General features: G+C 36.7%; 4 protein-coding genes across 5 annotated transcripts in view; 2 read left to right on the top strand and 2 right to left on the bottom strand.

Annotated features, from left to right (window-relative positions):
• slc20a1a (solute carrier family 20 member 1a) overlaps positions 1-7,855 on the bottom strand; it is an 8,196-nt gene extending 341 nt beyond the window's left edge. The window contains exons 1-11 of the mRNA XM_082189391.1: positions 7,706-7,855; positions 5,824-6,456; positions 5,301-5,441; positions 4,807-4,892; positions 4,567-4,663; positions 3,339-3,458; positions 2,441-2,656; positions 1,821-2,316; positions 777-962; positions 363-447; positions 1-276 (exon numbers count right to left, since the gene is read on the bottom strand). The exon at positions 1-276 is cut by the window's left edge and continues 341 nt beyond it. Of these exons, the coding sequence (XP_082045517.1) occupies positions 112-276; positions 363-447; positions 777-962; positions 1,821-2,316; positions 2,441-2,656; positions 3,339-3,458; positions 4,567-4,663; positions 4,807-4,892; positions 5,301-5,441; positions 5,824-6,172 (1,941 nt within the window). The 5' untranslated portion in view covers positions 6,173-6,456; positions 7,706-7,855 and the 3' untranslated portion in view covers positions 1-111. The remainder of the gene's footprint in view (positions 277-362; positions 448-776; positions 963-1,820; positions 2,317-2,440; positions 2,657-3,338; positions 3,459-4,566; positions 4,664-4,806; positions 4,893-5,300; positions 5,442-5,823; positions 6,457-7,705) is intronic.
• Positions 7,856-23,002: 15,147 nt separating this feature from the next.
• vgll4l (vestigial like 4 like) lies at positions 23,003-28,274 on the bottom strand. Its single transcript, XM_082188526.1, has 5 exons — positions 28,100-28,274; positions 25,839-25,962; positions 25,498-25,735; positions 24,012-24,084; positions 23,003-23,884 (listed from the first exon to the last, which is right to left on the bottom strand). The coding sequence occupies exons 1-5, from the start codon at positions 28,164-28,166 to the stop codon at positions 23,577-23,579; spliced, it is 810 nt and encodes a 269-aa protein (XP_082044652.1). The 5' UTR covers positions 28,167-28,274; the 3' UTR covers positions 23,003-23,576.
• A 6,785-nt stretch (positions 28,275-35,059) lies between these two features.
• Positions 35,060-53,245, top strand: syn1 (synapsin I). Of its 2 annotated transcripts, none has more exons than XM_082188254.1 (14): positions 35,060-36,028; positions 36,124-36,660; positions 37,933-37,990; positions 38,749-38,840; positions 39,278-39,434; positions 39,927-40,016; positions 41,137-41,199; positions 41,367-41,509; positions 41,620-41,694; positions 44,853-44,955; positions 45,053-45,184; positions 46,564-46,636; positions 48,118-48,709; positions 50,190-53,245. In XM_082188254.1, the coding sequence occupies exons 2-14, from the start codon at positions 36,353-36,355 to the stop codon at positions 50,329-50,331; spliced, it is 2,028 nt and encodes a 675-aa protein (XP_082044380.1). In that variant the 5' UTR covers positions 35,060-36,028; positions 36,124-36,352; the 3' UTR covers positions 50,332-53,245. The 2 variants fall into 2 exon arrangements, with proteins under 2 accessions (XP_082044380.1, XP_082044381.1); XM_082188255.1 differs by having other exon boundaries at positions 35,065-36,028; positions 50,228-53,243.
• Positions 53,246-69,499: 16,254 nt separating this feature from the next.
• unm_hu7912 (un-named hu7912) overlaps positions 69,500-72,089 on the top strand; it is a 14,199-nt gene continuing 11,609 nt past the window's right edge. Inside the window, exon 1 of the mRNA XM_082187706.1 lies at positions 69,500-69,725. Coding sequence (XP_082043832.1) covers positions 69,717-69,725 — 9 coding nt within the window. The 5' untranslated portion in view covers positions 69,500-69,716. The remainder of the gene's footprint in view (positions 69,726-72,089) is intronic.

Consider the following 72,089-nt stretch of genomic DNA (forward strand, 5'->3'; position numbering starts at 1 on the left):
TGTACAGTACATTACGATGGGACAAGTTGAAGGGGCATTCCATAGTTGAGGCCTGTTTTTTTCCTCAAAAATGTAAGTATTTACAAGGAGTAAATGGTTTAACGTAACACATTAGACCAGAGGCAGTATAACGTAATAGAAGAGTGCCATAATAGCAGCACTGATGAAACCAGAAATTGGCACCGTCACAAACCAAGCGATAAAGATATTCCGGAACAGATGCCAATCAACGGCCTTCTTGGAGCGGAGCCAGCCAACTGACACCACTGATCCAACCTGCCCATGCACACACAAACAAAGAAGATTAGATGTTTAATACTATAAATTACAACTGTAGGGATTTAATCTAGTAAGCAACTCACCTTGCAATGAGTAGTGCTGACTGGGAGTCCAATGTTGGAGGCGACAACCACAGTTACAGCAGAGGCGAGCTCAATGCTAAACCCACTGCGAGACAGACATGATGATTATAATAAGCACTATAAGCATCTTTACACACAGCACAGAACTGTTTGAATGGGGAAAAAGTACTGCGGCATAGTCAAAATGTCATAATACTAAAGACAAGACAAATTTTCATGAGGGAATTTCCATGAGACAAAGAGTGTTGTTAAACTGTTTGTTTGCACTGCAAAGTCAATAGAGATAAGAAAGTGTCAACCGGCACTTAAGCCCCATGAGAACCACAGTGATAAAAACTGAATTATAAAGTCTGATCCCACAAATATGCGCTCTTATCATCAGTTTATTCTCAGTGGAGATATGAAGCTTGTCACCTGGAGGGAGTGATGGGAGTCAGGTCTTTGCCCATGGTTTGTATGACCCTCCGACCCCAAATCCAGAGTCCTGCACAGATACCCACTCCACCATACAGGAGCAACCAAACTGGTGTAGGAGCACTGGGTGCTACAGAAGCGGTGTCATAAATCAACCAGAGAGCAACGAGGGGGCCAATCGCATTACTGTAGGAGAGGAATGAGGGGTTATGTTACCATTTAGAGATTAACACTGAGCTCCTTATAAAAAAATGAGAGAAACCAGGATAGAAATGCATTAAATACCGTTTGCGTAAAAAACGTTTAAAAGTTTAGGGTCGGTACATTTTTAAAAATGTTTTTGAAGGTCTCTTATGCTCACCAATGCTGCATTTTTTTTGATAAAAAAATACAGTAAATGAATAACATTGTAAAAAAATAGCTGTTTTTTATTTGAATATATTTAAAAAAAAATTAATAATAATTCTTGTGATGCATACATTTCAGCATCATTACTCCAGTCTTCAGTATCACATGATCCTTCTGAAATGATTCTAATATGCTGATTTGGTGAAACATTTCTTATTATTATCAATGCTGAAAATAGTTGTGCTGCTTAATATTTTTGTGTAAACTGTGTTGTTCAGGATTCTTAGATGAATAGTAAGTTCAAGGAACAGCATTTAATTGGAATTTTTTTAAGCATTAAATAGCCTACGTCTTGACAGTCACTTTTTATCAATTTAATGCATCCTTTCTGATTAAAAGTATTAATTTCTTTATTATATTTGTGCCAGATCAGCTATGTACTGATATTGGATATTTAATTTTGCAGCTCATTTCTCCTATTTTTACATTTAGATTACTTTGCCAGCATCTAATCCTCATTTAAAGTTAGTTTTTAAAAACACTAATAATTTAATGTAATCTTTAACAAATCCCAAAATGAATATCCAGTTTTATACTGTACATTTTAATGTTGTGATACATTAATTCACATTAAGATGGTTAATTTTGTCTTATTTTGGACAAAATATGAAAAAAGTTTTATTATGTCTCTCATACCTAACATCATTTCCCCCATGCGCAAATGATCCGAAGCAGGCGGTGAGAATCTGCAGGAACTGGAAGAGCGTGGACACCTCCGGCCTGTCAATTTCTAGCTCATCTAATTCCTCTTCCAGCGAGTCACTTCTGACGCTCTCGTCTCCCAGCTCCACTGCCAGAACTTCATCTCCTGCAGGAACTTCTCCATCAGCCACTGCGGTACAGTAGCTGTTATAGCTGTCGTACCGCGAGCGCCTTTTCTCTCCATCCAGTCCAGTCCGGCTTCCCTCGCCCTCCTTCAATGACCCGTGTATTCCATAGATGGCCATGGTGTAAGAAGTATAACTGTTGTTACGGCGGATGGGTTTTTCTCCGAGCTCTCCCATGCATTCGCCCACCTTGGCCAGGTGAAGTTTGTGCAGTAGATCCTTGTAGATTCCAGAATCTTTGTGTACGGTGTGAAACTGGCTTCCGTTCAAGTCTGGGACAGCAATTCCAGCACTGCCATTTAAAGCTAGAATGGATGACCGAAAATTGTAGAATAAAGAATGAGCAATATAATCAAAAGAGAGAAATTTAAATCAAAACACAATCTTAAGTACAATTGATTTAGGTGTTTATCATTTCAAGGGGCTGACCATGAGTGCAATCCAAATCTTTGGTGTCAAAATCTTTGTTGTCCAAGTCGGTTTCCGCTGATCCTCCGATGTCAAAGGCCACTTTGTTGCTGTCAGCAGGGGGTGTCTGTGGAACAGGAGAGAAGCTTTGAGGTGGGTCAGGATGGTCCACAAGGCCATTTGAGGATGGCTTTTTCTCAATCAGTTGTGTCCCACTAGTGTCGGCAATATTCTGACCTGAAAAGATGAAAACAATTACAGAAATAATTATATTAAGAGGAAGGATCCAAATGCGTGCAAAGTCAATGAGGCAGTTTATTAGAAACATTTAAAAAGATATTTCATTTCATCATGTTTCCATGGGATTCTGGAAAAGGTAATTGGAAGATACTTTAAAATAAGAAATTAAGTCACATTGTGAGACATCACAAGTTACAATTGCAAGAAATAAAGTTGCAATTGTGATATACTACAGTTCAAAAGTTTGAAGATGGTAAGCTTTTTGAATGTTTTTGAAAGAATGCGCACCAAGGCTGCATTTATTTGCCGAAAACAAGAGTAAAACAGTACTATTGTGGAATATTGTTACAATTTAAAATAACTGTTTTCTATTTTAATATCTTAAAATGCTATTTATTTCTGTGATGGCAAAGTTAAAGCCATTTATTAAACAATTATTATTTTTGTCAATGTTAAAACTGATAAATGGAAAGTTTAAAAGAACAGCATTTATGTGCTTAATTTAATGCATCCTTGCTGAATAAACATTTTAATTTCTTAAAAGAAATCTTTAAGAACTTTTGAATGTTTCAACAACATTGCAAAAACCTTCTAAGAATTTTATACTGTAAGTAGCCTATTTAAAAATGAATACTGACAATGGTCATAAAATTACAGACATGATAATATAAATATTCACTTTTGATCTTCTTCTTTAACCGTGGACACACAATGAACCAGACCACCAGAGCAGTAAGCATGGCACAGCCCAGTGAGATCAGCAGAGTGCCCCACCATGGTACCCTGTCGAATCCCAACACTGCAGGATAAAGAAAAGAAAGAGATGAAAACCTAACATGTTTTTGTGTTAAACAGTGCAACATGTTCTACACTTTCATACTGAAAATCATCAAGAACACTCTAAGTCTCACATTCCTCTTGAAAAGACCCTGGGTTTCTCTAAATTAGCAAATTAGCATTAGCATTAGCATAACTTCACATTCTTATTAATAGCAAAACTATGTGGATAAGTCAACCTGAAATACAAATAATCTTTTAAAATGAAAAAAGAAAAGAAAAATTGTGCAGAAGTGAAAAAAGGACATCTTTCTTGTTTTCTAAATAATGGTAGCACGTTTACCCTTCAGAATTACTTTAAGTTTGTAGTGCGTGTTGACAAAACACTAAAGTGAGATAAGCAAACGGTTATACAATTTCTGTCTCAAATCAGGTTGAAATAGGGGACTTTCCAGTGAAAGTGTCTTTTTTATCATTATAACTTACGGCTAAGTTATTTTTCAGTTCCTATGAATGAAAAGAACCAGTATCAAACAGGGTCATGTGCATGGCTCAGTAGATAACCAGGAAGAGGGCGGCCCTGTGGCCCGCTGATTAGTACACAGACTGGTTCACAGCAGCCTTTTATTTTCAGTACATCATGATCCCCCTGACGTTTGCTTAATAGTACAGATTGTTGAACTTGGGCCAAAATTATATTTCATAATTCCAACGACAAACTTGACAAACAGCTACATTTTCACATAGCACATTTATTCATGAGAAATATAGTATACTGTGTTTAACCCACCAGCCTCTGTATGCGTGAATGTGAAAGTAAATGAAGTTAATTAGATGAGGGAGGGGCACTGTATGCATACATGTGATCATGACCTCAGCATGCTGTGTTTGTGTGTTCAAATCATATCTCATATCAAAGTACATTCTTAGTAACAATTTGGGAACAAAATGTTCCTCAAAAGGCTAAATATGACATAAGCCCTTATAGTGACATTTGAAGACTCAATCAATGAATTAAAAAACATCCATAAATAAAGCGAAGTTATATATTTCTTTTAAAAATAAAAATAAATATTTTAGTCAAATAAAAAAAACCAAACGATTTATTTAGAGCAGAAAAAAAAGCTTACTTGGTGCTCCGGTAAACATGATGGAGAAAAGATTGATTCCCATTGTAACAGCATAGAAAACTGGTAATGCTCTCAAACCATTGGGCACTGGATCCTCCTAGAGAACATGGATATATTGCTGTTTAGCACGTGGTAAAAAAAGGTATGTTCTTTCTTTATTGACAACAACAAGAGATTACGAAAATACCAAAACAGACACTGGCACATTATGTAACAGGTGAGCTCAGATTTGCTTTTTACCTTACTCAAGATGAACTTGCGGACAAAGTAGAAGAGAATAGCAGACATTATGCCGGAGAGAAGAGGTGAAAGAAACCAAGAGGCAACTGTAACACATATATCAATGCTTTACAAATATGCATAATTCCACATCCAAAAATCGATGCTATTCTCTTTTATCTAAAAATTGAATGGCCCAAGATTTCTCAGGGCTGCATGCTGAGTATCAACAAACACCCAGTAAGTCAGAAGGGGTAAGCATGTGACCACGTTTCCTGTCTGTATAGTCCAAAATGTTCTGTTCCAAAAATAGCTCTTATTTGGGTCATGTGAAAAGAATAATAAAACTAAGAAATCTGCATTTAATCATGTTGGGGTGGTCTTACCGCTTACTATTTCTGGGGTCACATGGGAAAATATTCTCTTTTCATTAACTGACTCATTATTTAGGAAAAATCATGTAATTGGACTGAGCATGTTTATACAAAATCCCAAAAATACAAATTTTCACGTACCAATGCGAAGCAGTTCGAGCCATTTGACTCCCTGATGACCCCTAGCAACCATGGAAAAGCCTATTGTAGCGCCCACAATGCAGTGTGTTCCAGAGATGGGGAGTTTCAAGAACGAAGCTACAAGCTGCCAAACAGCAGATCCTGTAATAGTGCAAAAAACAAACATAAGCTTGTGACTTGACCAACACAAGTCATGGCAATATGAGAAACTTCCACCTGGGTGATATGCTTGCAATTTACCGGATTCAGCATTTCACATTCTCCCGTGTAACACACTATGATTGACATTTTTTGAGGGTGTTAAAATATGTATTGGCTTTGAGTGAAAGAAAGAGCAATGGAAGTCAATGGGGTCCAAAACAACATTTGACCCCATTGACTTTCATTTGATTCACAAATATCTTCTTTTACATTCCACAACAGAACTAAAGTCATACAGGTTCAGAATGACATGAGGGTGAGAAAATGATGACAGATTCTTTCTTTTTTTGGTGAACTTTCTTAAAATCAAGTACATACTCACCAAACATGGCGCTGATGGAGCCAGCCATCAGCACAGCCTCTGAGCCGTTGTACATGTGAACATCGATGATTCCCGAACGGATGGTCTCACTGACCTTGGCCCCTAAAAGGATGGCGCCCACTGTTTCAAAGATGGTGGCTAGGACGCAGGCCTGGCGCAGGGTCACGACCCCAGAACCCACTGCTGTACCGAAGGAGTTGGCTACATCATTGGCGCCCACAGAGAACGCCAGGATAAAAGCGATGATGAAGCCCAGCACCAGGAGCCAGAGAAAATTAGACATGTCTGTCTGTGTGGCCGCCGTTAGCATGGTAACAGTTGCAAGGGATGCTAGTGTAGTGGATTCCATTGCGGGAGAGTAACTGCACTATTGGCCTATTGTGAATCAAGCTGGGTCAGATTATTGAGGTATTTCTTCTTAATAAATAAATAAATATCCAAAGCAATAAAGGAGACGAGCTAAAAATCAGTCTACACCCGGTCTATCTCCACAAATAAAAAGTAGCAGGAAGTAAAAAGCAACTGTTAGCTACATATACTAATATCAGTCAGGGCTTTGCTTTGGCTTTGAGTGGCTACACAGACAGAGACATCCATTGTGGACTAGATCTTGGTAGTGATCGACAGTACATTCTGGAAAAGAAAGAGCCATTTGGATGATTTAGAGACTTTAAGACCTGACTATTAAAAAGCACAAAACAGAAACACACAATTAAACCACACTGCTTTTTATGCCTTGATTTTGATATTTTTGACGGGGATGGATTTGTGGGTGCAAAACAGCCAAACCTAGTCTACATAACTATATAAGCAAAATAAACAATGGCTACAAATGTCTAAAATTTTTGACAATGAAACTTTGGCCATACGGTCTATAAAATAATGCAATATTTCAGCTCAGACTGTAATAATTATGTCTGTTTAAAAGCAATACAAAGCACACTATGCTACTGATAAGATTTACATTCACATTTGCAGCAATATCTTTCTATTTTATGAAGTAGTTCTACCTTCATCACGTGGCTGGGTTGGTTAACCAACAAAGACCCACGTGACTAGGGTGACGAAGGAATGGGGATTTTAATGCATTTAATTATTTATTAGCATTTCTTTACTCTTTTTTTATCTGTTAGCAGCATAGCATATTATTTATCCACCATAAAATAATGCTGGTTTTTTTATTTTTAAAAAACAACAACTTTGAGGGACATTAAGATCTACTGTGTGCCAGTGTAAGTAGTCAAGTAAGGTATTTTCAAAACAATGTGACATATTCATTAGGAAAAAAGAGGCTTAATAATGCTTCAGTAAGCGTGCTATTTGATTATGAGCCTGAAAATACTTCTGATATTTTGATTTTGATGCAAGTTTTGTTGTAAAAAAGACTGTAAGTGCCTTCAGACATCAGAGGATTCTTCAGACTCAGAACACTTTATGAAGACTTAAGCACATGCTTCTTAAGAGAAGTAGATGAATGACTTGTTGAATTACTTATTCTATGAGAACAGGTGTTTGATTTGACTTTGTACAGAAGACCTGCGTACCAAACCATTATGATGTTCCCTGACCACACAAGAATACATGCACAAGAATCATCAGAATTTGTTAACATTGAAATTTTGTGTCAAGTGTCAAGTCTGGGTGATATTAAATACAAATAGCTGTGAAAAGACAATTGATGTTAAAGTCTCATGACATTGTGCAGTTCATCATGCTATTGTGAGTTACTGTTAAGGACATGTATTAAATTACTAACCAAAATGACTAAAATCATATCAGCTTTGCCCTGGAGTTCAAATACACTGTTGAATAATGCTGAATTTTTCAACCCTTAACAAATACTCTCAGATGTAACCTAAAAGTAACTAAACAGGGTACTCACCAAATGAGTTGAATGACTTCTGCTTGATCGGCTGTGTTATCAATAAATTGTGTAAGACACAGGTAAATATGACCCTGAAACCTTTCTTAGCCTTTAACTCCACGACTCAACTAACTGTAGCTCAGTCTGGCCTGTTATATATCATTACTAGAGAAGGAGGGGAGAGTGAAGATAACCACACCTCCAGAGGATCATGAGACTGTGAGTTCTGTGAAGGCCAAAGACTTTTAATGTTTAGCTAGAGGTTTGCACCAAATGACCAATTATACGTAATATTTCGTCATGTATGCCTTCATGTAGACACATGTTCTTATATGTGTTTTCTCTATATGAAACACGACCACATAATTGTGTATAATATTAAAGCAATTTTCTGTGAAAAAAATATTACATAACTTTGTTTTACAAGAGCTCATTTACAGACTTCTCTTAATATGGCAGGTCTAGAAAGACAAAGTTGTTACAAAATAATAACTCTTCATTTCGATGGTCCACTAATTATATTCTACATTCTACTAATAAGTAACCTTGCAACTACATGTCAACCAACTCTCATTAGAGTATTAGTAGAATAAGTTGACATGTAGTTGCAAAATTATAAGAATGTCTGTTGAGGTATTATCAAAATAAAGTGTTAGCAGATATTAAGCAGGCCGCCTACTAATACTCTATAATGAGAGTTGTAGTTAGTGTCAAATTTACTTATAGTTAGTAGAATGTCTAATGCGGACCATCAAAATAAAGTGTTACCAGATTTGATAAGTTTTAAAAGCATTTAGAGGGCCATAAAATAACTTTAGAATAAACTTTAAAAAATAATAATTATGCAAAACTATATTGTTATTGTATATTTTACACATAATTATTCTCATTAACAAGCCCTCGTTTATTTTGACAAATTGCTTAGATAATGGAAAACAGCTTTAAACTCAGAACAGGAAACATCTTTATACACTTACCCATCTCTAATCATTTATTAGTTCCCAATACTTATGAACATGTCTTTTTCCGTTATCTGTGACTAATGAACATCCGTTTTTTCCATGTATCACAAACACACATCTATTACCGTCAGCAACTCTGCCAGGACCGAAATGCTACGATGGACACTGGACTGCTGACATCTTACTTTCGTGTAATTATTTACCGTTTGAAAGTGATGGATGGTATGCATGATATGGAAAATGCCTTCTCAGCTCAAAAAAGAAAAGAGGCAGATATTTTGGGATCAAACTTTGAACCCCATTTGGGAAGGCCAGAGGGGCCTGGATTGAGGGTCTGTCAACATATAATGTCATGGAGATTATTTCCATGTCAGTGACCCACAATCTACGCAGAGCTTCTTAAGGAGGCATTTATCTTCATTACAGTTTTTAATATTGGCTACTGTCTCTTTTCAAACAGAACTCCAATGTGACAAAAACAGGTAAAAAATGTATTCATTAAAATATGACTTACAATAGCTCTGTCGTGGATATTTGAGTGCAGATATATGATGATCCTAAAGCAAAGGACAGCATTTCTGCTGCTAGAATGATTCAAGATGAGTATAGAAAGTATCTTTCTATATAACAGAGCTTAAGATCAGGAAGGAAAACCACTATTCGAATGTTTGGGGTTTATACGATTTTCTTTTTTTTGTTGAAAGTCTCTTATGCTTATCAAGGCTGCATTTATTTGATCAAAAATACAGTAAAAACAGTAATATTGTGAAATATCATTACAATTTTAAACAACTGTTTTCTATTTTTTTTATGTAATTTATTACATAATTACGTCAGTCTTCAGTGTCACATGATCCTTCAGAAATCATTCTAATATGCTGAAAACATTGGTATTTCTCCTTATTCTTATTATTAAAACATTGAAGAAACATTTCCTATTATTATCAAAGTTGAAAACAGCTTTGCAGCCTAATATTTATGTTGAAATAAAAATATACTTTAAAAAAATCATATTTAATATATGTATATATGTAAATTATATTAATATAACATTTTTATGTAATATGTTTTATATATATATATATATATATATATATATATATATATATAAGGATTATTTGATTTAAAAGTTCAAAAGAACAGCATTTATTTGAAACGATATTTTTGTAGCAATATAACAGTCTTTACATATAACTGTCACTTTTGATCAATTAAGGCATCCTTGGAAATACTAATTTAAATTTTTTTTTTTTTTTACTGAACCCATTTTTCTGCACAGTTCTGTATGAATATGGATATAAGCATTATGTTTTCATGTGTGGTTCAATCACGGGGGAGTGAGGAATTTCCCCTACAGGATTTTTTGCTTCCACACAAACCCTGACCTCAGTCGTGACCACAGGCAGCTCCATGTGAAATACAGAAGAAGGTTCTGGATCAAGGCCAGACCAAAATTAAATAAGCCTGTTGTTGTATTTGTCTGAAATGGCAGGTTTTTCACTTTTCTTTGTAATTTAGAAACTGGCCGATGTTGCTTAACATTTAACCTGCCGATTAGTCTTGTGAAATCAGCCTTGAGTTGACATTTTGAACTTACTCATTCGAAGCAGTTTTCAATCATAATATTTGCCTCTAGTTTTACAAAACAGATAACCTGCTCATTTTAACTCTCTCTGGGTACATACAGTAAAATGAAAAACAAAACAAAAATTCATCCTCTCAGGCACACAGTGGCAGCTCTGTTTTCTTCCTAACCACTTGCATAAACCTGTATTTAAACTCGATGTGTAGGAAAACAGGAAAGGAATCTTCAGACTAAATAGTTGGGTTTTGCCATGTGTCTCACCCACATGTGTCTGCAGGCTGCTCAGACGCTCCACTAATAGGTTAGCACACTGACGCAGAGCAGGAAGACGCTAAAATAAGCTGTTTTCTTCCTGGCCTGTTGAACGCTCTGAACTGTGACATAGATCTCTGAAGCCCATGTCTGCTTTGCACCACACTACGAAAGTGCCACTACATGTAAACCACTGTGCTTTGGAATAAATGTACAGCTCAATGAAGAGTCATGATAGAATGCTGTGTGCTTTGAACCCTATACCAAAACTTGGCAATAAGATTTATTTTCAATTATATGTAGGGATTATTATTTTTTTTTTCATAAACACTTTTTTTTTCTGGATTGAAACTTTTTTTTCACATCCTGATAGCAATAAATAATAGAAGGAGTCTAAATATTAAAACATGTATGTCATCTGTGGAAGTCTCAGGACCAACAAATGTTCGTCCAATCATTGTATTCGGTCCGAATGCAATGATATGATATGTTATCCGCGCACCACTATCACATGTCATCAGCGCGTTCCCATAAGGCTATGAAGAGTTTATAGAGTTTTTAGTCACCGAGCGCCACAAACAAACAGCTGTCACCTTTTACAGTTCCTCATGAACCAAAACAATGATTTTATGCTGAAATCACGTCATGTCATAACCGTGATGGCAACCCGTGACGTTCTACTCCGGAGCTGTTTACATCTCACAGTCTCAGACTCTGATCTATGCGTTTCTATGTCAACACTATCAACACCGAAATAAATCTGCAGCTATCAGGTGGTAAGAGCTCTGTAAGTTATTTACGTTCATTATTGTATGTTATGTGCTTTGAAACATGAGCTAGGCAAATTTAACGCCGTCTCTTATGACGCTTTGCTGAATCTGCTCGCTGGTTGTGCGCGACCGGCACCTGCGCGTTGTGTTTTGGACGAGGCGTGGCTTGAAGAGCGCTCTGAGGGAGGGTGGGATCTAATGCTTTCAAAGCTAGCTATTGCTATTGCTACCCTACCTTTAAACTTAAACAGAAAAATAATGTAAACTAAAAGGAAAAATCTAAATGTGAATATATAAATAACATAAACAAACAAACCAAGATTGGGAGGAGCTACACAATACCTAATGGGAGGATGAAAACTTACAAGCATCTAAGAGAACAAACAGTTTAATTGACATAGGCTACTATTTTGATCCAAGCATAAATAGCATAATCCTTAAGAAATCAATGGACTAGAGATATTCGAATATAACTTGTTTATATATATACTGTATATATATATATTTTTTTTTACAATATTTGTTAAAAACAAATTGTATTTACAAATTTGCAAACAAATATGGAATTTGAGACAACCTCTCTGTAAATACCATGATACATGTTTGCAGATCAGACTGATCATACTGCAATCATAGACTGAAAGTTTAAACAGTTACCGATATATATCTGTTAAAACGCTATGATCTCATGTATTTCTGAGGTAAAAACAACATTTTAAACTTCTATAATCACTATCTATATTTCTCGATGTAGCCTAGCCTTTAACAAACTATTAAATCATCAATAATCATTAGATAATTTTACGTCCTGGTCGGGGCCTGCTTAAGCTTAAGTCCTAATATGTAATATGACATCCCTTTATATTTTTATTATGTGTTGAGGAAAAACACATGCAAAGTGATAAGTCTGCAGGAGGTTTGAATGTGACTCATGAAGCCTTATTATTATTGACATAATTCAACGGCCCAAAACGACAGTGATACACTGACTGAACAAATCACCACACCCAAAATAACCACCAATTACATGCAATTTTACAAAGCCTGCTACAGTAATTATAGAGATAAAGTGCACAATGGGTATCTAAAAACGAATGAGAAATGTTAAATATCACGTGAAAGGGTAAATACGAGATTATTTGAAATACTTTCCGCCTCTACTGAAAACATCACTTATGAAATAACAGATAATAACATGTGAACAGCTGTGGGAGACCTGAACTGTAAACACAAAGAGAAGAACTCTTGGGCTTCTATCTAAATCAATCTCTGCATTATAGGGTGCAATGACAATTTACCCAGTACAGTGCAAGGTTTTGTTTATTTATGTACTTGGTGCTGTTTAGTTTAATTAAGTAGTCTTTTTTCATTTCACAATGACAACTAAATAGATGGTGTTAGTTGTTTTTTTCATTATGTTCTTTTACCTTGACATCTTGTTAACATGAATCTGGAGACGCTCAATTAAGAAAGACCGAAACAGCCAATTTTGCCTAGACATCATTTCATTAAGATAAGACAATAACAGTGAAAAGAACAGTGCGCAGATTTTTTTCCCACACATAAACAAGCCTATTTTAAAAATAGTTTATACAGGTTTGCAATCATAATCCAAGAACATATAGTGCTTGCCTGAGGCAAAGCAACCAAGTTCCCTAGAGTCTCTGCTGCCAACACCTCCCATACAACAAATCTATTCAGAAAGCTTTTCAAACATGGACCCAATGTAGTAATATTTACACAGCAGAAGGACTGACATCATAAAAACATTTAAAATTATTTATTAAAAAACTGTAATTGGCTCAGTTTCACGTCATTTCATGTTCATATTTTCTCATACAGAAGGATAACCCTGCAATTTAAAACATATGTTTAGCTCTCATACATTAAAGTGAGATACTACCAGAAGAACATTCTCAGAACGTTAGCTAACGTTGTGGCAAGGTTCTCTCAAAGTTATGAAACGTTTTCTAGTAACATTAATAAAACATTTGTTTAAAGGTATCTGGTCTTTAATAATATTCACAAAAAGTTAGCACAAAAAACATTATTTATACGTCATTTTATACAATGTTTTTACCTAAAAAGTTTAGCAGGATGTTCGACTAACATTTTTTAAATGTTACTAAATGTTTCCGAATTTTTAGAGAACATAAACTTCTCCAATATGTTTGCAAAATTATAAAATGGAATGTTCCCTTAACATTCGCATAACAAAGAAAAAAAACTGTTTTCGCTTGCACAATTTATTTTTTGCGAGTGAACGCAATGTTGCTCTGGGGAAGGCAAAACATTTGTGAGAGAATGCAAAAGCATTGACAAATAATTTCCCCTCTATACCCTTAAATAGGGCACTATTTTAGGGAACAGCCATTTCTAGAGGTGTCTGAAACCACATTGGATGTTATCGAGTGAGTGCACTAATTTAATCCCATAATGCACCGCAATAGTGAGTGTAGCCTACAACATGTCTATGGCTGAGTCTGAAATTGCCCCCTAAACCCTCAATCACTATTCCCTATTCGTTAGTCCACTAATACGGTTTACTTGAAGGAGTGAATGAAAACAAGTGAGTGAATTCGGACCGCCGTTGAACGTACATCGGAAGTTCGGAACGTACATCGGCTGTACACGTGTCATTGCAATGCAATGTGGGATTGAATAAGTGCACTCAATAGCCTAACGTCCACTATGGTTTCAGACATCACTACAAATAGGGCATTATTTGAGGGGGCATTTTCGGATTCAGCCTATGATACAATAGTGAAATATCAGGTAGCCTATATTTCTTTTTGATTGATCATGAAATTGTTTCATTATGGTTTATACATACACTCTAAACAAAAATGGTGCTAAATAGCACTAAAAGTGGTTCATTGGCTTGTAATCATAGGGGAACCACTTTAAGTGCCATATAGCACCTACCTTTGTCAAATGGTGCTATGTAGAACCATAAGAGGTGCCATATAGCACCCCAAAGAACCGCTAAAGAACCGCCGAAGAACCAAACTGGGCTTAACAGGTTCTTTAAATGGTAGTGGTGCTATATAGCACCTTAACCACCTCAAAGAACCCCTGAAGAACCGCTGAAGAACCATTTTTTTTTAGTGTGTACTAGTTCTATTTCCCTGACAGAGTTAAAGATAAATCTTTTCCTTTCTACTGGAGCTGCCAGTTACTAAGTGTCAAATGATCTTTGAACGGCTAGCTCAAACTACGCAAAAGTGTCATAATTCACTCACTCACACTCTCATTCACTCCATCAAGTGAACTATATAGTGGACTAATGAAGGGAATAGTGAATGAGGGTATAAGGGGCGATTTCGAACACAAACGACATTTTTAATTAATGGGAACGTTAGCAAAACCTTCTTAGAACACATTTTTTTGTTAGCTGGGCATTGTAATGTCAGCCACTGCCAGTTTAATGCAATGCTTTGCTGGCTTTGGTTCTGCAAAAAGCAAATGACAGTTTATGTACTAAATCTTAAGTCATGATGGACTGATATCAGTTTACTGGTGACAAACATTTAGGCCTACTCTTTGCTCATTTAGTTTTATATGTGGATATTGCACACATTGCATTTCCAAAATGGTGATGATTTATAGGGTCATTCTTTGTGGATGCAGAAGGGGTTACTACACCAGGTCTTTAACCACTATGCCACTCAGTTGAAATAAAAAACGAATATAGCTTTCAGCAACAACGCAGGAACACATAGCAATTCAAATAATAGCCACTAGATGTCAGTAAAACTCAAATTCATAATAAATTATTTAAATTTTATGTTACTGCTATTTTTAAAGCAGAGTTGGGACAAGTCCCCTATGAGGTCAGTAACACCTAAAATCACCTACGTTGTGGGGATCAGCAACTGTCTGTATGAGGAGAATGAAATCTAAATATTAAAAAGGATTTGTGTGAGGGTTAGGTTTATGGGTTATAGTGATAGAAATATAATTAGTTCAGTATGAAAACAACACATTGGAAAGCCCCCAACATGATAGAAAAATAAATGTGTAGCGTTTGTTGATGATTTGTTCTAGATTTAGATTAACCTATTTCATCATCAAACCATTTATTGTGCACATAATATTTTTTATATATTATTTATATTCAATTTGAAATATATTACATTTTAATGATGTTTTTAATATTAAATCGTACATAATCAATCAATAAAACAAAGGAGAAAAAAGAGAAACGAAACTAGAGACTTTCATTTTATATTGTACGTAATATACTGATATTTACATAAACTCAATAATTTAAGTCATATGGAGGTAAATGTGATTGATATATGATTTATGGCTAATTTATGTTCAAAGTTTTTATCCAGGGCTTAGTTGTTCCAAAAAAAAAGAATCTGGATCAGAATGATCTTGATTTGGAAATTGTTTTGCTATACAGGATCAGGTTATCCATCTTATTTTTGCGCCGGATTTTCAAAGCAAAATTGGATTGGATCACCCTGATCCAGATACACACTTTTTCAGATGACCAAATATGGATTACTAGTGCTCTATGGAGCCCCTAAAGGGACATTGTGATGGAAAAAATATGAGATAAGGAAAAAAAAAGGAAAGAAAAGCTTGATTGGTAGCCTAACTAATTTAATAATTTAACTGTTAAACTAATCAAGAGCAAAATAAAAAATTTATATTAAATTAAACAAATACTGTATTTTTTGACCAGTTTTATAGTTTTATTAAATTCTGTTCCTGAAATCCACCCTTCTGCTGGGATCAGTATAATACAGATTTTTTGGGATCAAAGGTATCCCAATCTTACAAAAAAGTTTTGAACAACACAAACTGATGATTTGATCCAAAGATAGGATTTTGTAGTCTAATCTGATTTCAGAATCCTTTTTTCTTTCCATTTTCAAGATTTGATCCAATCCGATCAGAATACTTTTGAACAACTGGTTTCTATGCTCTCTGAACTTGATCCATATCTTTGTAATCTCCTTCAAATCCCATGAATTAATAAACAGAATAGGCTACATTAGGTCACACTAATTCATGTGAAAATATTTTGGGAATTAGCAAAAAGGATGAACAAGCAAAGGGTGAACCTTATAACCATTTACACAGGTTTTTCTTTTTTTTTCTTCTTTACAATATTTCCTCATTAGATTCTCAAAATAACTAACAGCAAAATTGTGATTATTTCCATGGTAAAAAAAACTCCCAAACTAAACTGTAACAGTTAAACCTGATTCAACATGCAAATAAACCCCTTAAAAGTAGTTCACAAGAAACATGTTGTCTATCAGTACATCTCTCCTCATTTTTTCCTCCATCTGTCGCTTCTTCGTCCACCCATTCCCTCCCTCCATTCCCTTGCCAAACAGGATCGGTAGGATCACTCAAAGCAATTTTCTCAGTAGTGAGGAATGTCTACATGTGAATGTGTGCATGTTGTGTGTGTGTGTGACCTAAAAGACTTGCTGTGGCCTGTATGGTAAGGCTTCTTCCCCCTTACTATCCCTTACTAAAGCCTCGGCTTGTGCTGCCCTAACTTAAATGCCTTTAGGGAAGAAAATGAAAAGAGTGCTGCAAAAACGAAAGGCAGCAAAATGACTAGTCCACCATCCTCCCCTAATGTGAATAAATCGCACAGATGTTAGCCTCCCTGTTAATGCAGCCAAGCCTGAGGAGCAGGCAGAAGAGGTGCAGACAGTTGATGTGTCACAGACGGTGCTGGTGCTGACTTACCTGTCTGTCAGACCTGTAAAGGTGGGAATGTGAAGGTTTGGTTGAATATCCTTTTGAACTGTAATCCTACGGAAGTGAGTCAGACGCATGAACACTTAATTACTGGAATAATGCAGGGAGTGCTCCACAACACATAAAGGTCGAGTCTGCATTCATCAGAAGGTCTTGACTATGAAGCTTCTTTTCCAAAAGTAAATAAAATAGCAACGGACATGCTTGCATTCCTAAGTAAGTTTGGACACACAAGTCTAATAAGTAACTGCAAGTCACTTGTATGTTATGGTGTGCTCATTTACATTTCTGACTTTTTTTTGTCAGAATTGCGAGTTTGTATCTCGAATTTCGGACTTTATAATTATATATACTTAACTATACTTTATATATTTATTAATTATACTTTATACCTCACAATTCTGAGAAAAAAAGCGAGACATAAACCTGCAATTCTGCAATCCTCAATTCTGAGTTTATATTTGTTGGCCTACTGTCTACATAATATAACTAAATAAAAATATCACTCTAGCAAGAGAGCTACACTACACGTACCATGATGATAGTTGAATAAACTCAGGGTTATGGTTTTGTATAGTTTTTAATTTACAAAACAACGGGGGGAAAAAACCCAATCCAATCAGGCTTTCTCTGTCGACTCCATTGACAGGTCAACTCAGGCTTTAATCCCGAGTTCATGGAGCGCATGCGCATGAAAGTGTGACATCAGTTGTGAACAGCCAATCACACGCCATGAAACGGAGAAACTGCGATTCACAGAATTTCGCGAGAGAGTCAGCGTGATTCAGTTCTCTCTTCTGTCGAAGATTGAAGAATATGAATTAGGGGCCTATATAAATGCATGTACACAGCAAGAAGAAAATGTCTTGAATGTTATGAAGTTAGTTTATATAGCTAAAGAGATTTGTACATAAGCTCACATCGTTTTTTAAAGCATTATCTATTGATTCTAAAGCGTATTTATTTTACATATTAGCCACCTAAACCAGCTTCATGGTATAGGCCCCTGCTCCAGGGCAGGTTATGTTCTGGGTACGAGATTTCAAACCGAAATCGAACTAATCAACTGTGAGAAAAGTCACAGTTATAAAGTGATAAAGTCCCTCAGTTTCTCTTGCTCCAAATGAAAGGTCACTACATAGTAAAAATAAATAAATGTAATACAAAATTGTCTGGCTTTTAGCAATGATTTTTCATTAAAATGATTTTATATTATTTATATAATTATTATTCCCATTATATTCCATTACACATGAGCAATTTTAGTTTAACAATTAAGCATTTAGCATAATAAATGACATTTAAGCAGATAAGATTTGGAATATAGATAAAGTTTTAAAAATGACTTCATGTGAGCTTACATGTTTGAGCCTCTTTGATAAACTAGAACAGCTTGATAAACAAGAAGATAGTATATTGTGTAACTTACATTTTAGACAGAATATTAACAATTACTTTTGATCCATCATCGAAAAGAGTTTCAAACGAAGCCTAAGAAGCGTTGAACAACTCATGAATTAATCAATGTGTTTGATTAATCGGTTACATGAATGATTAAATGACTCACTCATAAAAATAGTTACTTGTAGCCATCTACTGGCATATCGAAGTAATGTGCAGAAAGAGTCACTGAAAAATCCCCAACCACCTATGTACAGACTTACAGTCTGTCTAGAACAAACATGGACAGTTGGAGTGAAATAAATAGTGAAAAGTCCCTGTGTACTTGGACCCATCTCACAGACTGTGATGACGTATTTAATAGTTATATATATATCTTTTTTAAACTAGATGTACTTCATGGCGGTACAAAATATGACCGCCGCTCAGGCCTGCACTGGCTTTCCACAAAAATAAATGACGTGGAGCAATTTGGCTGTATTGCGTGTTTATGTATATACCTAAAAAAAGTAGTAGTATGTGCATGTCTGTCTGTGTGTGTGTGTATGTGTGTGTGTGTGTGTTTGTGTATGTGTGTGTCTGTGTGTGTGTGTGTCTGTGCGTGTATGTATGCGTGCGTATATGTGTGTGCGTGTGTGTGTTTGTGTGTGTGTGTCTGTGCATGTGGATTTGTATGTGTGTGTATGGGTGTGTGTCTGTGCGTGTGGATGTCAGTGTGTGTGAATGCTTGTGTTTGTTTGTATTCCTGCATGTGTGTGTGTGACAGTATCATCCTAAACCAGCAACCCTTCGCTCAACATCACCATCTACAGGCCGATGAGTGTACAGTCACTAAATGTGCACATAAATGAATTTATTTTATACCCCCCCATGGATGAAATTCTACGAAACGTAGCAGAGGATACCCCCAGAGGATGTCAAGTTAATCATACACATGAAATATGGTGCAGTTCTGAACATCTCAACTGAAGATAGGGGCGATTAAAGCAGAATAATATTGCATTTTCATTTTTTATGGGAGGGGCGCAAATCACAAATGAGTGATTATGGGCTAGGTTGATGTGGGCCCTTAAGACCAACATACCATAAAAATTTCTTCATCCTCGGTGCCACGGTTCAGGTAGTTATTTAGGAAAAACTGAATTTTTTGGGTTTGGGGGGCCCCAGCGCGGGGGGGGGGGGGGGGGAGTGGCCCCCGGGGACCAAACGAAATTTTTCCGTAAAAGTCTAGTGGGGCTACATGCCCACCAAATTTCATGTTCCCCGGTGTTTCGGTGTCCCTGGTATCGTTGACGAAAAATTCAGTAGATGACAAAAAAAAAAAAAAAAAAAAACTTTGACAATCCCTATAAACATTCATGCACTTTCGTTCAGAATTTCACATGAAGATAATGAACATTACACAATTATGCACACAAAATTAAAACACACAAAAATAAATGAATAAATGAAAGTGTCGGGGGTAATAATATAACATCAGAATATGGCTGCAATCGGGTATACAAATATAAAATAAATTCTTTGTAAAGCTCACAAACTTTTAAAGTGTTAAAAGTTAGTGTTTAATGTCTTTAGCTTTCTTATTCAAAGAATCTCTATACTGTCTATATGTACAGCCTTACTTCAGTCAATAAAACCATAAAGTTGTTGCTTGCATTTAAAGGGTCCATCCAATTAGAGGACCTGAACTAACTTTTGTACACAATAATTTTTTTTGCATGGCAAAGGAAAATGTGAATTATATATATTTTTTGGTGCTATTTTAGTACTCTTGTTAAGGGTACCACCCTAGTCCTGAAATGAATACAAAATGTAAGGCAATGACTGATGTCAGACGGGATCTGTTTCAACACATGCATTGACATGGATAGGAGGGTGCGGCCTTTTAAAAATCTGCTTCTCTGAAAACCTCATGAAAAACATTTGATCCATTTTAAATGCTGATTCAAACGTGATTATTGTTGAAGGATGATATTCTGACTTCAGAGCCTCCCACACAGACCCCCTCCCTTTGATTTATAAGTACACTCCACGACAAGCCACAGTATGTGTAGCCTGAGGGATGGGGCTCAATTACAGCAGAGCTGACATGCATGATAACAGTGTGTAAATGACAGCATAAATGCATGTTTAGACCTTCTACTGCAGAAAGAGAATGGTGATGCCACTTACAGTGTTAAATATTAGCTTTCTAAATTTATTTAAAAATTAAGCTTCCATTGGAGTCGATGAGTTATTTACAATATGAGTGCATACTTTCAACCATTTGTGGGGCACAAAAAAGAGGATTAATTCTCATTCACATGTATACCTTGACTCATGGCACACTTCATGAGATTTGAACACTGCTGACAGTAAAATCACGTGAGTCTTAGAAGATATGACAATAATGTCTCGCATTGTGTTTAGAAGTCTGCAATCAGAAGTACTGAAGATTTCAATATCAACTCAAACATTTCACATTTTTCATCAAATTAATCCAAGACCACATTCTCTGAGCTACTGTATCTGCATTAATAGTAACAATGGAATATCATCTTGCTGTCTGTCAACTATTCAGGTTTTTCAAGTTTCTATTTTTATTTATTTATTTATTTAAAAAAAAAAAGAATAAATGTAAATTTATCCTAATGGATTATATAGGAGCGACATCTGAGACAAAGTAGATGCTAAAATGAATCCTTAAGAATAATAAATAAATAAATAGTTCTTCTAGATAATGCTATTCTCATTCAAGGTTCCATGTTAACAAAACTATCAGTTAACATGAACTAGCAATGAAAAATAGCATTTATTAATCTTAATTAATGTTATTTCAAGATTTACTAATACATTATTAAAACAAACAAAACAAATCTGTTAATGGATCTATAACAGGAACTAACAATGAACTTAAATAGTTAACAATAATTGTATTAAATAGTATATTGTTAAATAATTAACAATAACAAAGATAATACTGTCACAAACATATTGCTTTGTGTTATTTAATGATAGTTAATACAATAACAAACGTTGACTAATAGGACCATATTGCAAAGTGTTTCCCATATTGCTAATGTTTATTCTCAGGTGGCATAAAATAATGCAAATGTATGAAGCAATCAAATCAAAGTAACAAAATGTTATTGTTAATCTAGCTGGTTATATTTTGTGCGGATCTGCTCTGCTAGACAATGATGTCATCTATACTAACTTTTCATGTGACTTAAAGCTGCCTTGAGGTTTCCACATTCCAGAAGGACATCATGTTACTGCAACACCTTGAGATCTGAGCCACTGGGCATGAGTCATTTTGTTCTCTGAGAAACACTAGACTCTCCCCTGTATGAGGCCAGTCAAGCCTGCAAAAGAGTGTGGAAGGCAGGGCTTTTGGCAACAGGACATCTTTGAACTCTTGTTCAATGGGTTCTTACAGTACCTTTGTGCCAGAAAATCTTCATTCAAACCTGTTTCTCAGCTTCTTGAACCTGATCTTATGATTGACAAGTTTTGCATCTGATCTAACTGGCAGTTGATGTATTTTTATTTTTTTTAGCAAGCATGGAAAGTTGTTTTCCAACTGTTTCCTGTTTATCATAAACCATCTAAGAAGGTCAAATCTATTTGCAGTTTAACTGCTGCTGCAAGGTAAAACTTATGTATAACTTGAATCTGGCCTCTAAAATGATGACACAAGTATTTTTTATAATGTCCTGACTAATTGTACCCTCCCATAACGATCATTTACATAAACACAAATTTCGCACTATTGATTTCCACTATAAAAAAAATCAACTACTATATGACCATGACATGAGTCCAAGCATTTAGCTATAAGACCTTAAAGATCTACTGATAACTGAATTTCAGTCTACTTCATTAACCTGTTGTTCCTGAGCTTACAGTACAAAAGGAATTTTCCAAGTAAAATGCACGTCGATTACTTAAGAAAATAGTTTGACCCATAACGTTTTCCACTTGCCATTTAAAGGACGTAACTGTGTATTTTTGCTTGTTTTTAACATATTCAAAGAGTTTAAATTATTTTCTGTGGAGTAATGTAATATCAGTTTAATCATCATAAAGTGATTAAATTATGACAAGTGGCAGAGCAAGTTATTACTGGAAGATTGATGAAAGATTACAAAGACAAATATACTTTTCATAGGAATAATTTGGATACTGTTTTATTTGGGGTCGGTAAGATTTTTTAATGTTTGTGAATTAAGACTCTTATGCTCACCAAGGCTGCATTTATTGGATCAAAAATACAGTAAAAGTAGTCATATTGTGAAATATTATTATTACACTTTAAAGTATCGTTTTTTATTTTAATATATTTAGTCTTCATTCTAATATGCTTGGTCCTCAAACATCATTACTTATCATCGATGTATCATCATTCAAAAGAACAGCATTTATTTGAAATATACATAATTATGTCAAATTTAATATGTCCTTGCTAAATTAAAGTATTAATTTCTTTAAAACTTTGACCCCAATTCTGATCATTCATTCACAACAAGAACGGGAATGTGCATTTCAGGATAGATTTTTACTAAATTTTTTTTTTTTACAAATATAAGTTAATAATAATTTTTATCATTAAAAAAAATCTACAATCAATGCATTTAAAAAAAAAGTGTTTATTACAAATATGTACAATAGTATAAAAGCTTGAAATTTACACAGGAATTGAAATGAACAGCAATAGCCCATATAGAGATGCCAAAAAGTTACCCACCTCTTTTCTCAAGCATTTGTTTTCTAATAAAACATGAAACTTTCTGACCTAGTAAGTTTTGGTCTGTTTTGCTCAGTGCTCCACAAGATTTTGGTACACTGTCTAATATAAATATGCACATATTATAAGAAAAAAGCTTCCAACAGACAATGAAATGTTGTTAGCAATAATCAGTGCAATCACAGTCAACAAATAAAAAACAGTGGCACCCACAAAACCAATGACAAAGCTAACTCCAACAATGCTTAGCTACCATGAAATGATCCGAAAATGGTCAGACATTGAATATCTCCCTTTAAAAGACAATTTAACAATCCCTCATTTGCTCATTGAGTGTTAACAGCCATTGCAACACAATCGAACAGTCTCCCTTTTGCTTTTTACAGCAGAAACACATGGGCCTACACATGCATTTTAAGTCCGTTTTGTCATATGTACATCTAAATTTCTTTTTTCCTCTTCATTTCTCAGACCATAAGTTGGGTGTGGTTGTGGAAGGACTGACTGAATCTTTGCGGGCCCTTTTGGGACTCCGGCAGTTGCCGGGTGAGTGGATGAAGGTTGGACTGCTGGGTGGAGATGAAGAAGACGAAGAAGAGGATGAATGGCAGGAGGAGGATGAAGCTTTGAGCTGGAGCCATTTATCACCCAGCGCTTTGGCAAAGTGGTCATCCACAGACACGCTGATGGAGGCGGCTCTGTGGTAGTTCATCCCGAGACTCCTCTGGAAATGCTCTTCAACGTGATCATAACTGTGCTGGGTAACAACTGTAGACACATAGTGGAGATGGAATCAGATGATGATGATGCTCAAAAACTATTCATTCTCATGAATAATATCTGCACAGACATGTTAAAGGAAGCATGCCAAGCTTATTTGCATCTTTTTACTTACCAGTGGAGTGATCACAGTCTTTTTTGGTTGACCTTGTTGCAGAGGAAACGCAAGTGATGACAGATGGCCGTATCTGAAAAGAAAAAAGACAGCAAAGGTCAGCAAATCCTTGTAGCCACACAGTTTTTCACCCATCTATAACAGAGCTTTCGGAATAGCTAATGAATAAAATTGATGGAAAGATGGGAAACTAAAAGGGAAAGATGGACAGTTATGTTGGTGGTTCTATACTGTTTCTCCTTCAGCCCTAATGCCACTAGCAGGTCAACAACAGCACTGGTGTGTTGAGACTTGTTGACAACATTCCTCCACCCATTGCTCACATTTTCTCCCTGAATCCGGCTGGATTGCATATCTGAAACAGGCAAAGGCCTGTCTGCACTCTAAAGAGCCACTCTCTCAGGAACACAAAAGTGCCTTCCTGCATTCTGTTGTGTCTCATAGACAGTGAGTGAGGATGAACAGACTGCGGTGGCCTCAGGATAGACTCTAAGAGGTAGATGGTATAATGCACAGAGTGTGTTAAGTCAGCAGGTACTGCTGAAGGAGTCAGGGCTCAACAATAAGGACTGCCCGATGGCCCGGGGCCAGCGTGAAAGACACTCGGGCCAGTTGACGGAACTGTCACTTGCCCGGTTGGGCCAGTGCTGCATCTTCATGAAGTTGAAGATTTGCGCATGTTTTTAAGCCTTGCCAACTTAAATAATTAAGCGAAAGTAGACAAGAAAGTACCCGCGTCTCTCAGTTTGGTACTCGCGAACGCCGCATATTTACTGGACGCGAGTACTCTTTCTCGTCTTCCTGAGCTTATTCGCACATTATTCGGAATAACGCACATATTCCCACAAAATCTTATCGAGTATCATCGTAATCATAGTCGGTTATGTCTTAAGTGAACATGAACTCGTGAGAAATAAAATGAATGTGTGACCATGCAGCTCTTACAGTTTCATGTTTTAATAAGGGTTAATCTATATTTATACAGTGAAGACTATAAACTGTGATATTTTACATTTGATTACTATTAGTGAACCTGAATATCTAGTTTAGACCTACATGAACAACCTGACATTTTTATTTTATTTATTTTGTATATGTTTGTTCTGTTGTATTTATTTGTGCTATTGCTCATAATTTGATTCTTTGTTCTTATTTTATTACTGACTGACTTTAACAATATTTAAAATGTATATGAGTAAGGCTAGTAGTTTGTGTTGTCATAACCTTATTTATTAAGGTTACATGGATCAAAAACAACTAAAACGATAACTAGGCCTATTTTATTTTATATATTTATTACTTTTATTGGTGGGGCCACTGGCCAGTAAATATATATATTTTAAATAAGATATTGTTATTTATATATTTTTAATAAATAGTAACATTTAGTGTTGTTTTTAATAATAATAATAATAAAAAAAAAAAAAATAAACATTATATTTTCATGTAAAACATGCCATAATCATTTAACAGTAGTATTAATCACCTGTATTTGTTTGACTGTTGTGGCTTTGTTTTGGCTTTCTGCTTTCTCTGGTTCTGGGCGTGGTTTCTTGATTAGGGCTAGAGGCTCGTCCATGACTGGGGTGGAGTACACTGGGCTGGGGATCAGGTGTGTGGGGCTGGCCGTTGGGCTCCATGTAGATGTGGGGCTTTCAGGAATACTGAACCCAGATGATCTGCGGGTACCGTTGGCCAGGCTGTTTCTAATGGCCCTCCCTCTCCTGTAACAGAAAGTTCCAAAATAAATGACAAAACTAACTCCTCTCCAGTCCCTCTTATTCTACTGGTTATTGCTTCCATGTTGGAAGGTACATGGTTCATTACCTCTCCTCAAGTGTCCGTCCTCTCTCTGAACTGATTTTGTGCTTCATGGGATGTGCAGGGCGCATCCGCACCCTGTCGCTCGTCATGTGGCGAAATCTGTCTTCACTTCTTAGATTGGGCTGTCCTGTGAAAAGATGAACACAGGCCCGTGTGACTTCAGTTATGATAAATGACATCGCTGCAGGGTGCTCACACGGTCATTGCCAGTCACAGATTCGCTTACTTGTGAAAAGGTGTGTCAAACAAGTAAACAACTGACTCTTAATCCTTGGAATTGCATCACTGCGTGTGTATCTTAATTGTGGGAAAAAACGTTGTTGGGCCACCGTTAAATGTAAACTCCGTTAAGTGGCAGAGCAAGATCAACTGGCTCTGTGAGTATTAGCCTACTGTAGAACTACCCAGCTGATTCACCACTAACGGTAAATGTCATTCAAATGTTGGAAAACATTCAAGCCAAAAAAAAAAAAAACACATCAGTGAACAACTTAATATCTTACTGGCTTGTTGTTCAAACTGCTTTGAGGTGCAAAACAGGCTTTGTAGGTTAAAGCATGTGGCTCACAGAATGTTTACCCAACATAACGATAGTAACAGACTCATCCAAACTGAAATACACATCACCTTTCACATGCTAATATCATCAACAGTGTCATGTAAAGGCATTGTCATTAAAAACACAATCTGCAACATGCTACAACTGATGATGGTTTAGTTGTATGTTTAGTTAATGGTTAAACTGTATAGTCTTAAAATGATACGTTTTGTTGGGCTCAAATTTTTTGTTTATTAAATGCTAAACAGTGAAACAACCTAAGACAATACTTTTCAATCGCAAAAACAGATAATATGGAATGTATGCATGTATGCCTTTTACATCTCCAGACAAAAAAAAAAAAAAAAAAAAAAAAAAAAAAAAATCCTAGTTAAACAAATCAAAAATAAATTATAATGCATAATAAAATAAAAAGAATTTGTCAATTTTTTGATTTACAAAGTTTTGAAGTCTTGTTTTTAACCAGGTTAAGTAGGCCTATACCTGCCCATAGCATGGAACATGCCAACATTGCCTTTGAACCAGCTTTTGACCATTGATATTGGCTTTCACAACATCCACTTGTTCCACTCCAGAACATGGTTAGATATTTTGTGCAACCTGTGACTCAAAGTATCTCTAATTAATGATTACCACAATCAGTTAAGATTTTATACTCGAATGTTTGCTACGACAATCATTTGACTCTTAACTAGCTAAATATTTTAGGAAGTAGTAAAAACAAGATCATGGGCTGTGGATATCAAATCAACCACATATTAGACCAGTAGGGACCTGTGTTGATTTGGTTGGTGATTAACATCTGAGGTATTTTACCACTGAATAAAGTTTAGCGTTAGGCGCTATCAGACTTCAAGCGGATAAAGTTTACTAAATGCTCAAATGGCTTGGATGATGAGGGGGCATTGTTGGCAGAACCCTCTTTCACTTACACATACTCAAAAAATCTCCTGAGCAGTGGACTGTGACATGGCAGGTTGACTTTGCATGACAGTGGATGGGGGATTGGGTGTAAACCACACCTTAAACCTTGACTGATGACTGATTTTTAGTGCCTCAGGGAGGGATATTTTTCTTGGGGAGATTAAAGACAAAATAACAGACCCACATCCCTTTCTCATCTCTTTCATTTGCAGCCTAAAACACACATCAAGCATGTCTTCATCTCGACTCTTCTCAACTAACCTTCAAAATAACAGAGCATCATAATTTTTCTCAGTAGTTAAAGGGGTTTTCCAGCCTCTTTTCTTATTTGAAACCTTCTGAAAATGCATATGTGAATTTTTAATGCATTTATATATTTAAATATGAGCTACATGAATAATGATATCACGTATAATATCAAATCATAAAGGTTCTTTTTTCCATGAAGAACCTTTAACATCCATGGAACCTTTCCATTGCAAAAAAGTTTTTTTAATAGTGAAAAAAGGTTCTTTCGATCATTAAAATGTTCTTTACACTAAGAAAATCTATGGTTCTTTTTAGAGCTGTTCACTAAAAGGTTCTCTTGGGAAACAAAAATGGTGCTTCTATGGCCCTTTTCTAACCTTTATTTTTGAGAGTGCACATTAAAATGGCCAGACAGTTCAAGATAATAAATTCCAGTTGTACAGTACATTTTCTTTCTGATAATGCAAATAACATGCAGACATCATGTAATTCTTAGTTTAAACTCGTATTAGAGATAAAATGTGATAATTACCCTCTAAGATGTACACTTTGAAGCCACTGCTCATCCGGGTAATGTAGTGGAAATTAGTGACCGCCATTCCTTATCTTCAGTGTTTTCTAAGCCGTGCAATGCTCCTTAACAAGTTGAGTTTTGAGCGCCAGAATCGTTCCTCACTGAACTTTGAATTGTCACTGAGCTCGAGTGATCTGTGCTTTCCATGAACATGCCTCTCTGCCTTCTTATTGGCTGGTTGAAGGCCAACCCCCTCCTTCTGCCTTTGTCTGCATGACCTACCACCACAGGTGCCTTATGGGAGGAGACAAACCAAAAGCTCTGAATTGCCTGCTGTCTTTCACCCCCACCCCACCATACCACCCCCAACATGGGCTAAAAGCTGAAATCAAATTGCAAGTAAAAATTAATAAAACTCTATTTTACATTAGTTTAACATAATTTATGGTGAAAGAAGACAACAATATTGGTTAGAATTTTTTTTTATCTAAGCTGGCATGAGTGTTCAGATTTCATAAAGATGTGTATCACAGAGATGTGGTTAAACTGAATTACTCCAGCCAGACAGGCAGGACACTCAAAATAAAAGAATCAGGTTGTAATTTGTTCCGATCTACCCTCCTCTCCATGTATCAACACGCCAGTGCAGCCGGGCAGAGAGATGAATGGTTTCCTTGTTATACCATCACTGTTCTTGAGAAACACATTTCCTGCTGTTATAAACCTAAAATGTATACTATATGCGCAAATAAGCTACTTTATTAGACTACATTTATATACAGAAATAGGCAGTTGTACATAAATGTATTAACTTAAGAAAAATATAATATAACATTATAATATAATATGCAATAAAATCTTATTAAAAAGTCAGAGCTCACTAAGGATGCAAGCAAATATTACAACAATTTAAAATAACGTTTTTGTATGTTATTGTACGTTATGTTATTTTAATATAGGGTATTTTAAAATTATTATAAATAATAATATTCATTTATTAATATTATGACTACATTTATTTCTGAATAGCTGGATTTTCAGCATCATTACTCCAGTCTTCAGTGTCACATGATCCATCAGAAATCATTCTAAAATGCTGATTTGGTGCTCAAGAAACATTTCTTATTATTATCAATGTCGAAAACAGTTGTCCTGCTTATTTATTTTGGAAACTGAGATACTTTTTCCCAGGATTCTTTTGATCAATTTGATGTAGGCCTATCCTTCCTTTCGGAATAAAAGTAGCCAATTTTTTTTTTTTTAACTCACCAACCCCAAACTTTTGAATGGTAATATATATTTTGGTATGGGATTCTAATCTGAAATTTCAGAAAATTTTGAAAATATTTAAAATGGCGTAACACAAGAGAAACAGAAACATTTGAAATGTAACTAATGAAATAAAAATGAAAGCAAATGTGTGACATTGATCTTGTGAAATCAAATTTCGTATTTTTTTTCCCGTTGAATTTTAAGATGCTCTTAGACTTTTGAACCCAACAGTAATTCCTTTTGGAACGTCACCATCCCTCTTTTCCACAAAGAATCCACAAACAAGTCCTGCTCTGTCTTTTGTTTCCTTTCTAGGAGTCAGCACCTGTCGACAGACCCCCCCTCCCTAATCTAAAATCTCACCCGACTGCATTTTTCAGAGTGTTTAGCCCACCTGAGCTGCAGTCATTCCACCATCTTGCCCATACATGCAGTTATGTTGTGAGTTCCCAACCTTTATGCACTGGGCCTTTTCTTTCCACAGATCTGTTTCTCCCATTTCTTTTTTTGGCACAAAGACAAAGACTTCAGAGTGCTGAAGAGAGCTTTGTACAGCGCAATCCTGCCTGAGCATGCTAAAGCCACAAATGCTTACATACATGACTGAAACACACTCCCTCTGGACACACAGTTAACCCCATTTGCATTACAAGAAAACCATCAGTGCTGCTGCTCTACATAAGGATAGCCTTTAAACATAACTGATTTTTTTTTTTTTTTTTTAACAAGGTAAAACAGGTAAAGTTAGTACAGGTCATCTACTTCCCGTAAGAAAACCATTTAACAGCGCAATACTTTCTCAATACTCTTACTCATATGTAATTTATTTGGTAACATTCTCTGTGATTGATTGCCTCTCACAGTACCTGCGAATTAACACTGTAATGAACTACTGTAAATATTTACTGTACTTACCCCCTATCATTATTGGATTGCCATCTATTTTATAACCACTTTTCCCAGGATGCCACACACAGTGTAGATATGCATCTCTATTCTCTACAGACCAGTGAGAAAAGTTTCTCACAATCATTCAAAGTGCTGAAATTTCCAGTTTGGTTAAACAGGGCATTGTTGAGCTGTTTTATGGAAGGTCGTGTATATTTCTAAACATAGGCCTATAGTAACAGTCAGACCAAGGTTATACTTTTGACAATCTTTACACAGCACGATTTCTCTGTTGCCTCGTGGCGCATCATGTGGGAAGCAGCGACCTCTTGCGGTAGAAATATAGCAATAATAGAATTAGCAATAATGCATTCTGTCACCATGGCAGTACAGGGAAACGACTCTGAATTCTCAATCCAGATGTATAAACACATTGTTATTTCAGTTTAGCTTTTGTATGCTCCTTATGAGACACTTAGGAGTGTATTTGATGCAGAAAAGAAGAAACGCCCACTGTCGTTTTAGCGCCTGAAGCAAGTAGACCTGCTGTCGGTTGACCTGGGTGAATAAATGCAATATTATTGTTTTTAGCAGTTGCAAATATACTACATAGGCTACATTATATCCAACGATATTAATTTGACTACAGTAAATATCTATTCTTATACAACTAGGCTATAGCCTACCACATTAGGCTATTGTAATTATTTTATGATGCATTTATTTGCAGGGCTCTGTTAATGATGATCATAAATGATCAAAAAATGCAGCATGATTTCACACTTTTATCGTGTATTTCGAAGATAAACTATCATTAGTCTAGCAGCTACTTCCCCCCAAGAAACTGTCTTTTTCATTATGAAGGGATTTGATTTTGTTCGATATGATAGCGTTTAGCTAATTTATTTTACATTTAGCGTTTAGGTTATTTTTTTAATACACGTAACGTAAACCTACACAGCCTTTGCAAAATAAGCATTGTTTCAACAAATAGTCAAATATTTGCAGTTTGATGGCTGTTTTCCATATGTATAGTTGTATGTGTAAATGGCGTCTGTTGTTTTGAATGGCACCGACTGTCTGAACCATTCACGTGTTGTTTATGAATAATTTAGCTCATTCATTAATAGAACAGCTTTGTGAAGGCGGATATAAGCTTCCTTTGTTAATGTAATGGCTCAGAATTAGGGTCAACACCAGAAGTGACAATTCATGTCATGCATACTATGCACTGTATGGAGAGACTTGAGCAACTGGTTCCAGATGGAAGATAACAACTATTTTCTCAAGGGAAAGAGACACTTTTTCATGTAAAACAACCCTTTGTGAATCCACTAACAAGGGGAAGATGATGTAGTGTATTAATTGAGCATTTCTGTATAGCACTACAGTTTGTGCTCATTGTGTGTTTTTAGTGTTAGCCTAAAATAGTGAGAAACTAGTGTAAGAAAATAATCCAAACACAACGCACATACCAAATGTTCTACAACTAGCACAATGAGCTGCAATTATATTAAAATAGTAAATGATGTACAAAACCATTAAAAAGTTTGGGGTCATTAAGATTTTTCTTTTTCAAAGAAACTAATACAATTTAATGCACCCCTAGTTATTCAGCAAGGATGCATTAAATTGATCAAAAGTGACAGCAAAGGCTTTCCCATTGCCAAAAATATTTATATTTCAAATAAATTCAGTTCTTTAAAATATTAAGCAGCACAACTGTTTTCAACACTGATAATAATAAGAAATATTTATTTAGCAGCAAATCGGCATATTAGAATGATTTCTGAAGGATCATTATGACACTGAAGACAGGAGTAATGATGTGGAAAAAAAAAATCAGCTTTGCAATCACAGGAATAAAATAAATGTAAAAATATATTTAAATCGAAGAATTATTAGTTCAAACTGATTTCCAAATACTGCTTTTTTACTGTATTTTGGATCAAATAAATGCAGAGACTTCTTTCAAAAATATAAAAAAAATCTTAACAACCCAAAACCTTTTTGTATATTTTATATAATTGTGTGTACCAGTAGTAACTAATATAAACTACTACAAACAATTATATAATTACATAACATGTTATTTTGTACTTTAAAAATTAAACTCTTATATTACCTTCACAAAAGCATGTGTAACAACATTTTTTTTAAGAAATGTGACTGGTATCCAATATAGCAAGGTTGCTTAATGTATGTTTGGGGTCAATTTAGATGTGAAGGCTGAAATGAGGTTTTAGTTTTTAAAAGAAATAGCAGATGAGTATTAAATGGTTTAAATATTTTAAGAGATTTTCCCTCTATTCATTTGTTATAGTTTGGATTAGGCCATAATGTGTGAGACCCCCCCCCCCCAAAAAAAACCAAAAAAAACCAGTAAACTAATTTTCCTTCATTGCAGACATAGAGCTTGATCAGATGGGAGGGTGAAAGACCTTAGACTGCAGTCCTCCTGTAAAGCTCTGGTGTAAAATAGCTCTCGTAAAGTCACATCTCAGATTGCATTGTGCGCCTGAAGGTGTCTGCTGCTGCCCACACCTCCATTTTGTGCTAATGTGGGTGTTACTGATTCACCACTCAAGTAAAGCATGTAAACAGTGCTTTGTTTAAAGGGTCAGTCTGTCTGTGCAAGGTCCTTTTTCATTATCAATCAGACATGGCCATAGAAATCAAAGGTTATGATTAAAAACCTGGACCAGCGACAAAATTGTTTGAATACGAAATGGTGGAAATATAAAATGGAGAACACACACCTTTTAGAATCACATGAATACAAAGGCAGTAAATGTGTTGTTAATGTATTGTGTTGCAATGGGTGGAGCCTGTAAACATTATGTTTCTCCATTTGAAAGTCAGTTTACGTGTCACACTGACTGTGTTTCATTAACTTTTGAGTCAAGCATCCAATTATTTACACAAATGATTGTTTTCGCTGGAAGTGATATTGAAGGTTTGATGCAAACGCTTCATTCAACACAGTCTAAAAAAAGGATGTTTGTGAATACTATCACTGTAAAAAATGATATGATCAATATGTAATGACAACATGTTTTTACACTGCTTTAACTAAACAAAATAAGTGAAGCAATTTCAACAGTTTTATGTTATACAAGATTCAACAAATTCAACTAAAGTCAGTTTAATGTAATTTAGATTGAAATGACTTAAACATCCAAGCTGACTGTACTTAAACACTTTAGGCAGCAACTTAAAAAAATATATATTTACAGATATGTCACATTTATTTTTTCATAAATGTCAGCTCAGACATGCACGTAATTTCATTATCAGTTGGCCAAAATTAGATTTTTTAAAATCTTTTAGAGTTTTGCTCTTTCAATGTTTAGTTCTTTGTTCACTTAATTTCACTTGGTGCATGTTTCTACAAAATAGTTTGTTAAATAAATTTGAATGACCAATGGTCAATGACCAGAATATAATGATTTTTTGTAACTTTTTTACTTTTAAGTCATGATGAAACAGCAGATATTTTCTCACTTATTTTAACGTTCATCCAAGTGTAATGGATAATCACAAAAGAAAAGAAAAAAAAAATAGGGTGGGGACCATGACTATAAAAAATATGGATGTAGTGTCCGTGACATCACCCGTAGGTTTCCATTTGAAAGTCAGTCTACTTGTCACACGGACTGTAAAATAGATTAAAATGTTATTTCATACCCACTTTCATACATACAGAAATTGACTTTCAAAATGAAATATTCCCTGGAGAAAAAAGTGTGACAACTATCCGGTCTCTCTTATTAACAGCAACATTTAAGGGTTAGTTCACCCAAAAATGAAAATTCTGTCAGTAATCACTCACCCTCACGTTGTTCCAACCCCGTAAGGCTTTCGTTCATCTTCGGAACACAAATTAAGATATTTTTGATGAAATCTGAGAGCTGGCTCACTCCTCCATAGGCTTCTATGGGATCGAAACTTGCAAACCCAGAAAGTTAGCAAAGACTTCATTAAAATAGTCCAAGTGACTACAGTGGCTCAACCATAAGTTTATCAAGCGACGAGAATACTTTTTGTGCGCAAAAAACAACAAAAATAACGACATTATTCAACTATTCATTTTCATCTGTGTAGGCCTGAATGAATTCACGTAGTGTAACAGCGCAGCGCTTCTGTGTTGTACGTCACACGCATCGCACACATGACCAGCGTCGGCCAATAGTGAGCCTACATGTGACGTACTACACAGAAGCGCTGCGCTGTTACACTACGTGAATTCATTCAGGCCTACACAGTTTTGCGCACAAAAAGTATTCTCGTCGCTTGATAAACTTGTGGTTGAGCCACTGTAGTCACGTGGACTATTTTAACGATGTCTTTAATAACTTCTCTGGGCCGGCAAGTTTCGATCCCATAGAAGCCTATGGAGGAGTGACCTAGTTCTCAGATTTCATCAAAAATATATTAATTTGTGTTTTCCGAAGATGAACGAAAGCATGAGGGTGAGTGATTATTGACAGAATTTTCATTTCTGGGTGAACTATCCCTTTAAGAACATATGGATTCGCTGTCCGTGGTGCTGAAATCACATACAGGAAGGAGTATTTCCTCAAGAACTGTCCAGCGTACTGAAAACCCATCCTTGCTTTGAAATGAAATGAAGATGAAAATTGCATTTTGAAAAGTCTACAATTAAATAAAAAAATAAAAAATCATCATAATATGCAAAACTATACTATACAATTATAGTATAATATTAAAAAAATACCTAGGAATATACCTTTAAACAATAATTTATACATTTATTATTGATTTTTCAAATGTTTTCATTGAGTATCCAGATATTAAATAATAAGTTGGTATCAGGATCAGAAATTAACCAGGGTTAAGATAAAAAATACAACAGAAAGTGACAAAAATACCTAAAATGTTTACAGAGTAGAGACAAAACGTCCTGAACTGAATTGAATTTCTCAGTTTTTATGTAACCTTTTATGTATTCTATTCTAAGTATCCCTTAAAATCAATTTCAAGGTGCAAAATGTGCCCTTGATTAAAAAAAAAAAAAACATTTCTGAAACTCCTCCCAACATCATTTTTTAACTATATTATTTGCAAGTTAATTTTTGTACAGTATATTCAAGACGAACAGTCCTTTAATCAATTGTCATTTGTCTGAGGTTGTTCTGGCAATACCCTATAATGTACAAGGACAGTCCTGAGGGAACAACCCTAGTTTAGGTGTGTTGCTCAAGGGCACCATGGTGACAGTTCAAGGATCGCCACCTGCAGAGTTTGAACCTACATCCTTTTTGTTACAAGCTGTTTAATCGCTAGGCAGCATCACCCACTGCCAGTGATGTTCAGTCGATGTCTCTCTCTTCTTTAAAATGAACACAAGCACATGCCAAAATCGTCTTTCCTTCCCATTCATCACAATACGCATCTAAACAATTACATCCCGGACCTGTCCTGTGCGTAAAGAACGTGCGCAACGGGAGAAACCGGTGATGGGTCTGAAAAAAACGACGAGGGGAAAACACTGGGCGGATTACAAGGATTGGATGGCACGAGTGATGCAATCCCTGCATCCTTCGAAGCCCCAACCGTATCACAGAGAATCTGGCCGGAGATTTTGCCTCACCGAGTTTCATATATGACAATTACTACCTCCACCGAGCGAGCACACTTTGAACAAGTGCCTCTTCGTTAGGATTGTTTTTCTCCACGCCCGTGGATTAGGATCCAAACATCATCAACATTAATGGAAGGAGCTTGATATCGTAATGACAATTGTTGAACAAGCTTCTCAGTGATGTAAGTCAATCAAACACAATGATTACGAGCATGTATTTATGCATATTTAATTGTCATCTCAATAAAGCGTATTTGATATCTTTCATTTGTTGCAGTGCTGCTCTGCATGCGTGAAGCACGACCTTTGCGTTGAGGTGCACCCTGAAGAATTGCGTATCGATTCGTTTTTGCGTCTCGTTTTAAACTGAATCACTCGGTTGCATCCTAGATATCAGATAGTGAATCGGGTTTCCAATCGTCTTGGATTTTTTTTTTTTTTTTTTTTTTTTTCGTGCAGAACCTACAGGGAGGTAATTTACTGTCGCATCCCTTTTCATATTCAACATGAATTACCTGCGACGTCGACTCTCGGACAGTAATTTCATGTCCAACTTGCCCAATGGCTACATGGGCGATCTACAGCGGCCAGATCCGCCGCAGCAGAGCCCAGCCCCGGAGCTCTCACCCGGCTCTCAAGAGAGGCGTCAACCCCCCAGCCAGTCTACGGGCGCCGGCTTCTTTTCCTCCATTTCCAACGCCGTCAAACAGACCACCGCCGCCGCTGCCGCCACCTTTAACGAGGCCACCGAGAGAGGAATCGGCTCGAGCAACGCCAAGATCCTCCTGGTCATTGATGACCAGCAGACAGACTGGTAAGATCCTAAGGAAATCACAGCGTTTTGAATACGACGTAATGGCTTGGAGTTTATGAACAGATTATTTGAGAGTATCAGAGGTGTTTGTTTCATACTCGCACCTGAGGTGTAGCTCGTGCTAATACAGGCCAAAAGGAGTCACTATCCAAATGTCGTGACTCATTAGTCTATGGGCCTTTCTGGCACGCGCGCCCGTGTAGTTGTGGGTGTGCCCGCGCGTGCGTTTGTGCGCATTACACTATTCAGCCTGGGACAGTTAATGGAGAAGCAGTGAGATTTCATTAGCTGTGGAGTCCAGATTAAAGGTCCTGTGTTGTTGGGTTTCAGAGTAGTCTGGCTCTGCTTGTGAAAAAAAGTAATGTTTTCACAAAGTCTTTGAAAATGACAAGGTGATTGAGGCACTTTTGGAGTTATCACATATTAAAACCATTTGGAGAACTTCTAGGAACTGATCAAATGTCTTGTTTTAGACTCAAGGAACTAAATATATTTTCAAGAAATATATATGTCAAGTGCCAGCCTATCCTTTATAATGAGGTTAATGGATTGCCAGTCAGTCTTAAGAGTTCTTGTAAGAACTTATGGGTTCCTCAGAGAACTGTCCTTTTTTGCAAGGATGTCTGGAGGTTCTCGAGAAGTTTCTTCTCATCTAAAGAACCTCACATGGTGCCTCAAGTGTCTTTACAATTTGAATGTCTGTGATGTTTCTCTCACTGTTTTCCTGAGGGCTAGTGACACATTTACTAGCAAAATAAAACCAACATCATCAAAAACTTAATTTCATATGCATTTTAGAAACTGTTTAGTGGAAACAATATTTCCATCCATCCATCCATCTATTTATTTATTTAGTGACCGAAAACAAAGCTGGATGGAATATTTGAACACAGGGTAATTCGTTTAGTTATTTTATATGGCCACCACTATACAAATGTGAAATTGTATGTCTCTGTGTATAAACATATAGGATTTACAGGGCAATAATCAGTTTTTTTAGATAAAAAAAAATACAATAGTAGCATATAAATATAGAAATATTATGATAGTTTGAGATGTCTTGGCAAAAAAAAAACACAGTTTCAGACATTGAAACAAAACCCCTCAGTCTCCCCTTCTCAAAGAATTCATGCTTAATAAATGTTTGAAATACATAATTTTCACACCATTTCACTGTTGCATAATCCAGTTTGGACACAGTTTAAGTGTTTTTGTTAACTATGACTCACAAGAGTACAGATATGTTTTTTTTTTATTATCTTTCTTCTATAGGGCAAAGGTGTTCAGAGGGAAGAAGGTTCATGGAGAATTTGACATCAAAGTAGAACAGGTGGGGAGTTTTTTTTAATTCTTCCAAACTATCGGAGCAGTACAACTCAACAATGTGCTTGTGTAATAAATCAGATGTTGCCAAAACACATTAACTGGCTAAAGATTATTGTCATTAATCTGAGAGGAAATTGCATTACAGGGCCTGTGTCATTTATTCAGTGGCATTTGTTTGTGTTTTTGAAATGGGATAGGAAAATATATCAAAACTGTCGTGATGAAATGCAAGATCTAATCTATTCTTGAGGAGGATAAAAGAAAATTAATCTGTTCTGTCAATGAATAATATCCTTTTAAATAATTAGTCATGGACGAGACGGATTTTGTTAGCAGCTTTACAATTAACCAAAAGTAATTTCTTCTAGAAGAAACATTTTTATTGAACAACTGCTTGCGTTTATTTATTGAGTTTTATGTGTAATACTGTTAATTATTTATGTAAGACTTTGCCAATATACTGGAACACCAGACAGAAATACAAAACGATTCGACACGATACAAAATGAAAACCAAATTTTTTTACCGATTCCACATTTGTGTTTTGAATTTTTAATGATATGTCAGTCAAAAATCTTGTGTTACAAGGAAATATGCATGGTATTCTTTAAAAAGCCCTTTTTGTTGTTTTAAAATAACCACACTGGCAACCCATCACAGGCCTCAGGTGCTGTTTTAGTGTATAGGCTTTGACAACAGCACTTTATTGATCACATGCATTGATCCATTTATTCCATCTGGTGATTTCCATTGATTTTCAAGGCTGAATTCTCGGAGGTCAATCTGGTGGCTCACGCAACGGGAAGCTATAGCGTGGACATTGAGGCCATTCGCAATGGCAACAAAATCACAAAGTAGGTTTCAGATCTATTTAGAGCTCTTCCAGAATGTTTTCTTTATTGCACAGATAAACCATGTAATTCACTAGGTTTTACTTTGTCTAATTCAGTTTGCATTCAATTATAGAATATAAAAAAAATTTATGAGAACAATTAATGTATGTTAGGAATATTTAGAGCAGCAGTCAAGATGATTAGTCGAAGAAACTATGTTTACTGTACATTCTACTATACTATATATAGACACTGTACAGATAGATAGATAGATAGATAGACAGATAGATAGATAGATAGATAGATAGATAGATAGATAGATAGATAGATAGATAGATAGATAGAAAACCTTTGTTCTTGAAATTAATAATTACTGGAGCCTATCAGCAAGATATGACACCTTAATAGATCACAGTATTTGACTGATATTAATCATCAACATTTCTGTGGTAATTTAGGTGTTTCAAGCCAGATTTTGTGATGGTGCGACAGCATGCTTTCAGCATGGCCAAGAATGGCGACCACAGGAATATTGTGATTGGACTTCAGTATGCTGGTCTGCCCAGTGTCAATTCCCTTCACTCTGTCTACAACTTCTGTGACAAACCATGGGTGGTGAGCACTGCACACATCAGTCCATACTACTCAGCCAATTAAGGATGTTCTTATAAATCCAAAAATAGGAAATATTCATGTATTTTGAACTTGTTACCATTCATAAGAAAAAAAAAATTATGGAAATAAATAAAATCTTTAAAGTCCTGGAAATTTCTAAAGGGAATATACATTTGTCTTGAGTTGATGCTCTGCTCTAAAAAGTTAATTGGCTTTGTACTGCTTTTGTAGTGTCAGAAATTTATAAATCATTTTCTTTAGTTTGCTATTTACAATGAATTGGGTCAAGCTGGTTCACAAATCGGATTAATTTGCAAATTGGCCTGAATCAGATTGATTTTTAACAATCGATCAAGTTAATTTGACACCTGAAAGGTCCTGCAAAAATCCTCACAATTTTACCATTGAATGTCCTTAATTATTGCTGCATAATATTTGCTTCTAAATGTGTATGCATGTATGTCTGTGTGCGGGTCGCCATGCATCTATCAGTTCGCCCAGTTGTCCAGATTGCACAAGCAGTTGGGTCCAGAGGAGTTCCCACTGATCGACCAGGTTTATTACCCCAACCACAAGGAGATGGTGAGTTTTAACCATCTGTTCCTGTCCCTTCTCACCAGTAAACCCTGAGCTATAGGGCTCTAGACGGTCCCACTGGACCCAGTACAAAGCTCCCATCTGTGGCAGGGACAGCGGTGCATGGATGCAGTAAATAGTCAAATAAACAGGGCTCATGCATATTCAGTGCCCCAGTTCAGCATTGCTCCACTCAACTTAGCTCTGTCTAGACTGGAAATTTCATAAATCTCAGACTAGTATAATTGTGTGGTACCTCATGGTTCTTATAGACATAGATTGGGGTTTAAAAGGAGAGGGAGGCTTGCTGCAGTGCCACCACCTCCTCCTATTCCTGCACTGCAGGCATCTTTACACAAAAATGATCCCAGACACACACTCTGCCAGAATCTTTTCCTCTCTCGCTGGCCTTTTTCTAAGATAATGCACAGCAGAATTTTGTGGGCTCATTGTGTGCCTGAGCAGGAAGATTTTGCTCTCGCGTTTCTCCAACTGCAGCAATATAAAGAAGATGCCTATCAAGCAGCACTGAGACTGCAAATACAACATGTTCTACCATTAATAAACAGTTCAAATTAAACCAACTTGATGTTGGTGTCGTTTTCTACTAAATTATTCAGTCGGATTATAAAATATCAGGCCAGTATTGTGTATTAACATTTGCAATAAGAACATGGTTGAGTAATGGCATGGATAGAATTCTATAAATTCTTATGTTCACCATTTATTTGACCAAAAATACAGTAAAACCGTGAAATATCATTACAATTTAAAACAACTGTTTTCTACATTAATATCTTTTCAAATGTAATTTATTCCTGTGATGCAAAGATGAATATTCAGCATCATTACTCCAGTCTTCAGTGTCACATGATCCTTCAGAAATCATTCTAATATTCTGATTTGCTGCTCAAGAAACAATTCTTATTATCAATGTTGAAAAGAGTTACTAAATATATTTTTGTGAAAACAGTGATAGATTATTGTCAGGATTCTTTCATAAATAGAATGCTCTAAAGAACAGCATTTATATTTGAAATAGAAATGTAACTTTATAAGGCATATTGGATCAATTTAATGCACCCTTTTCTTAAAAAATAGCTTCATATATCTCTCTTGTCATTAGATCACTACACCTGGCTTTCCTGTGGTAGTGAAGATGGGTCATGCTCACTCTGGTATGGGAAAGGTATGACTGAAACCCTTTTCTAGACATTCCTGCCAAATTCTGAAATATATGATGAAAATTGTATTCATTACATTGTATTTATACTGCTTTTATCTATATTATTGTATGGCCTGTTTGGTCTTTTTATGGTTATAGCAGTTTCAGTGCAATTTAAATTCTCTGTCCAGGTCAAAGTGGACAATCAATATGATTTCCAAGACATTGCTAGTGTTGTGGCTTTGACAAAGACATATGCCACATCTGAACCTTTTATCGACGCCAAGTATGACATCCGAATCCAGAAAATCGGTGACAATTACAAGGCATATATGTAAGAGATTACAACTACATTATTGTTCTCAACGGCATGATATAATCTATGGTTTTTGCAATATCATAGGAACTGATTTTGAAACAGTTTGCTGTTGTGTTATTGGACAGGAGGACATCTATATCTGGCAACTGGAAGACCAACACAGGATCAGCCATGTTAGAGCAGGTGGCCATGTCTGACAGGTACGCAAGTCTTAAAGGATGTTCTTTTTGCCATGATACAAGGCATATTATATAGCACCTATCACATGACATCAGATAACCTTATTAGATGTTTGCTTGTCTAAAAATGACATATTTTGCATAATTTAACATATTATGTATTATGCATATGCTAATAGCTCTTCAGCTGCCTCCGTAGACAGCATTATGAGACATTAAATGGTAAGATACCTCATTTTAGGCAGCAATGCATTTTTATTCAACATGGCGGATGAAGCAATAGAAATGTTGAACATATAATAATATACTCATGAATTCATTATTATTTCATACCTTTATTGAAATCAATTGTACATCGGTGTCTCCTGTGCTTTTCACACTAGTTGCTTCCAACATTAAGTGTTCCAAATAAGCCACTACTGATTTTCCATTTCAGTTAGGAAGTAGGCAGCTGTCTATGTATACAGCAAGACAACTCAATAAGATTAGGAACAGAATTGTATTATTATTAGGCTAAAATATTAAAAAATAAAAATTGTGATTTAAAATGCAAAATTTAGAACAAAAAAAAGCTCTTTGTTTGCTCCCTTTATCACGGTTAGGTTCAGTTATGTTAATTCTTATATTAACATATTTAATATAAGAATATGTTAATATATCCATCATTATAAGTTAGTTTGGTTCAGCTGTGTTTAATTATCATCATTGTGTATATGTTCTTCCTGGTCACTCAGTGTTTGTCCGGTATTGTTCGTGTCTCGTGTAGCACCCTGTTCTGCATGTTATCTTCTGTTACCGTAGCATTACAGAATACCAGACCCAAAATGGACTATGCAGCTCAGTTCGCTGCTGTTGCTCGTGAGTCAGAACTTTTTTGTTTTTGCTGAGGGATTTTTTCGTCTTTCACTCACCTGCCCCTACGACGACGAGACCCTGAAGTCACTGTTCTGGATTGTGGCAAATTACCATCATCCTGTTGACCTCCCAAACACCACCGGATTAAACTGGAGAGAAGCCTTCATCCGGTGTCTGGAGAGCGTCTATCCCTGGTCCAGAACACAGCCGGACCCAGAGCCTATTTCACCATGGAAAAATCGCCCCGGAAGAGGAGTTCCCCAGTGAGTCTGACCAGGGGTGTGAGCCCGCAACATCGGTGGCCGAGGGTATACTAGGGGAATTAGTGACTGAGGACTGGCTGATGGATTTCCATATAGAGGTATCGTCGCCCACCCTATTGCACCCTATCCCACCCCGTTTTTCATTCTTCACTTCTGTTTTTAGACAGACTAATAGACTGTTTGGACTGTGACTTATCAGTTTCCTCTAAACCCTCATCGCTGTTTCTAAACAGCACAGAGACTTGCATGGACTATACATTACCTCAACCCTTCCAAGTCTCCATCAGCCTCCGTCGCCGACCTTCTCAGCCAGTCCTCCAGCCCCATCATCTCCTGGAATGCCTTGCTGGAACGTCGAGCCTCAGGTCGAGCTACCTCCACCAGCACCTGAGCGAGCGGATCCTGTGATCCGCCTCCGGCCTCTAATCGTGGCTCTGACCTGGCTCCTCCCACCTTCAGCTCCATCAGACCCCCTCAGCCTCTCGACTCAACCGGGTTCCCTCGTCCCAGCGGCTCCCTCTTGGTCGGTCGTCACACCACCTCCGCCACGAACTTGAGGGTCTCCCGGGCTCCTCCTCCTTCCCCTTCGGACTCACCTCGGTCCTCGAGTTCTCTGGCTCCTCCTTCGAGAGTCGTCGCAATGACGTCGCCTAGGCCTCCGATTCCAGCGATGCCACTACATCAGCTCTCCATCTGTGCCCTGGGATCCATCGGCTCCGCCTCCGTCGGGTCGTCCCCCAGATGTCGACAGTCCCGTCAACACCGTCCTTGGCGCCTCCCTCCCTCGTCTCCACCGTGGGTTGTCGTAACTGCCAGGCTCTCAGTCCGGGCCATCCACCACCATCGCCACCAGGGAATAATTGTCTTCCCATCACCACTCCTCCGCCGCCACCTACTGTCACCACACTTTCACCACCTCTTTGTCCACCTCCAAAACCCCCTTCATCCCTCACTCACCTCATCTGCTTTTACGGCGTGAGGTCACGTCTGGTCGGAGGGGCATGTTATGTCACGGTTAGGTTCAGTTATGTACATTCTTAGTTTCGTTTTCATGGACTTTTAGTTTGTTATTCATTACATGTATTCCCTTGGTTGAGTTCCCGCCTGTCTTCCGTCTCCATGGTCACACATCATTATTAGTAAGTTTGGTTCAGCTGTGTTTAATTATCATCATTGTGTATATAAATTCTTCCTGTTCACTCAGTGTTTGTCCGGTATTGTTTGTGTCTCGTGTAGCACGCTGTGAGTTCTGCTATCTTCATCTTCTTCTTCAATTGGACCTTAGCGTTACACCTCGCTTGTTTGCAGGGCTGTACAATTTGGCCAAAACTTGTGATTATATATAAATATGACTTTATTATTTTATAAAAATATTTTTAAAAAGTACTTTTACTGTAAAATAAAAAATATTTAAGAAAAATAATAACATTCAATACTAATTTTTAAGGTTGCCTTCATTTCTTAATTTTCAAATGATACAATGTCAAGCTTTTATTTACAAGTGTTATAAGCATCAAAAACCTAGAGCGAATGCAAATGCAGAGATGTGTTTGTGTGGAGCAGCATTTACTGCAAACCATGCCTCTCCGAGACACTGAAAACACCAGATCATGAGTTGCTTGTGTGTAAAAGAACACAGTGTTGTGCTTCACTCTGAAACACGAAGCTCATATATTTATTTAATAAAAAATTAAAGGCTGTGCCTTTGCGAGTTGATAATCACACAAGCCATATCACGATTTCACTTTTATTTCGATTAATCATGCAGCCCTAATTATCATAGTGATGTAAAAGTCATTTACATACAAAAATTATGAAACTTTCACTGAATAAATTTCACACATTCTTCTTGAAACAGACTTTTTTTTTTTCAAACAAAAATCAGTTTAGTTTGCTGTAAGAGGCTTTTCAATCAAAACAGTCGATGATACCAAGCCAAATATTAATGTCTTGCCCTGCAGTAATCCCGAATCCCTTGTTTACTCTGGGCAGTGTGTTGTCAGTGGGTGGATGCTTTTAGTGGAATGCACAAGGTCATCATTTGCACTTTTTCCCCTGTAGGTATCGTATGTGGGTGGACGTATGCTCTGAGGTTTTCGGGGGTCTTGATATATGCGCTGTAGAAGCATTGCATGGTAAAGATGGTCGAGATTACATCATAGAGGTAAGAACATCTGCAAAAACAGGCAGTTTTCAAAATAACTATGAAATACCCTTAGTGCCTCAGGCAAATTATTTGTGTGTGTATGTGTGTCTATCAGGTGGTGGGCTGCTCAATGCCTCTCATAGGAGACCAGCAGGATGAGGACCGGGCTCTGATGGCTGATCTTGTTGTGGCTAAAATGAACCAGACCATGCTACACACTTCATCTCCCACTCCAGTCCGTTCTCAGGTTAACACACTTGCTTCAAAACATTCACATATATTCTCAACCCAGGCTCAATGGAAAAAAAAATATATTTCTGCAAAATATTAAGTTGCTTTTTGCACGGTTCGTGACACTCTCAAAGTGACATGTCCAGTGAGTGGTGCTAAAAGCGAGTTCAGTTTTATCCAAAACAGGTGAACGTGAATCTGGTAACGTTATTACATTGGTTGTTGTACGCAATGTGGCAGTTTGGAAATGAAATATCTGGTGAGTGGTGCTAATAGTTATTGTTTTAATGCATTTGAAAATAACGTGGCACTTATTTGAATCCTACCATAAACCTAGCCCATAGTCTATAAAGCAAATGTGAGATAAAAAAATATGCAACCATGCTATTTTAGCTTGCTTCAACAAGTCTTTCAGCTCTTTTATCATAACTCTTTTATCTTGGCTGTACTAGTTCAGCTACTAAGCAAGTTTACTACATCAGAAAAGCCATACATATGGAGCTGGTTATGTGATGAAAACATCAAATTAGTTTACAAATAATGCACTAGTAAAAGTATTTTTATGTTATAACATATTGTTGTGCAAGGTACTGTGAGAAAATATGGATTTATTAATGAATAATCATGCCCCTGTAATCATCATTTGTGTGAAACGTAATAAAAAAAAATTCATGTGAAAAAATTTGAGATTATGAAAAAGCTCTGCTCTATGCAAAATAAAAGACTACGTTTTAATGAATTACGTGGTTAGAATGTGGTTGCTATTAGAATATTGCTATCGCCTGATAGCATATAGACCTAAAACATGCATACAAAAGCTTTAGTTTTTGGTTATGCAGTATAAAGCAGTGCTATTCTGCTGAATAATACATTACAATGGTGTAGTTTCCACACACCAGCCATTATAATTGTCAATTTAGATTGCAGTGCAGAGACTGCTTTTCTCCATTATCCCCAAAGCCGTGATTGCAGTGATTCATAGTCACACAGATGGGAGAGAATAAGAGTGAGAAATGCTTTTAATGCATAAGCTAGGGACTCAAACAACATCTCTCATCACCGCTCTGCGTCAAATCACTTGGTTTAATTCCCTCCACATTTGTGCTTAACTGATTGCCTGAAGATTAATGACTGCATGTTTTGTCTACATCAGCCATTTATTTATGTTTCGAGAATGATGTTCAGCAAATTTTGACATTACAGCTTTTTAAAGGTCTTATTTGTGACAGAACATTCACTTTTTTTTTTTTTTTTATAAAAGTGGCTAAACGTGTTCCTAAAAATACTAAAACTTGCACTGAAAACTCATGGATGCCAGCATTCTGTTTCTGTGTGTTTTGAATGGTAATATATGATATACTCTATATCCCTCCCTATGTCTGTTTTATATTCTAGGGCCCGGCTGTTTCACCTCAACCCGTCTCTCAGTCTAACGTCCCACAGTCACAACAGCGCCCTCCTCCACAGGGTAAGGGATTACAATATTGCAATAATGAAGCTAACCTTACAGAGATAGTTTTCCAAGAATGAAAATTCAGTTGTCATTTACTTACCTTTGTGTCGTTCCAAACCTGTATGACTTTCTTTCTTTTGTTAAACATATAATGAGAAATCCTGAAGAATGTTTATGCTGCAGTTTTACATAATATGAAAGTGGATTTTTACAGCAAATCTCCAAAAAGGTAATAAGTGCACCTTAACTTATAGGGTATATGTATCAACTTATTAAGTCTTATGAAGCCATACAATAGCTTTATAGGGGGATCAATTAAAATGTATCTTTTTTAAATTAAAATTAGTTTAAATTAAATTAATTTAAAATTAATTAAAATTAAAAAGTTATTATTTACTCCACCTTCCTCAAAGCTTTCAAATCTCATTTGCATTTTCAAATTAAGAATTTACTCAGATCTTTACTAAAGATTATGAAGACAAACTTAATTTAAATAATTGTGCACTAAGACAAGTAATATGCAGCAATAAAGTAAATCGTTTTTTTTTTTTGATAGATAATTTTTATTACATGTAAACTTAAACAATTCTATTTTTGTATTACATGGCATTTATCAAGCAACACCAAAAGACGAGAGCTGCTCAATATATGAATCTGTACTATTCATTGTTTTTTCATCAAAATACTTATAGTCATAGTTTTATGTACCATAATCGGCTAATGGCATGAGACCAAATCTGACCAAAATCACTAAATTGGTTGGCTAATTTAGGGTAACCTTTCCATAAAAAAATGGTCTCACTGATGGCGTTGCAAATGTTTGTGCCGGTCTGAAAGGATGCATTAACAGCCGTTGATTCAAATTTAAATGTTTATCACACAAAATTTTCATGACAAGATTCCTTTAGTGTGAACAGGCCTTTATGCTACAAATCACAATACACTTTAGACATTCAGCAGACAGAACAAGGTCATACAGGTTTGGAATGACAGGGTAAAGAAATGAAGACAGATATTTCTAAATATAAGTAGGTCTCTGAAAACTTTATATTTTAATAGTTGTCTGCTGCTTCCAATTGGTTTACCTTTCAAAAACAGAAAAACTGCAAACTGGTATTATTCTAATTCATTATCATAATCACAAACACATTGGTTTATAGCACAAATAGTACTATTGTTTACTGCATTTCATTATTCTAATTATGTACCTATAGTGGCCAATAACTCTCAAATATTAAAAATGTATGAATCAGAAGTAACAAATGTTGAAAACTTTTGTGCTGCTTAATAGTTTTGAGGAAACCCGTGCTAGATTTTTACAAGATTCTTTGCTGAATAGAAAGTCTAAAAGAACAGCATTTATTTGAAACAGAAATCTTTTGTAACATTATAAATGTCTTGAATCGGGAATCTTGCACTTTTAAAGAAAATGTATGCTTATTTCCGTATGGATATTCCATCCATGTTTACTCTGTAAAAATGAGCTCTGTTTTTAGGAGGTCCACAAGCAGCAACTGTTAGCGCTACTCCTGCCCGTCAAGGAACCCCACCGCAGCAGCGGCCCTCTCCTCAGGGCCAGCCCCCTGCCCAAACCCAGTCTGTGACCAGCCCTAATGCTCAGAACCCCCCTGCTCAACAAACCCGGCCCAATCAGCCCCCACAGCGACAAGCCAGTCAAGGGTCCGCAGGTCAGCAGAGGCCCGCACAGGGTCCCGCCCAACGTAGCTCGGGTGGCTCTCCTCAGTCACAGAGGCCCCAGCAAGGCGGTCCCCCACAGCAGCCGCAGAGGCCTCAAACTGGTGGCCAGGGTCCCAAGCCAGCTGGTCAGCCCCAACAGAGGTCACAGCAGCCAAGACAAGGCCAGCCAACCAGGCAGCCTACCCAGGGGGGGCCACAGCCAACCCAGGACGCCCCACAAACCGCCCCGCAACAGGGCGGTCCTCGCCCCCCTACCACTCAGCAGCCACGGCCTACTTCACAGGGCCAGGGAGGCCCAGGAGGCACACGACCTCCCTTGCAGCAGAAACCCCAACCTCCACAGAAACCAAGTCCTGATCACCCGGCCCTGAGTGGATCGCCGCAGCTTAAGTAAGATGTTTTTTGTCCTCTGTCATATTTGCTTAAAGTTTGTATATTTAATTTGACTGGATGTGAAAGTTCATAAGAATCTGGACATGTTTCTCCATTTATTGATGATGTTTCATCACCCATGCAAGTGACTACACCAGATGGTAGCCATTCTCTTTTGCTACGTCATAAGATTCGCAAATCGCACGACAAATTCATTGTACTGATGGCATGACTGACAATAACTGTTTGAATTAGGGTAAAGCAGTGGTTCTAAACCTTTTTGGCCCCCCATTGTCTGCAACAATAAAAGGCCCCCACCAAATTTTTTTTATTAAGTTTCTACCCAATAAAATGGTTTAAAGCTTGACATTACTAGAGAAATGTGTATTCTTTGTAAAGATGCCCATGGGGCTTTACGACTTTTACCAGGTCTTTAAAAAAAGAAAAAAATAGTACATATCTGGATTGGGCATGAATACAGATTTGCAGATTTGATTGGTCAGAAAACAATATTTTTACACAGCGATGTCACAGATCTACACTAGAATTCAGGATGTTATTTATCTGTTTATTGTCTATATAAAGAGACTGGGTGGAGATATTGATCTGATGGGCCCTTCCTTGACTTGCCAGCCATTTACAGTGCCATTATACCCCTTGTAGTTTTAACTAATTCACACATCCTGAATATTATTTATATAATTAGCTTTGTTTATTTAGCCAAAGCTATATAAGGTATATTCCATATTTCAGCTATAAGTTTATGGCTACTGTCAAGTCTGTGACTCAGATGAGCATTAAATGAATGGATAAACACATCCAAAAGCTCCTGAACAGATTTTGCAAAGCATACTATGATGACTTTAAATATTCAGATTTTGATAATGTTGATGGCAATAATTAAAATGACATTTGACAATAATGATGAATGTGGCTTATACATATAGGCAGACGCATAATTAAAACAATGGAGATACAGAAGTATGCACTCTAGATGATCTGGTATTGTGCATGCCAACAAAGATGGCTTCCTTCAGTCTTACACCCAAACCATTCATGCATTGATTGTGGAAATTGCATTTTTTCTGATTGAAAATGTGCATTCGCTCTATTTTCACTGTCAAGCAGTTGTTAGCAAGTATGAATGTGATCATCTACTCCACTATTCCTCAATTAAGTTCTAAGGTGACTATACAATATAATGCAGGTTCTTCCAAAATGTTATATTACTGAGATGCCTCTGCACCTGGTTCTTCATTTAGGAATAGTGGCCATAGATGCCATTTCCCACAAGTCCCAGGGCTGATGTACATTGCACTGGAGTCATGATTGCTTAAATGAATGACACAAAAGAAAGCACATGAATTTCATTCTCTCTCTTTCTCTCACAGCTTTTTTTTCTTTCTCTGCCATACCTCTATAAAGCCATCTCCATGGGTTTGCTGCATGACTTTAATAGCCTCTTCCTCTCCTTTATTGCCACTTCTTCTCTTTGTAGCAAATCCCAGTCTCTTACCAATACATTCAACATTCCAGAAACGCCGGCCGCCCAGCACCAAAGTCCTAGTCAGGACGAAGCCAAGGCTGAGACCATCCGCAACCTTCGGAAATCCTTTGCAAGCCTCTTCTCCGTGGAATAAACACACACGCACACACATACACACACACACACACACACACACACACACACACGCACGCACACACACACACACACACACACACACACAAACACAAACACATACACAGACACAGACAGAGAGGTTACACAGTCTTTCTGAAAAACACACAAACACCGACACTCGTCAAATATAAACAGAAAGGACCAATTATATCGCACTTTGCGGTGCACATCAGACCTGTGCACGTCAGTTTGCAATGCGACATTGATAAAACACTGCCTGCACTTCTAAAGATTGCAATATGAAGTGAGATATCACAGCATTATTGCAGTTAAATCTTTTAACACAACTGAATTCTTTAGACACATTCCCTGTTTTTTTAAGACCAACTGATGGAGGGAGGTGTGAAAATAAAAACACACACACACACACACATACACACACACACACACACACAAACACTTGCACACACCCTTTTACACTACCTACGCAGTGACTGGACCTACAAGTGCTGATACTTGTCTATTCATTCCAGTCTCCTATGAATAACTTATCACTGATAATGAGTAGATTCTTTTTGAAAATGAAATGTTTTGGTGGACATTTTGTTGCAAAATCATCCACCACCACTCTCTCTCAGATATATGGTATCTGAAACATGTCTGCTAAGTGTCTGAAGCATGTTCTGTTACAACAAGGGGCACCATTTAATGATTTTAACCCGTGCGCCACATTGTAATGTAACCGATTGGTTAATCGTTACGTAACTTACACGCTTGAGCAGGATTTGGATTTTGCAATGATGACCCATTGTGATGTTGTTAAAATTTTGCACAGGCTTCCATCGTCGAAACTAACCCCCCTCCCGCGGCTGTTAGCGCTACTTTGAAACTGCATGTCACTTAAGGAGAACGTAGTCGCACAATGTGGGTGTTCTTGCTTTGTGTCGTGTTGTTGCACCTAGATAAGGTAGTTGTAGTGAAAATGATGTTTTATTTTCGTGAGCAAGCTGCCGCTGCTTTCCCTACGTCCCTCTTCCTGACAAAAAAAGAAAAGAAAAAGACACACACACACAATGGTACACCCTTCAATATGTTTAATATGCCTTAGATAGGAATAAGTAAAGAGACTGGTTTTGTGCAATCACATATGTCTCAGGGATGTCCTGAAGAGAAAGACACAATGGCCTAGCGTCATTGATCAGGTCTTCCAACCCATTACTGTAGAGAGTTACTGATTACGAAGGCCAGTAAAAGGGAGGAATCTGTCGAATGTATTTGTTTGCTACATAAACATGTTTGCACACTAATACTGAAACACTTGAGAACATGTGAGGTGAGTGAAAGCTCAGGAAGGTTTGTTGCATTGAAAGAAGGTATATTTTGCATGCCTGGATGAGCAAATGAGAGCATGTAGGTGTTTGGAGCTGCTTGTTCATTACACTTGGGCCCTATGAAAACGCAAAGCCAAAATACAAAGCCAAGGATGCCATCGGCAGCAAACTACTTCACGAAAAGATCAACTTTAGAGGAGATGCTCGTCACATGTTGGGTTTTTGACTAAAAACGCATATAGTACGTCCCAGTGTGATCCTAGTTACACAATGTGGATCCTTAAACCAACTACTCCTGAAACTTCTTGCCATACCCGAGGAGTTTAGAGCTGAACCGGCAGTGTCTTCCACAAGTGAGGATAAAACATCCCTACATTGGTGTGTTTTAGGCAATATATTTAATCAAGGCCATTCCAGGAGTCCCGACCCATCCCGAAACCTCCCCTGCTTCCCGCTCACCAGCCTGTTGTGTATTCACAGTGATCCTTTTGTGACAAATGGTGCGTTAATGTGTATATGTATAATGTAATGTTGTACCGTAAACTGTCTAAACCAAATAGAAGTGTTGTACAGGTCTTAAACTCAACAAACGATGCAAACATCCTGTATTTGATTTGATCCTCAAAAGTTGGTCGTTGTGGGTCTTGTGAATGACAGGATTTTACTTCAATCAGATGTGATTTAGGTTGTGCAATATCTCCACTGTTAACTAAACCTAACAGATGTGTGTTCTTTATTTTAGCCATTATGTGACAATTGCAGTTGTTAAAAGCCATCTTCAGTGTGTCCATTGATATGAGTGTAAGTGGCTTGATTGATTCACATATGTGGTAATTTAGATGGTCCACCATAATATTATTGTGGCTCAGGCAAACTTTCAGTGCTCTTCTATGTGGTTCATGTTTTTACAAATTAGGATAGATATGTATATTATAAGATGGCTTTACTGAATGTCTAATGAATAACTGTATCACTGATGCAATCAAGTTTGGAGGCAAATGGAATTTCAGTCATTTATTTGAATGTTGCAGTACTTATGGAACCCATGCCTGAGGTTTGTACTTCACAATTTGTTTTTTTGTTTTTCAGCATATTTACATTTGTGCACTCTCGTTTTATATATATACAGATGAATTATCTCATTTTAAAGAAAATGGGTCATAATTTCTAAATAGGTTTATCCTGTTCTGACTGTTTGAATCTTAGTGAATTGTATTGTCTGTTGATGCCTGCCAATTGTATAAAGAAAGGAAGATATAAAATTAAAGTCACAAATATAGAGAATTATTATAGTCTTAAGTCCTATTAAAATGAGAAATATTGTTAAACATTGTGTAGTATTACACAAGCAGATGCAACTTTGATGTGATCTTCAATGTAGCTTAATAATGGTGTCAAATTACTATGCTAAAATGTGCACATAATCAATAAAGTCTATCAAATAAATATGCGTCCATTTCTGTGTTAAAAGCCGTTCTGAATAATAATCATAAAGCAATAAGTAAAGGAGGCAGTGCATTAAACTGATTTTAAAGGGTAACATACAACATAGCCAATAGAGACATGTTGTTGGAGTTCCATTAATGCAATATAACAAGACACCAATGAGTGCACATGACAAGCCTATTTGATAATGATCATATTAATGGTATTGATGAATGGCTTCCGCAGAGCAACACCAATCTTGAGACCCAGAAAAAAATCTTGAGTGAAATATGATTTTCATTTTCAGTAAAATATCGTCATATAGCATAGCCCGAGCGTAATGCCAATAGGCTAATGACGTAAGCTAAAGATGCATTAGTTCAGCAAGCAAGTGAGCTGACGGATTCGGTGAGTTGATTTTAGTGAAAGACTCATCAAACTTATTCAAAAAGGAAACTTTGCGTTCATTTAGCGATTCGCTAGCCTCGGAGTCAACTTGCTAATTTCTTTATTCATGAATTTGATTCACAGGTTGCGTAGGAGCCTATGTTTATTCTCAAAACATTAACACACAAAAAATTATTATTAGACTATAACCGCTCGTTCTCATCGTTCATGAAAGTTTTTTCCTAAACCGGTTTAATGTTATAGCGTACTTGTTACTTTTGAATGTTCTCTGAAACATTCTGAAGCATTCCCATAATGTTTGCAAAATTATAAAAATGGAATGTTCCATTAATGTTTGCATAACCAACAAAAAACGCTTTTAAACATTTGAAATGATTTTTTATTAGGTCCTACTATTAATAAAAGGAATATAAAAAAAATATGGTGAATGTTTTCCCCAGCTGTTCCCAGTAGGCTAAGTTATCAGATCCAAAGGTGCCAAACCAAGGCCAAAACAAAAAGAGAACTGTGAAAAATACCGCTTTTGGAACTTAATGAGAAAGTTAGGAAAACATTCTTAGAACATATTTTTTGATAGCTGGGTCATTCCTGTTATTCTAATGTAGAAAATAAAACTCATTTTTTTAAATAAATGTTTGTGTTGTCATGATAGGGTGATGTGAAACATTTGAAAAGTATTTTTGGATTGGGTAAATAAATGTAACCATTTATTAAACAAAATAAATGAAATGTAAGATAAAAAATGGGACAAATGAACAACACTTTCAAATACTTGTGACTCTAATTTGTGGGCACTGTGTAAATTATCTTAGACAACTCATGTACCTTCGTCCCTTTAAAAGTATTTTAATAAATTATCAAAAAATATAAATATTGTGTATGAATTGTACTTGCTTTCTCACAAACGCATAATTGTAAAATTTTCATTTTCAGATACAAATGCCTAAAAGGCGTTTTTGTTTACTTTTTGAAATACTGTATTTTTGATACTCCTGTAAATTGTCATTGTCACTGAATTATTACTATGTTTTTTGCTGATTTTATAAAATGATAATGTAAAAAAAAAAAGAAGCTTAACATGGTACACAAAATAATAACAGGGTGGACAAGTGGTATAAAGAATGGATGGATGAATGATTTCCTTTCTCTCACATACAACCATTATTACTAGTTTCAACTGGATTTAGATGGTAAATCATATGTAAAACATTGCCAAAGAACTTTAAATACACTACTTCTTTATTTTTAAACATACATTATTTAGTATGTACACTCTCAGTGTCCACTCTGTTAGGTCTTCTGATATAACATGGTGGACATTCTGATCTAAAATCAGCCAATTCACCGTGTCTGAGCAAAAACAAGCTAACATAGCTAACAGAGCCACCAAATAAAGAATTGCTTGGTAGCCTATTTAAAATTGTAATTTTAAAACTATGATTTTTTAACTAACTTTTTATTTTTTTCCTTAAAAGAGTGGACCACATCAAATTTGAAAGATGGTAAAAATAGACAACTAAAATAATACAGGATCTCACTGACTTTCCCAAGTTGCTTTCCATCCAAAGAAGTGATGATAGCTACATGATATGATTAAATTTTTTGTTGTATGATTTAAAATTATTTAAAGGGAAAGTAGTCAAAAATAACAAGGTGGGAAATAAATTGAAGGATAAGCTAAAAACCTTGATTATAATTGCTAAATAAATATAATAATCGAAAAGTATAAATACATTAGAGAGAATCACATCGTAATGTACAACTGTGCACTAATGTGCAACAGAAGAAGTAGGCCTATATACACAATACAGTAACATCCGACTTAACCAGCCCCGTGTCAAGCTTGTGAAAGGACGAGAAGCTTTTACACACGACCACAGTGTGGCACAAGTCGGCAACATTTTTGAGCATCATTTGTGATCTATTTTAAAGCAGATATCTGCTGTCTAATACAATGCACGACTAGGCTCATGCTATATTAATAAACAACAGATGATTCATTTTCATTTCTAACTTCATATTTTAATCAAACAGATTTAATTCACAGTCTGTTTTAGTGTGAAACGTTTGATTGTGCATCATTGAGGTTCAGTTCAGTTTGGTAGTTCTTGGACATTTGATTTATTGTGTCATAAATGTCTGACTACACGAAGAAGGGGGAGCTCTGCTTTTGTTGATGAATATATCTATAGAACAGAGGAGCTTTTAGTACATCACTGTTGTCAAAACGCATGATGCAGCTACATTTATTAAGAGCCATTCTTGATTTTAAAGCCATTTTTATCCTGTATGTTTTTTTTCTCTAGTTTCCAACAAAGCTTCTACTCAGCAAGCAGCAACTTTTGTTTTCTTTTATACGATCTACTCATAATCAAGGCATTGATTGGGCCATTGTGGCGTATAATTATTTTTTATTGGTCTGCGACATTTGTTTATTCACATTGAACTAAAGCTCAATCTTTATTGCTGAAAGTCTCTTTATACGTCTAAGCACAAATCAAGCAGAGACAACTCTCCCATTCAGTGCCTGGACTACTCTGATACCACACACCATTATGCACACAACTATCACATACTGTTCATGCTATCAGAATAAGCCTCTGGCAAGGGAGATATTGATGTTATGCATAATTTGGAGTGATAAAAAGAAGATAAGTGCATTTCAGCTGTGTGATATTGTGTTTTTAGCATGCAAGGCTTTACTAGACCCTGCAAACAGTGCTGGTAGCACATATGTGCTGTTGTCTCGCAGGCACCGTTCTCCTTTGAAAATAGGAAGCTGAGCACCACAAGAGGACTGTCACACTCACTGCAGTGAGCTATGAGCTCATAATTACATTCCTCAAAGGTCACGACCTTCTTTGACAACATCATGAAACCATATAAGTTCTGTTTTACATCAGTTGTATCTGTTCTCATGGATTTCACTTAAAACAAATTACTTTCTCTCAAACTCCTATTAAAATAATCCGTTGTTTTAAACTCACAACAGCAAGTCTGAAAGCAGCCCAGCTATTATTGTAAATCCCAAACAGCCGATAGTCTTGCTCAATTCTGAGCCTCATAAATGACAAGAAAACGAACTGTACTTCTGGAAGTGGGAGGTGGACAAGGTCGATTTTAATTAGAAGGCAGATCAATTTTTTGTTTTTGTTTCCCTTTCCATTTATCTGGACTATGAATTAAACCTTTAAAAAGTCATATTGCAGACTTTGTTCCTAAACGTCCTAAAAGCAAGAGGGAATGTAAATGTTATACTAGGACCTGAAGATCCTCAGCCTGACATGTAGAGATAAAACCATTTCTTGTGGAGCAGTGGTTCTCACATTTTCAAATGCCCATCCCATATAAGGTATATTTCCAAAGTTTCTCTGCTATAATTATGATAAAGCTACTTATAAATATGCATGTCTGTAACCCCTCAGGTTCTACTCGCCCCGCTCTGTGTGGACCTTGAACCCGGGTAGCCGGCATGGGAGGCGGATGCGTTAACAAGGACGCTAAAGTCTGCAGTCTTTAGCATCAGTCGCTAGTGCGCCTCTTGAGATCAGGGGAGTGAGGTTTAAAAACACAGCTCTTACTAGCTGGCCTCCATTATAGTTCCTTTAGTGTTGAAAGCTACTATCAGAGCTCCTAATTAGACATGTTTAGTCTTTGCTATGTTCATAGCATACTAGAAATCTCACTGCTGTCTGATCAGCCTTCCTTGTTTTCTTGATATTTTTTTCAATAATAATGATAGTGTAATAATAAGTGTTTCTAAAAAAAAAAATGTATGTAGCTTTTGCAGTTTTGTTGGTGGGAATAAAAAATGACTGGAAAATCTCACCAAAGCAAATTTCATTTGACTGGTTGCAGAGATGCCACATTAGAGAAAGTATTGTGTCCAAAATGACCTTTAGTTATGGCTGTAGCAGAATTCTTCCACTGACATTTAATAATGTGTGCTTTTTGTTATACAACATATCAAACTATCAGGCTCATGTGTTCATATTTATATTTAAAATGTACATCGTTTACATGAATCAGTGAATCAGTATGACATTATCAATCCAAGTCTTCTGAAGACTGCTTTATATGATGAAAATATTTAATTTAGGCTCTTATTCACATATAAACATTGATTTACATACACTCTTGGAAAAGTTTGTATAAATGGGGCCAATGTACAGAATTTTTTGTATATTTTCATAGGTGATTTGTATTTTGTATTAGGCATTTCAATTAGTTGTGTTTTAGGTTTAAACAAAATGTCGGACATAAATGGCCAATGCCTAGTCCTCTGTGGGACTCGAGAGCGGTGTGGCTCATTAACACTCACGCCACCGCCCTCGCTCCGTTCCCACGACTCTCGGCCCCGCCCTGCTCGCCACAACCATCAAACATAGAAATTGATCTCATTAAGGTGCTGAAAGTTGTTAAAACTGCCTGAAAGAAGACATAATTATGGATTTCTAAGACAGTGCATACATGTTAATGCCTAAGATTAACACATGCAGTGTGATTGGTTGTGATGTGGATTATTATGAGGGGCTGATTTACAGTTGCTTTGGTAGATCAGAACTGGATTACATCTGCAGATTCTGCACTGTAGTTAATTATTCCATATTGAGAGACAGTTGGTGTGTTCATAGATCATCTAAGCACTGTGCAATGGCTACTTGTGACTGCCTTTATGTAACATGCAATATGTGATAGTCATTTATTCAGACTAGACTACTGGAGAAGATTTAAACCTGCCAATGGAAGAGGAGCAAGAGAGAGTTGGATGCACTCATTTAGCACACGCTCACACAAATCTCCAATATTCAATTGTTAAACCTTAGAAAGTTGCATATTTGTGAAATTTTAAAGCACTATTTTTGTAAAAACTTTATGCCTATTATATTTGCACATATTATAGTGTACTTTTTTGTTTTATTTTCTGATGTAGAGTAACTAAGGAAACCAGGACTAAACACAGGTAAATACTTAAACTCAAAGAACCAGAAATATATAAATGATAATTTACAGATATTGCATGTAATGGAAATACAACTCTAAAGCATTAAAACAATTTTATAATTAATTCCAATAAATAAAATAATGCAAAATGTATATTTATATATAAAAAAAATATTTATAAATGCACAAATAAATTTACAGTAATTTTTTCTTAACAAAAATATACCTTTTCTGATTGGGAACAACTCCAAAAGCATAGAGGCATAGTTAACACAGAAAATATTTTCACTGGTTGCAAATGAAAGGGCCAGAGACACTCATATGCAAGACAAACAGCAAATCAGCTGTACAGTACAGTATTTGTGCACAAAAAGCATTACCTTTTTAACTTTACCTTGGTCTACATCAGTATCGGCTGAGATTATATTTCTCAATTGGTATAAAAGTTTTTAAAGCAAAAATTCTCAGATGATCCCATCCAGCCTCCTTCTCCAACCTCCCCTACCAAAGCAAGCCAGTCCTACAGCCCTGCCTCCGCTGGTTCCCTTCAGTCCCTTGGCTTCAACCAGCAACTCTGATCTGCCTCCGGTCTTCCAGTCTCCAGCTCCACCTTGGCAAGAGGATCCCCTGGCTCCACTTCCAGCTGCTGAATCCTTCACTTCACCTCGGCCTGTCAAACAGTCGGCTCCACCTGGGGCCATTGTCCTTACGGCTCCTCTTGGCTCCCTCATCCCTCCGGCTCTGCCTTGGTCAGTCATTGCTCTGCCATTGCTTATGCCTGTGCCACAGACTTCCGGGCCTTCAGCAGCACTTCGTCCCTCCATCACTTCGGCTGTCTTCCCAGTCCATAGAATATTATCATATTTTCCAGAGGAAGACGTTATCCAAACATATCGTTTGCCAAGCCATGTTATTTTTAATTTGCTGCAGAAAATAAAAGACGACTTGGAACCCTCAACTACAAGGAGTCACGCAATACCTGGTGCATCAAAACTTCTTGCAACCCTTCATTTTTTATCCTCTGGCTCTTTTCAATGTACTGTGGCTTCTTTAGCTGGGATTTCACAGTCCGCATTTTCACCTGCGTTATCCGTGGTCCCAACGCTAATTTGCGCAGCACTTGGTAGATTGTGTTGGTCATTATGTAAATGATTTCACTGCGTCTGTGTTCTTTCATTTGCGCGTCAGCAGTAGATCATGCGCAAAAATTGCCACTCTCACACTAATTTGCCCCATTTAGTAAATCTGGCCCAAGGTGTGACATCAGTAGCAAACAGCCAATCACATGCTGTGGAACAGTGAAATCAAGCATAGCATCAGTTCTGGCAAGTCATGTTAGTCAAGCTCGCATCAGCTGACTCTCAGGTGATCCACGTCTACCTATAGAAATACGACGCCCATGACAGCATTCATATATAAGCTCCTTCAGTATTATCAACAGCTATCGTGTTTCTTTAAAAAAAACCTGCATTTAGATCTATCTCCCCTGGATTTCTTATAGTCTGCCTGCACATTACAGGTCAGTGCAGGGGTTCACAGCGATTTATGCAACTCTCGATTACTTGCAGCATCATTACTTGGGTTCATAAATCCAGCTACTGCCAGCCAGCCTCATTTGCCCTCCATGATGTAAAGTGTGGGTAAGAGTGTGTGTAGGAGATAAATGGAGATTCTCCTCTCCGACAGGCAGAGGGGTCTGACAGCATTTCCATGGATTTAAATGAACACATAACTATCTGCACTGTCAAGCTATAACCACTTTCTATTCTTCTTAAGTCAATAACGTCAGTTTACTTGGTCTCCATGGAGAGCTGCCCTCAGCATGCCATTTCTCAGCCTTGGAAAAAAACACTATCTACATTGCAATTTTTGGCTTTTGCGTAGTTGAGGTAACCATGGATACTACAGCTATTCTTCCTCAAAAAGTAGGAGATTTCTGTTTGGTTGTACATTGTCTGGATTTCATACATTCATTTGAATGTTTCTGAATCTTAAAGACCATTTAGACATGGTTGAGGAAAAGCTTAACTGAATTTTAGCTTTCCCTTCACCATCAGCATTTCTGTTGATATTACCCAGCAAGCAATAGCCGTCATTTCACCGTCTCTAGACCCGATATAGTTCAGCTATGAGTAACCCACTTCTAGTCAAAATAACCTTGAATTTGGTTACATGTTGTTTTCGCCAATATAATTTGCGTGATGTATGATATTCCATCATGTAATCAACGTCAACAGTGATTACAAGGTGTTTGGTTTCATTTCTTTGACATGTTATCTAATTGATGACTAGTCTATTCTTGGGCTATGGTTTAGACATCTATATAAAATTTTATTTTGTTTTAGCCTTTACCTCATGGCTGTGTTTGGGCGGCTATTAGACGTCTTTTAAACGCAAAATTGATTGCTGGGTAAAAGCAAAATGCCAAAAACAAATGACCAAGGGAAGGATTCTCACCATCACTGACATTTGGGTAAAAGGATGAAGGAATAGGAGGCACAATCCCACCCTCTGTCCATGTGCCAAGTCACCCTGGCAAGATATTTCACCAGACATCACCATGCATTACCATGGACAGAGGTTGCTTTCATTAAACACTGCTGCATATTCTAAGTTTGAGGCTTCAGTAAGTCTTTATGCTTTTAGCAAAGGCTCACTGATAAACCAAATAAAACAACAAAAAATGAGAGCTTCAAAGATAGATCTTTCTGCTGATTTAGTGGAAAACTTAATGAATATGATTCTTCTTTGTGTTCAAACAGTGAATATATAATTTATATATATATTTATTACATCTTGCGTTATTTAACTTGCTGCACAAAGGTTGCCCAGAAAAAAAGGAGTGTAAAAACACATGCTAATGAAATGCTGCACAACTACATCCCCAGTGGGTCCCTTAATTTTAGCGCAGTCCCTAACCTTTACTCAAACACATTCTGCTTTCTGTTGTCACACTCTAATGTACTTTCCCTGTTCCTTTTCTTCCATAATGGTGTTGCAGCTGTGGGTGGAAAAAAGTATCAAATTTAAATAAAACATGTATATACAGCATGCTGTTCTCATTCAGCACGAATAGTCAATTAGGCTATGTACAGTTTTATAACATCATATTGGTGTATAATATAATCTCATATAAGACGTCATGCAGAAAACCATCAGCTGAGAAAAGGAAGAAACTTAACAGCTCTAGTCTTTTTTTACTACCTCCATGCACCTTGCTTTTACACAAGGTAGTCATTAGCAAATGCCCTTGTGATGTCTGCACCAAGCAAGAGCTCGTCTTAAAGAAACAGCTTGTCTTTTACCAAAGTTACAACTAGGGATATATTGCATTATAATATATAAAAAACAGAGATTCTATAATGTCTATAATTGTTTAGTTTATATCTTGGTTTGGTGACACTCCCGGTTGGTCATGTGTTTATGTTATAGTCCTGTTTGTTGTGATCACATGGCTTGTCATGTGTTTCCTTGTGTCATGTGCTCTCCTGTGATTGTCTAGCCCCCTGTTACCTGATTATTGATAACATTTTCCCACCTGCCTTCCCTCGTTACCCTCTTTTGTTTGCTTCCCTATTTAGCCTCCCTGTGTTTGCAGTCCTGTGCTGGTTCCTTGTCTATGTTCCCTTGTGTTTCTTGCTCCTGCTACAGTCCAGTTGGAATTCCTTGATGCCTGTCTTGTTTTTCCCCACAGAGTAGTTTTTGTTTTATTTTTTATTATTTAATAAATACCCATTGTTCGTGCACTTCAGTCCTCGCTCCTTTCCTCCCACCCAGACCGTGACAATGTGCTCACTTAAACAATGCATGTGAAATTTTGTTAATAACATATGCATGTCACTTGAAAACGTTACTGAAATGTTAATGACCTCAACAGGTGGGAATCTGTTTTAAAGTGTACTTCATAATCAGATGAACAGATCAACAAGCTTGCACAAAATGACTCAGCATGACAAATCAATATTTGCTAAAAACCCCTCAAGGCATCAGCTGTTCTTCACTAGCAGTACATTATAATTCCAGATCATCTGGATCTTTCTAGCTGTGCTTTTGCTTGTACAACTGTAAGGTGATTAAGTGACTGCTTGTGAAAGGAGTAAATGGCAGTAATTACTGTTCTTGTCAGAAGGATGGAGTTGCAGTCTGATTATTAAATTATATGGAACGTGGATACTTTGTTATTAAATCATGTTAAGGTTGCTCAAACGTGGGAGTAAAAGTGACTGAACGCTACTTGACTTACATATTTATCAGTAGGCTACATAGAATAGCGTAGTAATCAAATAACCCATTTATCAGGTTCAATGAGAGTCCACATTAAAAATAAGTGGTAAACATCAGTGTCCACAAAAAAAATAAAAAATAAAGGTGAAGTGTACACATCTTGATCAAATCATCCCATTTAAATTAGAAGAGGTATAGAAGCATAGAAGAGGTGTGTTAAAATAAATGAAGGAATGATTTGCATTTTAATGTATTTTTGATTAAAATAAATTGACCCAGCGACCAAATTGGTATGCCTCATTTGCCATGTTTGAATGAATCATGCTATGCCGTAAGATATCTTGATAACAAATAAGGATTATGTATTAGTCAGTCAGGAGCTGTTCAAACAGCCGTACACATTGTTTCGAACACTCTAATGGTGTAAACCTGATTGATCCTCTGTGCAGGCCTCTTACAAGAACAGGATTTGCAGCCAGGACATTGATCTTCCTCTTCCTCCTAGTCTCTGGAGCAGCTGAGACACCTGCTAGCATGCAGCTGATTGACGGCCTCCAGTGCCTGCATGCTCCTTGGAAGGAGTTGCATCATTTATACCTTGAAAGATCAAAGCCTGTAGCAGAGCTTCTCTTCATGGCTCTGTGGCGGTGCCCTGGGTCCTCACACCTTGTGCATTGTGGGACCGGCTTCTGTCATGCTGCATCATTTCAAACCCATATGGGAGCAGACAGATGGTGGGCAGGCTAAACCAACGGGAAGCTGGGTTGCCATGCCAATAACAGCGATGAGTTCCCACTAACAGAGAAGGACAGAGGCATAGTAGCCTACAGTATGAACAGTATTTTATATCTGCACGTAAAATGTGAAGAATATTGCATTAAGAGTGCTACAGTCACCGCCCACTTATTCAGAAGCCTTGCTTCAGTAAATATTCTTCCTTCATTTTCTCCATAGGGGTTTTAAAAAAATGTCAGTATAAGAGCTTCTAAACCAACCCAATCAAATCAGCACAATATTACAAACTTTCATTTGAGGCAAAAATAGTATTTGAAAAAGGCCAATGAACTAATTTATAAAGCACTGTGAATGACTTAGCCTAATTCAAATAATTGTGCAATATAAAACTACTGATGTAGGCCTATAATCATTATAGTAAGCATAAAACAACATACTTTCAGTTTATTGTAAAATATTCATCATGAACGTATTTTGTTCCTGAATGTGTCAGTGAATGTGAATCAGTGTTTTCGAATTAAGTGAATGATTCAGTGGTTCACTCATAAAGACGGTCACTTGTTTCGTTCCTGAATTAATCAATGGCTGCATCCGAAATCGCATACTCTCTTGAGTACTTATTTTGAAAAAGTAATTACTCCACGACCGCTAAAAAAGTTTGTTATATATAGTGAGTGTGTGTAGTATGAATGCAATTTGGACATACACTACATTTGCCATGTTGTCATGTAACCTACCAGCGCCATTTATGTCACTTCACTGCCATTCATAAATCCTCTCCTGTGTCCATCGTATGCACACTTCAGAATCTCGCCGATAGTAGTAGGTCATCCGAGTACTTTTTGCTTATACTGTTTTAACAGTACTGTGTATTCGGACATAGGCTACTTCTTTAGTCACATACTGTTTTTGGCCTACTATATAGTAGGGACGAATGCAATTTCACATGCAGCCGGTCACTTGTTCCATTCCTGAATGAATCAATGTGTTTGAATGAATGGGTTAAGTGAATCACTCCATGACTCACAAAAAAAAAAAAAAAAAATAAAAAAAAAAAATAACTTGTCGCCACCTAGTGGCATAAAATGTTACATACAAAGAGTATGGAATAGTTGCCAAATTCTCAACACAAATGCTCGTACTGAACCCGCAATCATGGACAAGGCGTGATAAAAAAGTCCCACTCGACCAATCAAATTGAAGGACAGGACTATCTATGGTATAAGTAGTTTGAGTGTGTGGGGGAGATTTATTCAGTTGTGGGGATTTACAGAAGTTTTTTTTTTTGCAATAATTTTCTTATAGAAATGGTGACTTCTTAGGCAGGATTATGGGTAGTGTAGTTCTTCACCAGGAATTCACCTATTAATCTTCTAAGCATATATCATCGCTTAACAATCTATATGTTATCGCTAAAAATCTGTTTTTACTATGGATCATCTTTAGGGATTTTTACTCTATATAAAAAAAGACTGTTGTTCAATAGTATGTGCACAGTAAACCATTTGAACTAAGCTGGCAACTGTCACAGTTACGCTCTGTTTTGTTTATTTTTCAAAGACTTGGTTTGTTTCTCTCCAGTTACCTGTTCCCTTTGTTCTAGTTTCCCTCCAGTCATCTGTTTCCTGGACATTCATTAACAATCATACCTGTCTGTATTTAGTTCATCCCCATGTCTTTTTAAAGGGATAGTTCACTTTGAAATTAAATTTTGGTATGTTTTAGCTTACCTCAAGGGCATCCAAGATGTAGGTGTCTTTTTTTCCGCAGTAGTTTCAATTTTGATATTTTTAGGTCAAACCGTTCTTGTCTGTCACGAGCGGTTTGTGTGAGAAAACGAACAGTATTTATATCGTTTTTACCTCTTATACACAGCCATGTCCAAGTGATCTGATCTGACGTGTACGCAGACTGGTGCATAGATATATGCAACACATTCTCACCCCAAATCGTCACTTTTTCGTCACTTTCAACCATGCTTCAATATCCGACGCACAAAGCACCCTTTAGCGTCCATATGTGACGCTTCGGTTATGGGTAGGTTTAGGTATGTGGTAGGGTTATGCGTCTCATATGGACGCTAAAGGGTGCTTTGTGCGTCGGATATTGAAGCATGGTTGAAAGTGACGAAAAAGTGACGTTTTGGGTATGAGAACGGGCTGATATATACACACTAGATGTCGCCTTGTCTACGGCAGTTCATTGGAACGAATGTCTTTAAGGCGACATCTAGTGTATATATCTATGCACGAGTCTGCGTACACATCAGATCAGATCACTCGGACATGGCTGTGTATAAGAGGTAAAAACGAAATAAATACTGTTCGTTTTCTCACACAAACCGCTCGTTTCGTGTCTTAGGCCATCAATGTGTACTTACGATGGGGAATTGTTTAATTTGGACGACGGGGAATTGTTTTAATTTGGACTCTGTGCATGCTCTTTGAGTCTGTGCATGCTCTTTGAGACAGTGACCATCGACCTGCATTATATGACTGACAGACAAGAACGGTTTGACCTAAAAATATCAAAATTGAAACTACTGCGGAAAAAAAGACACCTACATCTTGGATGCCCTTGAGGTAAGCTAAAACATACCAAAAATTTATTTCAAAGTGAACTATCCCTTTAAGTTCCTCAATTCCATTCATTCATTGTCTGGTATTGTTTGTGCAATGCACGCTGTCGCGTTGTGTTCGTTACCTTGGATTATCTGTTTTGCCTTATTTAATAAAACTATACTCCATTATTTTAAACCACCTCACTTATCTTCATCATCTGTTGACATTAACGTTACAGTAACACTGGGGTCTCTGCCTTTTGCTTTGCATTATGCTTAAGAACACCACTTACCAGCCTGTGAAACACAGGATTATTGCAAAGAAATCAACTATATCCTGATAAACTTGTCATAGTCACCTTCAGACGACTAAAAGCCTTCTCTGTGCCCTTTTCAGCTATCTTTCCGGCAATAAGATACGATGAACATGGCAGCCCTTAGCTCAGCAATCTTGTCTCTGCTAATTCATTTCTCCTGTGCTTTCCTAAAGGTACCTCTGCCGCACAGACACTCTCTTGTGATCTTACTGGCGACACTGTAATGAGTTTGCTATCAGCAGGGCAGAACCATAAATTCAGCCAAGACAGAGAAAGAGAGAGGCTCAGGTGTAGTTGTGCACTGCCTTGATTATTCGCAGAACGGCTGAGGGGTCATCCGCTAAGAGTGTTATTATTGAGACGACTGAAGCGGTGATATTATGAGTTATATGTGACCCTGGATCACAAAACCAGGTCAAAAGTCGCACGGGGATATTTATGGCAATACATCCCCTTGAAATTATGAGGTTCTATCTGACATTTTTGTCAAAATGTAGTTATTCACACATTCTTATTCTGTAACCACTTCTTTACATTATGTGATGTTGTTTTTTAAGTTGTGTACATTTTGGAACTTTTTATTTAGAAAATAAAAAGGTTCTTTCTACACAGTCGTATGGAATGCAAAAACTTTAAAGCTCAATAGCTCAATTCCAGGGGGACGTAATATAGCCAACAATACATTGTATGGGTCAAAATTATTCTTTTATGCCAAAAATCATTAGGATATTAAGTAAAGATCATGTTCCATGAAGATATTTAGTAAATTTCCTACCGTATATATATAAAAAAAATATTTTTGTGAGTGAATGCAGCACAATCGCGAACATAAATCGACAACTTTAAAGGTGATTTTCTCAATGTTTCGATTTTTTTTACACCCTCAGATTCCAGATTTTCAAATAGTTGTATCTCGGCCAAATAGTAACAAACCATACATCAATGGAAAGCTTATTTATTCAGCTTTCAGATGATATATAATTTCATATAATTTAATCTCAATTTCAATAAATGTACCCATGTGACTGGTTTTGTGGTCCAGGGTCACTATGCGATTCTAAGTCATATCTGTGTAAACTCTACCTAAGAGCTCTTTCAATGATTTGATGCAATCTTGCAAATCCAGTGATTATCTTGTATTGTATCTACCTGGTACCTTGTTAACATGACTTTGTTTCCTGACATGACTGATAAGCAGAACCTGCGTGATTTTACTCTTAGTTGTCAATATTTACTGGCTGCAAACATTTTTAATTGCACAATCCTTCAAAGACAGCCTCTTTGCAGAAGATACAAGCCAATCTGCGATGTGTTACCGGACACAAACACTAAAACACTATCAGAAACACAAATGGCACTAAAATAATACATATTAACTCTAACTTATTAACAGAACATAAAACATATATATTTTAAATAAAATCTAAACAAAAGAGAAGGTTCACACATGGAATTTTGGAAATGCCATTTCTCCATAAATTATAAGGAAATTATTTTACTTATTAGAAATACAATTAAATGTTTTGCCTTTAAAAAATATATGAATTCCATCAAAATAATTGATAATTTTTACTTCTGAAAAACATGTTCTACAATATTTTACAGTTATGCATTATCTTGAATATAGTTTTTTATACTGATAGATTAAGATAGATTAAAATACCCAATTGACAGTTTTTATACTGTTGCATTTTTTTTAAAGTGCAACTAACAGTGTATTTAATATAATTATAGCTTACTACACAATGCTTTCTTTCTGTTTCTTTCCTTATTACAGTATACTCAAAACTGAATACTGATGAGGCTGTCTTTTCATAGTATGACAAAAGGCGAAGAAAGATGCCTTGAGACACAGAATAAAAGCTGAGTCACACCTCAGCACACAAGCGCTATAGAGACCGAGAAGAATATAGATAATAAGAAAACCAAAGAATAAAATGTCAGCTGCCAGCAGTGTTTTGCACTGTAGTGACAGACTGAGAAAATAATGCTTATCAAAACATTGTTGCTCTTTTCATTGCATTGCATGAAGAAAATTCCAATAAGGAATGCAATTGCTCCAGAAAGATAGTTCACAAATGACAAGCCCGTCAGTCACTTTAAAGTTGTAGGATGCACACAAGCAAGATTTAAAGCAATAAAAGTTTCACTCTGAGGGAAACAAGTGGATTTACAGCTACAATAATGCTATTCAGCTGACTAACAAGCCTGGTCTTGTATAGGTTGCTCCCATGGCTCAAACAACAAATATGTGCATTTTACTCATGATCCTATAGTGTCTTCATTCAGTGTGCTATAGGGTACAGTACAAGTTCATTGAACATGCCTTTTTTTTAAGCACGTTTGATTAAATAGCCCACAACATCAGCCGCCAATCACACTAATGTGGAAATCAATGGCATACATGTCTCACTTGATCCCTTAAGCAGTACTTTGCTATTGCGCACTTCCGTTGTCAGCTAATTAAATAAATGGGGGCAGGAGCAACAGTGCAAATAAAGTTTCATTCTTAAAATGCTGAGGTTAGGTTGCCCAATAAAATCATTATTTTCGGATGGGTCATTTACTGTAACAAAATAAATGCAGATGTTAAATGCAGTTTTCATCCATAAAGGCATTATTACTACATAAAGGGCAACTTGACTTTTGTTTTTTTATTTTATATCACAAATTCTCATTAAACATGAATTTCACATCTAAAACAATAATGTTATCCCATTAAATATATATATATATATATATATATATTCAAATAAATATGAAACAAATATGAAAAAAATTAAATGAATACATTTTTCAATATAGTGGTAAAGCAGGTGCACATTTGAACTTTGACCTTGAGCATGCCACAACTATTTTTTTGTGGCCTATTTTTTCTAAACAAACATTCCATTAAACATTCTTTATATTATGAATTAATTATTATTATTATCATTATGTGCACATCTTGCAATAATACTTAACCTGGGGAAATGAATGAATGATAGATAGATATAGATAGATAGATAGATAGATAGATAGATAGATAGATAGATAGATAGATAGATAGATAGATAGATAGAGCCTATCAGCAAGATATGACACCTTCATAATTAAAACCACATCTCTAAGCTGTGCCATCGCATATGTCTATCCAGCATGAGATTCGTGTGCATCACAAACACACGCGCGCGCGCGCGCAGGAAGGGTTCAAGCGCGCACCCAACATCGCACGCATGCGCAGTCACTGTGCATCTCACACAAGAAACGCAACGCGTGAGGGATGGAGGGATGCGGTCACACCCCCTCGTCTCGTCTCAGTACGCCCCCGAAACCCGTGGGCAAACAACAATACTTAAGGAGTTTGATGCAGCCCACCCTACAGCATCTAATATGATATGGAGACTACGTAATCTCTAAAAGATCAGTCACTGATACACAAATCCACAGATTATCAGCAGCTTCAGGATCTTAACTATGGATGAAGACGGTAAGATAAATGCGCACACTCCTAAAAGCTTGAAATACTCTGGAAAAACAAAACTTATGACTTCAGGAATTATTTTAGTAAGACCGATAGGTTGCAGTACGTGGTTTTGCGTCTCACTGGTGTGTTTTGCTCCTAAAGATAACGTTAGGTCATTTTACGAGAGATGCTCGATAGTGCGGGGCTCGTGCCGCAGCAATAAATGGGAACAAAGTGTGCTTTTGTGTTACATTTTGGTGCGATGGGCAAAGGTTTCATTTTCGCACTGCACTTTCGCAGGACTGTGAAACCACGATGTGTTAATCAGCTTCGTCAGATTCATTAACGATCCTTATCAAAGATCGAGGAGGGAGGATGTCCATACACGCTACGCTTATGGCGACCTTGTAAACCAGGTTGCTTTTTAAGTCAGTAGAGATTGTGCATTAAGGACTTTGTGGTTTTGCTAGGTATCCAGGCGACGGAGCATGTGGTACAGTATATGCTTGTCCGGAGAAGGATTTAGGTAGGAGTAAGTTTAATACTTATCTGTGGATAAATGTAACATACATTTAACAGTAGGAAATCTTGACATAAAATACTTTTGGGAAGTTGACAAGTCCTGAGGTTTGACATGTTCTATTACATCTACAACTATTTCTAATGTTATAATTATTAGGCAACATTCAATTTGTATCATCTCACGATCATAATCATGTTTCAATGGATAATCAACAATATAGGACTTACTATTTACTTACTATTAAAATGATAGGCCACTCTACGTAGAATCAAAGAGAGCGTTAGAGAGAGAGAGAGAGAGTGCTTGCCTATATTTATTTTAACAGACCATAAATGCTGAAACCCATTAAAAAGAGTTTATAGACACTGCAGCAGTCTTGTTGCACCTGTTGTTCTGAATAAATGCAATGGCGTGGAGTAAACAAGATGAAAAAATTATTGTACAATATTATTGTTGGCTACCATTTGGACCACTTTTCTGCAATCCAAAAATCCAAACTAGAGTTAAAAAAATATGTTTTCCCATTAAGTTTTAGATAGTATAATTGCTGACAACATACATGCATGAGTGCCTTAATAATGAAATGTTGAGGACAATCACCCCCTCTAGGGCTGAGTGGATTGTGCTGTTGTTCTTACGGATTTAAGTAGGCTAAGTATAATAGTTATCAATGTGTTTGTCTAAATCCATTCTCCTATGAGATATTAAATGGTGGAGTGCCCCCAGGTGGCACACATCATAATATTAAAATAGTCTTAATATTTTCTTTTTTATGTTTCATCTATAATTTGTTCTCATAAACTACTGAATTAGCCAGTGGCAAAAATGCAATGCAGCTTTGATTGTAATACCAGGGATCTAGTTTTGTAGTTCAATTGAAGAGGAAAATAAATGTGCTATTTAAGAGGAACATAAATGTGCTGAAGAAAGACATTATGTTTGCAGTGGAAAAGAAAAGCTGAAAAAACAGAGAAACTGAAGTTTCCACTGGTTTCTCTCATGACCTTATAAACTAAAAACTTAAGACATTTGCGATTCATAGGTAGGTATAATCGTTTGGACTTTCAGTTCCACAAAAAATCCTTTGAGCTTTCTTGTTGGAAAAGAAAAGAAATTTCGCCTCCAAATCCACAGTCTCTACAGAATCATCCAGCTGGGCTGCTTTCACTGAGATACTCAGATGCATCTTTCCCACTATCCATTGTGTCCAAATATAGCCTCTTTGCCTCATATCCGGCCAAAAAAAACCTACTCTGCAAGCTCATTTGAGGAATGGGTTGTGTATTTAAGGAGATAGGAGTCATGTGAGATTAACTGCTCCTGCTAACACTTTCTGCTGTCATGGTTTCTTGGAGTCAGACTGTAGCTTAAAGGAATTTTTCCTTACTCACGATGTCTGTAACTGACTCGTTCAGTGAATCCACGATTCACTCCAGATCTGATTCATTTGTGACTTAGCTGTCGATCGTCATATTTTATTCAGAAATCCTGGTGAACTCGAGTGCCTTCTCCTGCAAATAATTTGTACTTCCTAAATATGGTTGTTTTCAAGAATGAATGAAGTGAAAGGAAGCTAGTCTTGGTAGACTGTGATGGAAGTGTCAGAGACAGGTGGTGATTTACTGTCTGATTGCAGTCAGGTCTTAGTCACAGGTACTGGCTCTGCTGCTAGCCGTGAAAATGCCTGCTGATCAGCCACCTTGCATAAAGGAAGAAGGGAATTATTAACATCTACTTTGGCCAAGATGGACGTTTTTGCTTTTTAATGTTTTAATCCACAAGAAAAATGACAATGCCCTCAAAACACTCTCTCATGCATTGCTCTATTTTTTTGTCCTCATTATATTTCTATTTGTGGAACTTTA

This window comes from Leuciscus leuciscus (genome assembly GCF_965113295.1).
Source record: "Leuciscus leuciscus genome assembly, chromosome: 13".
In the NCBI taxonomy this organism is placed as follows: domain Eukaryota; kingdom Metazoa; phylum Chordata; class Actinopteri; order Cypriniformes; family Leuciscidae; genus Leuciscus; species Leuciscus leuciscus.

What these genes read in the sequence shown, in the direction of transcription:
- vgll4l (XM_082188526.1), bottom strand. Translation starts at nt 28,166, where the DNA reads ATGGCGGTCACTAATTTCCACTACATTACCCGGATGAGCAGTGGCTTC. An exon ending in CAAAGTGTACATCTTAGAGG is followed by an intron (nt 25,963 to 28,099) that starts GTAATTATCACA and finishes ATCTTTTCACAG; the next exon opens with GACAGCCCAATCTAAGAAGT. An exon ending in GGACGGACACTTGAGGAGAG is followed by an intron (nt 25,736 to 25,838) that starts GTAATGAACCAT and finishes TTTCTGTTACAG; the next exon opens with GAGAGGGAGGGCCATTAGAA.
- syn1 (XM_082188254.1), top strand. Translation starts at nt 36,353, where the DNA reads ATGAATTACCTGCGACGTCGACTCTCGGACAGTAATTTCATGTCCAAC. An exon ending in AATGGCAACAAAATCACAAA is followed by an intron (nt 38,841 to 39,277) that starts GTAGGTTTCAGA and finishes GTGGTAATTTAG; the next exon opens with GTGTTTCAAGCCAGATTTTG. An exon ending in GTCGAGATTACATCATAGAG is followed by an intron (nt 44,956 to 45,052) that starts GTAAGAACATCT and finishes TGTGTCTATCAG; the next exon opens with GTGGTGGGCTGCTCAATGCC.